This window comes from Ursus arctos, unplaced genomic scaffold (assembly GCF_023065955.2).
Source record: "Ursus arctos isolate Adak ecotype North America unplaced genomic scaffold, UrsArc2.0 scaffold_14, whole genome shotgun sequence".
Lineage (NCBI taxonomy): Eukaryota > Metazoa > Chordata > Mammalia > Carnivora > Ursidae > Ursus > Ursus arctos.
This window is the reverse complement of record NW_026622808.1, coordinates 11,688,143-11,750,525: the sequence shown is the minus strand read 5'-3', so window position 1 is coordinate 11,750,525 and position 62,383 is coordinate 11,688,143. Positions and strand designations below refer to the sequence as shown.

Here is a 62,383-nt window from a genome sequence, read left to right as displayed (position 1 = left end):
AGTCACTCAGAGCAAGATCTATGATGCGAATCCTGTACACCTGCTAAATGTCATTTACTCATTCAATCAACAAACATTCCCGAGCACCTCCTCTGCACTGGGCCGTGCAGATGAATCAGGGTATGGGCCCCCCCGCCCCCCCCAGCTCACAGCTGGAGCTGGGGTGGGGGGGGGAGTTGACTTGAGTACACACATCATCAACACAATGAGTTTGGTGTGAGGGAAGCACACACAGGTAACTCAAGCAGCCCAGAGGAGGAAATGACAACTTTCCAGGTGGGTCAAGGAGGGCCGCCTGGAGGAAGTCACCGTCTGCGCTGGGGTTTTCAGGGAAATTGGGAGGAGTGAGCTGGGTAGACCCCTAGGCAGAGCAGGACTAAGGGCAGGGGGAGGGGGCTTCCCGTGACGCTCTCCGTGGTCCTGAACAGCACTGTCTTGCGGGGAGAGCAGAGACTATGCCCACGCAACCCCCATTCCTGTCACGCCTCCAGGCTCCGGAAAGTATCCTATCCGTGAGTTCAGGGAGCTCTGTTTTCAGTGGCGGAGTGTACGTTTGAGAGCCGGGCAGTAGGGTCTGAGGCTGGAGATTGGCGTGGGTCGGCAAGGGTTCTGATGGGTCTTGGAGATCGTGTTAAGGAACCTGGATGTTTTTATGCCATGGGCAGTGGGGAGCCATGGAAAGCTTGTGTGCAAGGTGGTGATGGGGTCATGGGTGTGATCCAGAAAGTTTATTGGCAAGAAACACGGAGAAAAGACAGGGATGTTGGGGCGGGTGGCGTTGAGTTTAAAAATGGTAAGCCACAGAGAGGGTTAAGCTGAGTCAGTGAGCAACGGGACACTGGGATTTTCAAGAGAAAAAGCAGACAGGCCCCAGATGTGGTTGTTGAGGGAGAAGGAGTCCCTGGTGGCCCCAGGTGTCCAGCTCCGCGACGGTGAGGACGACGGTGCTATTGGGCAAGAGATAAGTGGTACCAGGGTGGAGCAGGTTTAAGGGAAGGATGATGAGCTCAGTTCTGATTGCATGGAGTTTAGGGAACTGTGGGAGATCTGGGGGCCATGTAGAGATGAGGCCACATCTAAAAGATGGAGGGTGGGGTATCCAGGGCACGTGGATGATTGCTGAGAGCCTGCCGAGGGTGAGTGTGCCCCACGAGAAGGGAAGAGACAGGCCTGAGCCCTGGGGGATGGGCAGAGGGGACTGGGCTCCCTGTTACCAGCCGGGGGAAGCTGGTGTTTCTGAGAGTGCCCTGCAAAGATGTTCTGTGGTCAAGCACACATGGGGACACAGCAGCCCATACCTCCTCCCGGGAGACTCACGGTGTACACCCTCAGGTTAAAGGCTCTGAAAAGTCTAGGCGTCGCACACAAATGTGGAAGGTCTTTAGCCATCGCTGAGATCAGCCTCGCCCTTCTGGGGCTGCTGAGAAGCTGTGTCTTAGCGGAGCTCAGAGCAGCATCATGGGGCAGCAGATGACACATTGCCTCAGGGGCAGGCACACCTGGGATTAGTCCAAGTCCCATTGTTTACCAGGCGCGTGACCTTGGGCACATTCCTTCTCTTCCCTGGGCCTCAGTTTTCCACCAGTGAGATGGAGGTCAGGGCCTTACACGTCCTATGGCTGATGGTCCCGTGATACTGTCAGAGGCTCTCAGGAGACCACTGAGACTTGCCCAGGGCCACAGGGTCAGAAAGGGCTCTTGTCCTCCCCATCGTCCTGCCCTCGGTGGCCCAGTTTCTATCCAGAGTCTTGCTCTAGAGAGTGCCTTTGAGTTAAAATCCCAGAAAACCCCACATAGTAAGAAAAGCTTCTCAGAGGAGGCCCGCATTTGAAAGGCTCAGAACTCTGACCTCTTCCCCTGCTCTGGGCCTACTGGTCCTAGGAAGGGAGTGCTCCCCTTTCTGGTCAAGAGCTAAAATTGTCTCCCTGGGCAGGGCTATGGCTGAAAGGAGAAGGAATTTTGGTGAGTGGAAAGGGGATCTTGGGGTTGGGCTTCGAGCCATGGTTGTTTCTCCTTCACAGCTGGACGCAGCCCCACAGCTGGGCACTGTCCCCTAGCTGGCACCACCCCGGCAGGGATGAGGGGCATTGCCAGGGCCCAGCCCCAGCCCCACGGGGCTCCTAGGTCCGTGCTGCCCTGTTGAGCGCCTGTCGTCCCAGGGCGCCCAGCAGAATTTCCCGGATCCAGCTTCAAGCTGGGACGAGGCAGCGAGGAACTTTCAGAATGGTCTGTTTCCTGGCCCTCCCGTGACAGTCACCCATACCCAACACACCGAAGCGTATTTTTAGTCACTTTGCAGAAGTTAAAATACACCTCGAAAGGCGCCAAGAAACACCAGCCTGGGGATTAACTCTGCCTGCAGCAGGAGGGTGCCTCGTGCCTCATCACCGCTGGCTACGCCATGACTCACTGTGGCCAGCACTTCTGTGGGATGCACCTGTCTGTGGACTCGGGGTCCAGAGCAGCCTGCAGTGGGAACTGAGCTCCCGACCCAGGCGGGTGGTGTCACAAACCCGGCTCAGCACGGGCTCTGCCACCAGCTGGCTGCATGTCTGTGGTGGGGTCTTTTCCGGACCCTGGGACTGGCCATGAGACATGGGGTACTTCCGGTTCTCCCGGCTTCGTGTAGTGCTAACATTCTGTCCTCAGCACTTTGCATGGGATTTAATTTCAGTCCAAGTCTCAGACAGATGAAGGGGGTGGGTTTGGGGGTGGGACACAGAACCACAGCTCCTCTGAGATGGGCTGTGGCCCTGAACACGGAAGTTACTGGACCACGGTCCTGGGGAGACAGGACGCGCCCTCCTCCATAGCGGGTGGTGACGTCTCAGACTTCCAGACTGAATCTGTCCTCCTCTCTACCCCGGGAGACACACAGAGACCTAGAGAGGGCTACGGGTCTGCCCAGGGTCTTCCTTTCTGGGCTTTGTCCCTTCCCTGGCACACAGCTGGAAGTCTGAAGCTTGGGAGGCCGCATGGGAGCCCGGCTCTCCCTGCCAGGGGCTGCCTCTCGGTGGGGCCCGGGTAGGGTCTCGGCGCGCACACACAAATGGGACCAGGGAGAGGTCAGCAGCTGGATCTGGGTTTCCCTGGGGCGGTGGGCAACGTAGTGGCCCTCGCCTGGCTGAGGCCTGGGGCCTGGGCCCAAACCCCCCACCGGTCACGCTTCTAGGCTCTCCCCAGGCCGGTTCAATCAGGGCGGGCGAGCAGCTCTCCCGCAAGCGCCCCGCCCACGCGCCCGAGACCCTCTCGCCTCTCCCCTGGACGCCGCGCGCGCTGGGCCGGGCCCTCCCCGCGCGCGCCCGGAGCTCCTGCGCGTGGGGGAGTGGGGGAGCCCCGGCTCCTGCCCCCGCGGCCGCGCGGCCCACTGCGCCCCCGTCGGCGGCCCCGGGCAGCACGTGCGGGGCGGGGCCGCGGCCGAGCCGCGCGCCGATTGGGCCCCGCCTGGTGGGCGGGGCCGGGCCGCAGCTGTCAGAGCTCCGGCAGCGGCGGCGGCGGCGCATCGCTGGACGCGGGCCGGAGCGCAGGAGCCGACGGGCCGGCCGGGATGGTGCAGCGGCGGCTCCGCGGCGCACGCACGCACTGAGGGGGCCCGGGCTGGGCCCCGCGCCCCCCGCGCCCCCCGCCGCCCCGGCCCCGGCCGGCATGATGTGCCTGGAATGCGCCTCGGCGGCGGCGGGCGGCGCGGAGGAGGAGGAGGCGGACGCGGAGCGGCGGCGCCGGCGCCGGGGGGCGCAGCGAGGGGCTGGAGGTGGCGGCTGCTGCGGGGCGCGCGGAGTGGGCGCCGCTGGAGTCGCGGCCGCCGACGATGAGGTGCAGACGCTGTCGGGCAGCGTGAGGCGGGCTCCGTCCGGACCGCCCGGCGCCCCCGGCACCCCCAGCCGCGCAGCCGCTGCCAAGGGCCCCAGCGCTCAGCAGCCCAAACCAGCCAGCTTGGGCCGCGGACGGGGGGCAGCTGCCGCCATCCTCAGCTTGGGCAACGTGCTCAACTACCTGGACAGGTACACCGTGGCAGGTGAGCGGGTGCCCCACCCAGCCCGAGAACCGTGACCCTCCGCCTGGAGGTACCCCGGGAAGCCTTTGGTCCCAGGGCCCTTATGTTCAAGCCGTGCGTGGGGTTTCTAAGGGCCCTGTTCTCAGGCACAACTGGACGAGTGAAGCCCGGTGAATCACGGGTCCAATCCGGGGCCCGCCCCCTGCCCCCCTACCCCCGCCCCGCCGGGCCAGGGGCTAAAGGAGTCCCCATCCCTGGAGTAGCCCGCGCGTCCTCGCCAGCCCTTGACGTCCCATCCGTTGTCCTCTTCTCCGAGAGTCTCCTCTGCGTCTCTGTGTTCTCGCCTCCGTGCCCCCTCCCGCCCCAGCCTCAGGTTCCCCGGCCTCTCTTCCCCTTCCCCCAGCCCAGGCGGTCTGTCGGGCCGTAGCGGGTCAGTTCCTTCCTTCCTCCGCCGCCTCCACTCCCCTGCGTGCGTGTGGCGAGTGCGCGCGCCCCTTGCGGGTGTGCGCCAGGGGAGACCGGGTGTGTGCGCGCGGGCGGCTCGGATCTGTGTGTGAGCGCGTGGCTGACAAAGGCTCGGGGCTGCGGGGAGCGGAGGGAGGGGCGGGGCGGGTCCGCTGCGCCTGGGGACCCAGGATGCGGTTTGCAGCTGGCCCTGGCTACAGGCCTGAAGACGCCTCCCCCTACTCTATGGCGCTTGGGGCCTGGGGTGGGGCGCAGGCCACTGGGGCTGTAGAGGGGGCTGCCTCATCCCGTGGGAGCATCTCTGGGAACCAGCCTTGGGGAGGGGGTGGGGATCGATAGCACAGCTAGTTTCTGGTCCCAGATTTGCCCCTCGTGTGCTTGCTGTGTGACCTTGGGCCAGTCTCAGCTGGTGTTTGGGTCTGTTTCCCATTTGTGAGGTGGATGAGCCCTGGGCCCCTGGGGGGTAGGCAGGGTTCTGGGGTTCCGGCGGCTCACTCCCTCTCCCCCAGTTCTCAGGGGTCTGTGAGTAGGGCCCTTCCGTGGCCTGAGCTGCCTCTAGGAGAGAATGGTGTAACCTTGAGAGAAAAGCGCTCTGGCCAGGCTGGTATGAGGGGTTCCTGTGGGAGGAGAGCGTGACTCTACACACGGCACCCTGGCCCAGAACCTGCCTAAGCACAGCTTAGCAAAATCTGAAACAACAAGGAAAGAGAGAAAGGGAAGGAAAGGAAAGGAAGGAAGAAAAGAAAAGAAAAAAGACAGCAGGAGGAATTTTGGACAGACTGTAAAGAGAACTCTGTAGGTCGGGGGAGAGCCCTGGTGTAAACCATGTGGCCCTGGGTCCCCTTCCCTTCTCCTGGCCTCGGTCTCCTCTGTTGAACGGGGTTTTGTGTCAGGTAGAAGGGGAGAACTCTGGTGGGAGACCCTTGTCCTCCTGCTCTCCAGACCCCTTGGCTCTCCGTTCTCTCCCGTTCCAGGGAGCTGGAAGCAGGTACCAGTGGTACCAGTTTCTGAGCTGGGCCATGCCCAGGAGGCTCTTTCTTTGGAATGCTCAGGACGTGCTGCCTGGGACCTGGGAGCTTAGGTGTCACCCTGAAGTGGGGAGAAGTCAGAGAACGTTGGGGACTTCTGTGTACAGATGAGGAGACCGAGGCCCCGGTGCGGTCCGCGTCCAAGATGGCCTGGGAGTGCATATGAGGCTGGCATTAGGCCCCCCGGTTAGCCTTGGCCTGGGAAGAGACTTCCCACCTTCCAGCCGGCACTGAACGGTGCAGCTGCTGGCATTGTAACACTTCACAACTTGTTTTTTTCCGGCCCCAGACCACCCCTCCCTGGTATTCTCAGGGACACTGACTCTGCCAGGGACTGAGGGGAGGGGGTGGGATCCGGAGGTGTGGAGCTTATCTGCCCCCAGCCCTCCTTGGGTCCCAGAGTCAGCATGGGAGCACGAGATAGGAAATTTCGAGTGAATAGGTAAGGGGGGATGGACAGCGGCAGCTAAGAGGGGCGTGGGGCCGTGGGGAGGAAGGCCCGGAAAACCCTGTGCAAACAGCAGCCAGGGCTATGCATCCCTCCCTGTCCCTGGCCAGGGCTCAGGCACCGCCCCTCCCCCAACACCCGTCAACAACGTACACAGATTTCCTCTCCGGATAAGCCTGGCTCCCTCTCTTTATGGCAGACTCCCCCACGCCCCTGCCCCCAAGTTCAGTTTTTAGGAAGATTGTCTCTATAACAACTACTATGGCTTGATGTGCTTGGAGGGGGAGGGCAGGGGAGTGGTCATTCTAGACCTGAGTCCACCTGTTGCTGGCTGGCCCTTCTGGGACACAGGAGGGGAGGCAGACACTGAATTGCTCAGTCCTCTTTAATATTTGGCCCACCTGGCCCCTGAGAACCTCACCTGTGTGGCCCTGGCTTCCTCGTCAAAGAATGGAAGGCATTCCTTTCTCTTTAAATCTGTTCTGTGCCTTTCTACCTTTGTGGTATAGACCAACTCTCTCCAAAAGGAATACCATGCAAGCCACATACACAATTTAAAGATTTCTAGGAGCCACATTGGAAAAGTAAAAAGAAATAAGTGAAATAAAAACATTTTATTCAACCTGCTATATCTAAATATTTCACCATGCCATCAGTATAAAAGCTATTCATGGGCCATTCTGCTCTTTTTCTCATCCTGACTTTTGAAACCTGGTGTGTAACCTACAGTTACAGCGCCTGTCCGTGGGGACTGGCCACGTGTCAGGCAGCAACAGCCACAGTGGCTGGGCCCACTGCCGTGGGCAGCACAGACGATGCCAGGGTTCGAGTCAGGCTCTTCAGCTTTCCAGCTGGGTGACCTTGGGGGTGTCCCCTGAGCCTTCCAGGTTACCGCTTCCTCCTCTCCAGCTCCTGGGTTTGTGGAGTACATGAGGATGTTTCCAAGCACCCGGGCCAAGCAGACCCCCGGGAGAGCTGCGCCGTGTCCACTGCCTTTCCCTCCCCCGTGTCTCTGCAGCCCCACCACGTCTGAGCCACACGGTCCCTTTCAGGTCCCTTTGAGAACCCCTCCCTCCCTTCGCCACCAGGCCGGTCTCCATCCTGGGAACGGTGCGCTTCTGCCTCTGCCCTAGTACTCCCAGCTAATTATGGCCTCTCCTCCTCCCCATGAGAACCCCCTGAGGACAGCAGGCCTCAGAAGCCGGCCAGGAGGGCCCAGCCCTGGCTTCGGCTTTCTTCCGGGGCTTGCTTCAATGGGATACGAGCAAAGTCACCCAGAAGCCACCTCTAGATGCTTCAGTCCATCTCCTGGCGCGGACAGAGGAGGACAGGCACCTATTGGAGCTCACACAGTGAGAGGAACAGGACCGGGACCGCCCCGGGGCAGTTTTCTCTCGGTGGAGGTGGGGAGGGCGTCCCCTGCTTCTGGCTGGGGCCAGAGCCCTCCGAGTATATGAACTTGTGCTCAATTTGGGAGAGGCAGTTTGAGGTCCCCTCAGGCACGTGGCTCCTCCCGTGGCCCCCACCGGCCTGGCAGCCCCCCAGTCGCCACTCTGAGCCCAGTCACGGCTGCCAGCTCAGGAGAAAGAGGGAGCTCGTCAGCTGGGGGCCTGGGGTCCTCTCTCCCCAACTCTGCCTCCTGGTGCCGGTGCCGGCTCTGGGTTCCCACTCCTCCATCTGTAAAATGGAAGCCGAGCCAAGGGTGTAGGAGGCATCGCTCCGCTCCTGGAGCCGGGCCCAGCTGGAGGAGCTGGCACGGGCCTTGCGCGGCGTTGGAGAGTGGCTCTGGGGAGCTGAGACCCTGCTCCGACCTCCCTGAGCCCCAGTGTTCTCTTCCTCTGACCCAGCCGGTGGCGGACTGGGTGCTTAAAGTTGGGCCATGCAGGGGCTGGTGATGAGAGGCAGAGCCCTGCCCTGGGGGAGCCCTTTTCTGCCAAGGAAGCTGAGACTGGTCTCCATGGCAACTGCTCACTAGCACAAACCCGGGAGAGCTGAGCACAGGGACCCAGCCGGGCACGCGGGCCTGGCAGGACACCTGAGCTGGGTACAGGTGGGGGCTGCCGGCCTGGGGCTCCTGGCTCTCATCTGCCTGCTGGAGTCTGTCTGGAGCTGACAGGGGGGGAAACAGAGGCCCAGGGCCTGGCCCAGGGTCCCCTGGCTGGGAGGAAGCCAAGTCAGGCTCCCAGCTCTGGGGCTGTCTTCGTGGATAAAGATGGTCAACACCGCCATTGCCCTGCCCCCTCGGGTGGCCTTGTCCCCTTGGGTGGCCCGGCCCTGGCCACCGCCACGTCAGCACTAAGTTCTGCCGGGCGGGGTGTCCCAGGGCCACATTCCAGAGGGCCTGTCTGGCAGGCCGGCAGGCAGGTGAGCGGCCGGGCGGCCTGGAGTGCCAGCGCCCCAATGACTAATCGCCAGCACCCGTCCCCGCACCATCCGGCTGTGCTGCTGCCTGTCACAGGAAGTGCCCTGAAACGCGCTACCTTGGTCTGCGGCCCAGGGCGTTACGGGCCAGCTCCTGCCTTGGTTTCCCATTTTGTGAGGGGCAGGAAGGACGGAGCCGCTCAGAGGGGAGGGGCTGCTGTCTTTTCCCAGACAGGAAGTGGCTTTTGTTTCTACCTGGGCGTGGGGGCCTGAAGTCCTGCGCCCGGCCTGGCCGGCCAAGGAGGATGAGAGCAAGGGAGACAGACAGCCCTGGCGTGATCCCCGGGCTCCCTGCGGGGCCCTGACTGTCTCCCCACTGAGCTTCCTGTTCCTGGCGGTGCCAGACCCGCTGTGTCACCTAAGGCAGAGTCTGACCCTCTCTGAGCCCTGAATGCACAATCGATGATTTTGTTGCTCCCTTTCTGTGGCCAGGATCTTGCTCCCAGGGGTCCTGTGAGGCACGTGGTGCCTTTTGCACCGCCCCGCCCTCCCCCCCCCAGCTCCGCCTGCACCCTCCTTCCCCGGGACAACCAGGCCAGTTCCCCAGTGGCTGCAAGCAGCCGAACTCAGTCTCCCCTGCTGGGTCTCAGTGGTGCCTTGCCCTCCTTCCAGAAGGCTTCCCCAGCTCTGTGGGCTGAGCCCAACTCCCAGCTTTCTACCACGTCTTTCAGCACACCTACCCCGTTTCGAGGGGCTGAGCTCCGTCATCTGCGTGGCCCTATAGGCATGGGGGGCTGGCCCAGCCAGGGCCCTTGTCGAGCGGCTGAGTGGCAGGGTTGGCTTGACCCGGTCCTGCCTGACCCCAGCCCATCCTTCTGGGCTGAGGGGCCTGGTAGGTTTGGATGACCCTGCTAAGGCCCAGGCCCTGTTGCTGGGGCCAGTGCTGCCCTTCTGTCCCCACCATACAGCGAGGTGTATGGGAGGGACATGGGGGAAGCGGTCAGGAGGGGCCCCATCTGCCCCGCCCTCAGCCCTGGCAGAGGGGTCTCCTCGCCCCCACGTGGGCAGAATGGCTCCTGGACATTCAGGAGGTGATTCTCTGGTCTCCTCTGTGGGCTGTGAGGGCCTGGCCCTCTCCTGGCAGCTGGGAGGCTGGTGAAAGGGTCCCGGGGGAGTTGGGTGAAGGGCAGAAGCAAGAAGGGAGCAGCAGGGAGGCACCAGGCAGAGCTTGGAGGCTGGGGCTGGGGGTGGGGTGGGGAGGCTTCCCCACAGGTGTCCCTCTGCCGCCGTGGAGACCGGGCTAGGGTCCACGCCCTGCAGACGGCTGGCTCCATGTGCTCCTCATGGTCCCTTCACCGTCAAGCACGGATTTGCCAAACAGGGTCCTGGGAAGCAAGGAGCGCGATTGGGCTTTGTAGACTGTCCAGGGCTGCACCTGGGAGGGGTGCTGTAGCTTGGTCACTCGCTGTTTCTCGCAATCATAAGGGCAGTTGGTGTGGAGGTGGCAAGGGGCTGGTCCCAGCCAGCTTTTTGCGGCCTGTTGGATGAGGTGGGGAGCACGGGTCCGCTCCTGCCTGGCTCTGCGGCCTCTATCCCGTGTCACCTTCTGAATCTCCGTCTGCCATCTGAGAGGGTGGGCGCGGCTGTGGGTCTCGGCCACCGAGGCAGTGCACGGGGAGGGAGCAGCCCTGAGGCCTTATCTTTCCCCCATGCCCCGGCCTCATCCTAGGTCTGCCGGTCAGGATAAGGGTGGCCCCGGTGGTCTTGGGGAGTCCCTGAGCCAGGACAGGGCTAGGGGCAGGGGCGGGGGGGGGGGCGCGTCAGGCAAGGAGTGGCTGTGCAGAGCCCCCAAATTACTAAGGCCGAGTCTGGTTCCAGGAAAGCTGGCCCCAAATGATAGACTAGAACCACGGGACAGAGGCCAGGCTGCCTTTCCCCGCCCACTCTGGGCACTGAGACTTGGTGGGAGGGGTAGGGCTCTGAGCCCCGGGGGTCCAGGCTGGACAGGGGTGTGCTCCTTTCTAGGACCTGCAGAGAGGGAGGGGTGCGCCAGCTGCTGTGCTCTTTAGGGGCACAGGCTTCGAGTCTGGGTCATCTAGGGAGGAGGCTCTGGGGCTGGGGGCCTCCACCTCACGGTCCCAGTGGAGATGACCGCCAAGCCGTTCTGACAGTAATGACCCAGATTTGTCAGGCGACGTGGGGTAGGAGGGTTGGCGTAGGCAGGTGTATGCGTGACCAGTGTGGTGGAGACTTAGGGCACATGCGGCTGGGACCTACGGGGGTCCTAGGAGCTGTCAGGTGGGCAGTCAGAGCAGGGACCAGATGCTCCCGGAGGTCACTCAGCTTCCCCCAGCGAATGGCGGCGGGAGGTGGCCCCACGGAAGCTCTGGAGCAGGTTAGAAGTGAGCGTACGTGAAGGCTGGTCCCGGCCTTCAGGGACTAACCTTGGCCAGTCCCCTCGAGTGGGGGCGGGGGGTGCCCGCAGGGCCAGCCTGTGGCTTGCAGCCCTAGCTTTCCAGAGCCAGGTCAGCAGAGCCAGGCCCTCAGGCTCCTGTAATTACCGGGGCGGGAGCTGTGGCTGAGCGTTGGAGCAGGGGTGATTCTTCTAGACTGGGCCAGCTTGGAGGCCTCCACAGAGGACCCCGTCCCTTTGAGACGGACTAGCCAATGGCAGGCATGGCCCAATCCTTCACATCCCTAGGCCCTGTCCTTCCAGCCGTCTGTCCCATTTTGGAGAAAAGAACAGTGACGGGGGAGCTCGCCCTGCTCTCTGGTCATGGCCTGGGGCTCCTGCCCCATGAGTTAGCGATCACTGATGGTATTTTATAATATTTACTGATTATCTGCTATGTGCCAGGCAATGTTCTAAGCACTTTATACACATTAACTCATTTAAACCTCACAACCATATGAAGCAGGTCTTAAAATTAAGACACAGAGAGGTTAAGTAACTTGGCTAAGGTCACACAGCAGGGTAAGTGGAGAAGCCAAGATTTAAACCCAGATGGTCGGCCTCCGGAGGCCATGCTCTTGGGAATTCAGCTAAGTTGTCTGCTGCTCTGAAAAAGGCAGGGTGAATGTGGGGTGATGATGCCTGTGTTTGGGGGAGTGCCCAGCCCTGGCTGACAAGGCAGGAAGAGACCTCAAGGTCATGTCGCCCCAGCTTTGCATCTGAGGCTGGTCTGGGCTGGGGCTCCCAAGGTCAGTGTGATTTCCTCTTCTCTTTTGGGCTTGGTGAGGCCTCGGTGATAGCAGGTCAGGACCGGGACCTGGCTTCTCTGCGGTCTCCCGGGGGACCCGCCGTGATGAGGGGGGACCGGCTGTGATGGGGGCGGCTGTGATGGGGGGGACCACGAATATCCGTGTCCAGCCAGCTCTCGAGGTTACAGACACCTCTTCAACAAGAGCTGCAGAGGCAGGGGTCGGGGGGCAGCCCCCGGGAGACATGACCTCAGGTCTGGGCCCTGGATACGGGTGGAGGTGGAGCCCCCCCCCGGGAAGAGGGCCCGGCTGTCGTCGAGGCTCCCGGGCCGGCAGGTTGTGCCACGCACCACACAGGGGCCTTGGGCTGCCAGGCCAGTGGCTTCGAGTCACCCCGGCAGCGAGTCAGTGCATCCCGGGGTCTCACCTGGGTCGTGGTGACCTCCCACGCTGGAAGTCTGGGCTTTGTTGGGGCGGCCGTAGGGAGTCCAGGTAGCGCTGTGGTTGGTAGTGTTCCTGACCAGGGGTCGGGCCAGTGAATTTGGAGGAACTCACGGGTGACTCAGTTCTCGCCAGAGTTGACAGCCCCAGGCCACGGCGTCAGCTCCTTGAGCCCAGAGCCCAGGACGCAGGGAGAAATGGAAAATGCGCATGAGGTCAGGCTGCAGAAGGGATGCTGGAGCCCCAGGAGGAGGCCGGGTGGCGAAGAAGAGGGGCTCTCTGGGGCCCACACATGGGGCTGCGGGAGGCGAGGGGGCTCTGGGCTGGGGAGCACCACGTGGCTGCCCTGGGAATGGGGAAGGGGGCAGGGTCGAGCCTCCGGGGGTCTGGTTTCAGGGGAGTGATGGAGGGGAGGACACTGAGTTTTTGGGGGTCTTTTATGAACTTCAGCTGTGAAGGAGGGACCGAGAAGGAGGGGCAGGCGGAAGGGGCAAGTCAGAACTGTTTTCACCACTGGGGCGAGAGAGGGGTGTGCACATCTGTGAGCAGAAGGCAGAAGTGAGGCCCAGGCCGGGGGTGCCCCAGGGCCCAGGAGGCAGGAGGGACAGCTGGCCTTGGACAAGAAGCGAGACCCTTGGGGCTTGGGAGGGGTGTAACTGGGGGTCAGCAGGGGAGCACATTCAGACGCTTCCGCTACTCCAGAACATTTTCTTGGGCCCGGGAGGAGGCCCCTGTGGGGATGATCCTGGCTGTGGGTCGGGAGAGGCTGGACTGGCAGTCGTTGCCATCGGGTGGCTGGGGGCTGCGTGTGGGCTGGGAGCCCCACCTTGCACACCCCAGGCTGGTGGAGGGACTTGGCCTGGGCTGTAGGAGGCTGGTCCTTGGGGGGAGGCCCGTTCTGTGACCCACCAAACCTCAGCCTCCAGGAAAGAGGCTAAAAATAAGGCTGTGGTGGGAAGAAGGGAGGGGTGTGTGGGCCCAAGCCAGGCTGGAACCCAGAGGAAAATCCGAGACGACCGGCAAGCCGCTGTGACACATGCTTCCCGAGCCAGCGGCCCGCAGATCTCACCGCCTGTGGCCGTAGCCCCTTCCTGCCCCGTAAGAGGGAAAACAGCCCCTTACGGCTTCAATGAGGCCCTGTTCCCAGGGAAGGTTCTTCCTGGAGCTCAGGCCGCGGACACAAGCCTGGGCTCCGGGGTGCTGGGGTCCTTTGTCTTGGGGTCTGGCCTGCCCAGGAGTTCCCAGGATGTCCATCTGGATGTGGAAAAATATTCTTCCCCCTTCCCAAGAGCTCTGTGTATCAGAGGAAGTCCAGGGAGGCTTCCTGGAGGCAGCGGCAGACCTGCGGCCTTGAAGAGCTGCAGGGGGCAGAGCACGACTGGTCAGGTAGCTAGGATGCGCCTGGGGCAAGAAGCAAGAGTGTTTGGATTTGCTGGGGACACAAGCTGTCTTCATGATGACCGTTTTGATATGGCTACCCCTCTCCCCAGAGTGAGCCCCCTGCCCTCCTCTTGGCTGTGGACAGGCTCCCATTGCGCACGGCCCTGGGGGAGTCCTGCCCTCCTGCTACGGCCCAGCTGCACCTGTCCCTCAGCACACCTGACGTGTGCCGGTCTCTGCTCTGGGTTCTGCAGATGACCTGCCACCACCCTGCTCTGCAGCGGCTCCTGCTGGAGGGGGATGCAGCGTCCACTCCCCCACCCGTCTGTCCACGAATGGCCTCTGTGGGCGGGCTGGGTGCCGGACCCTGGGCTGGGGGGCAACAAGAGCAAGGGACATGCAGGGGCAGAAGAACACGTTTTGGTTTTTGCCGACGGGCCTGGTTTCCAGCCTCATGCCGGACCCTTGTGTGCCGTGTGACACAGGGAACGTGGGGTCGAGAATCCTAGGTAGCCACAGGATGGCGGGAGCCTCTGCAGAGCCTCACCCAGCCCTTGGACCTTAGCAGCGACTGTCACTGCTGGCTTTTAGCTCCTAGCCACGGTGCACCCAAGGAGCGGGTGTCCGTGTCTCTGCGTGTCTTCCCCGTAGAACTCATGCACCCTCATGTGACAGGTGCCAACGCAAGAATGGACAGGGGAGCGTGCAGGCACCTGACTTATTGAGGGGAATGGGAGAGGGAGAAATTGGGAAGACTTCCCAGAAGAGGAGGTGCCTGAACTAGTCTGGAAGGAGCAGCTGGGACAGCACAGCCCACGGGTGGGCACTTGGGAGCCATGAATAGTCTGGGAGGCTGGAGCATGGCAAGGGGGGCAGGTGGTGTCCTGAGAAGTGAGGCTGGCGGCGGGGTCGGAGGGGCTGAACCCACAGCCCATGGCCTGGTAAAGGCCAGGGTCCTTGTCTGAGGCACTGGGGAACCACGGGAGACACTGAGGGTGTGAGCGAGGGAGGGGAGCGGAGGCCCCGGCTCAGACGTGGGCGCGAATGGGCTGCGGGGCTGGAGGTGAGTGCAAGTGGTTCTCCACAGTCGGGCCCACAGTTGGCCCCGCCATTGCCATCCCCATCCCATCGCAGGCCCGGGACAGGCCCCAGGCTTCCGCCTTCCGGGCACGGCCACAGCCCGCCTACGTTATTAAGTCATTAACTGGGCCTCGCACAGCCTCTTCATTACGGTAATTATGGTAAACGCACTCGGCATTCACAAGGAGGAGGCCAGTGTCTCTCGGCTGTCAGGCCGCGTCCCAGGAAATGGCTCTCAGGGGGACAGCCTCGACGGGAGCCTCCGGCAGGCCTGGGGGGACAGTCTGCCCGCTTTCCTGCTGTATGACTTGGGGCTGGCTCAACCCCCTGTGCTTCAGTTTCCCTGTCTGTCCGGGGGTAATAGTCCCGGCCTCACGGGGTCAGGCTCCGCAGGGTCACGCAGGGCTTGAACCAGTAAAGCAGTCACGGCTCTGAGATGCGCACCAGGTCATCATGATGAGCTCTGAGGGTCCCCCGAAGGCAGGCCTGGTCCCTTCCTCAGTCCCCAGCATGGGGAGCTTCTGGGGCAGCCCCCCCCCACCCCGCTCCTTTCTTCCCTATCCCTTCTCCGTGCACATGTGCGGTGTTCCGGGGCCCAGCCGCCTGCTGTCCTCAGAGATAAGCAGAGCTGGGGGCTTGCTTAGGAGCCTGGTTGAGCTCTGGGAGAGGGGAGGGAGGTCCAGGAGGTTGCTGGCCCCCATGTGGCCATGGCTCTGTCTGCCCACGGTTGTTGCTGACATCTAGTTCCTCTCGCTGTGTCTCCCCTGCTCCGCCGCCCCCCCCCCCATGTGCCAAGTCCTGATGGGAGAGCAGAGATGGCCAGGACTTGGGAGAAGGGCAGGCATGGCCTCGAGGGGTCCCCTTCCCCCCAAGAACCCTGGAGCCCTGCCTGCCTCCCTCTGCATCTCAGCTCTGGTGTCAGAAAAGTGGGGGTCCTGGTGATAATCCCGAGGACAGCTGGGTGAGTGAGTGCACGTGCAAGTGGGTACGTGTGAGCGCTGCCTGCCACCCCTGTGCCCACTCCTTGGCTGGAAGGCTTCCTGGCGGCTCTCAGGGGCTTTCTGGGCTCCCCAGAGGGCAGGGGGGGGACACAGAGTTCCAGGCTGGCAGGTGCCTGGTGACCACGGAGGAGCCCTGCTTGTCTGTGCCTCCGGCCCCTGCTGTGGCCGAGCGAGGGGCTAAGACCCTATCCTGGGAGTGAGCACGGGAAGCCCAGTGGGGGCAGCATGGCAGCTCAGTCTGCAAAGTCCCCCGTGGCCTGGCCAAACTGGGCAGGGTGGCGTTCTGTAGATGGGGCCAGGTTGGGCCCTGCCGGGTGGGCAGAGGCCTGGGCTTGGCTTTGGGGTCTCCTAGGAGGGCTGAGGGGTAGGGGAGGCCGGACATCACACATACGCACCCTCTGTCTTCCCCTCCCAGGCGTCCTTCTGGACATCCAGCAGCACTTTGGGGTCAAGGACCGAGGCGCCGGCTTGCTGCAGTCAGGTGAGGCCCGCCCCCCACCCTCCAGACCCCCCACACCGGCTGCACCTTCCCTGCTGGTCTCTTGTGACTCGAGGGAAAGAACAGGAGCTTTGCGTCCACATCTCTCGGTTGTAGCTCACCGAAGACTCCCTTCCCCAAGCCCCTACCTCTCCTCTCGTGACATAGACCACTAACAGCCTGAGGGGGCAGTGAGAGAGTACAGGGGTGCGGCCACGGCCCACGGCCCTAGGGCTGACCCTTCTTTTGGGTCCTGGGGCTCCATCTGGACCCGGTGGCCCAGGTTCCACCCTGAGGCTGCTGGACGGAGCACCTTAGCTGCTGGGTTGGACGGTGTCAGCAGAGGCTTGGTAACCCTGTCTCCGTGGCAACCCCCCTCCCGCCCCCATTGCTTCCATCACCCTCAGGCTGGGAATCCTCGCTTAGATGTCAAAGCAGGAAATCCCCTCGGTCATTCCCAGGGCAGGAGCCTGAGAGCCTGGGTCATGGGCTGCTGCTGGGCCTGAGGTCCTCTGCCCCCGGGCTGGGCAGCGTGGCGGGCCGTGAGCAGTTGTGCCGTGTCTCCTTTGTCCCTGGCCGACCCCCTCCGTGGCCCCAAGCTTGCCGTGCGGCCAGGGGCCCGGTTCCTTTGGCCCTGGAGTCCATGTGGCTGTGAGGCCCGGTCAGATGTGTGGGAGGAAGTCTGCATGGTCCGCATTCCAGTGCATGAACCCCTTCCCGGGCCTGGGCTCCCCGGGGAGGGAGGGGTGGAGGGAGCCGGCTCTGTCCAGGAACCCGCCTGACCTGTCTAGGTGGCATTCCAAGGAGGGCTGTGCCAGGCCTCCGCGCCCTGTGGGCTGCTATGTCACCACCAACCGCACACCCTGCAGCCTGGGCTCCTTCCCGGCTGGGCTCTGGGGCTCAGAGAGACGGTGTGATAGCTGCAGGCTCAGCCCCAACAGACAGCTGCGTGAGCTGGGACGAGGGGCAAGGCTGATGTGGCCAGCCCCTGCCTCTGCCCACATCACTCCCCCCAGAACATGCACCCGAACTTGTCCCCTGGCCCTTCCCCCTTGCTGGGCCTCCGTGCGGGGCCTGAGCCAGTCAGCCGTCCCAGGACAGGTGCCTCCAGCCTCCTGGGCTCTGAGCACATGGTGCCCGCCACTCAGCCTGGATGAGAGAGTTCCAGCCAGGCGTAGCACGGCAGAGGGAGGCAGGAGAGAGCCCAGTTTTCCAGCGCCCCCCCCCCTGTGGCCCCTGAGTCACTGGGGACCCGGCCGGCTGGATCTCATCCCCTCCTGGCCTTGGCCTTGCCGACTGACAGGGAGCCAGGATCTGCCTCAGCTTCCACCACTCAGCCCCCACCAGTGAGGGCAGGGCCAGCACAGCCTCCCGGGGAGGGTGGGAGGCTGTGAGGCTGTGAGGCTCTTGGGGCTGCTATAGTTATGTCCTCGGCCACCTTCCTGGCTGAGAGACAGACAGCACGGCAGCCCCCACGACCCCTGGCGACCTGGCTGCAGGTGGACAAGAGAGCCACCAGCATCATCCTCCCCGGTTCTTCCTCCTAGAAGCCCCCTTTGAAGGAAGCCTTCCTTCCCAGACGAAGGGGCAGAGGTCAAGAGGAATGATGACTTGCGGGCCTGGAAAGGGGGTCTGTGTAGGCCGTCCTCGTGGCGTGGGGACGGCACGCAGGGGGCCACGGGCTTGGAGAGGCCTGTTCCGGGGCTCTGAGCTTCCGGCGTGTCTGTTCTCAGGGTGGGTGCCTCTGGGCTGTGGTCTCTCAGAGCCCCTTACCCCGTGGCCTTCACCCTAGCACCTACCCGGGATGGCCGCTGGAGCCTAGAGACCAGGCAAGCGAGACCAGGATGTGACTCAGTGGGCAACCAGGCAAAGCAGCTAATTGGCCTGGGCCCCAGGCACCTGCCTCTTCCCCAGCCCCTGATAAGGTCGGAGCCAGGTGGAGGGCGCCGGCCGGGTGCTGCTGTTTGCCCAGATCAAAGGGCGAGGCTGCGAGCAGGGTTTTCTGCTTTTTGTGGGTGCCAGGGGCTGCTGTGCCCAGAGACGGGGGGGGGGGGTGGCTGAGGGTCAGGCCTGGGCCTGCCCCTGCCGTTTCCCCTGGGACCAGATCTTGAGAGCGGACTTGGGTAGAGCCTGCCTTCGGCAATCCCCTTGCAGATTGCTGCCAGCCCAGAGCCGGGCCCGAGTCCCTGCGGGAGCCTCCATGATGACAGCTCTTGCTGTCCTGGGAAACCAGGGGCATCCAGAGCCCACACCCAAAGGGCGGCTGGTGCTGGGCCTCCTGCTGGCCAGGCCCTGGGCTGGGCTCTGCCACGGGCTCTGTCCCTGCATTCCAGTGGATTCCCTCTCTCCGTGGGAATGGAGAACGTGTCCAGTCACCACCAGGCACAGGGGGCACCGTGGGGGCCTGGGCATTGGGGGGGCGGGGACGGCAGCAGGGCTGCACCTGGCTCTGCCCGGTGGCAGGTGGATAAGAATTCCCCGAGGATGGGACATTTGAGTGGGGCTTTGAAGGATGAGCTAGAGTTTGTTCAGGGTACAGGTCGTCCAGCCCGCCTCCTTCCTGCACTCCGAGCTGGATAAAAGATGCCAAGAAAACACTGAAATTACATAGCTGAACTCGAAAGCCCAAGCTAGCAGGGGAATTCCCAGGTGCCAGACGCGGAGAATTGAACCGAAAAACAGGAATGGGCGCTGGTATTAAAGACGAGTGGTGCAGAGCGCCTGGGGTCCAGTATCTGCCACGGGAGCTTGTTACGGTATTTTCAGTGTAAACATTTTTACGATGAAAAATGTTAAATAATACGTAAAAAGTAGAGAAGCACGATGAAGCTCCACAGAGCTCTTGGGCCCCGTGTCCAGGCTCCGGGGTTTCTTTGCTCTGAGGGGGGCCCGTGCAGCCTCGGCTTCCAGCGTCGCATGGTGACTTGGTTTCCCCCCAGAGCCCGGGCAAGCTCCCCGATTTCTGCCTGTGCCCCCAGGCCAGTGGTAGTTTCTCTGTCTGTGGGAGGACGTGTCTATCTGGCTCTGGCTCTGTTTCCAGGCCCTTCCCCACGTAGGACCCCGCGGGGGGATCTAGAGCTGCCCCTCAGGGGAGCCTTTGGGACCCGGGGCCTGTGTGGGACTGCGATGGCAGTGCCTCTGAGGACAAACTCAAACCGAAAATGAGCAGAGTCCCCAGGGAGGGTGCCAGGCGATGCTGGAAAATGGGGAAACCGACCCTGAGCGAGTCCGGGCAAGAGATCTGCCTTTAGGGCTTCAGGGCTACGCAAGCTTAGTTTCTCGAGGTCCATAGAAAGAGCAGAACTCACAAGACAGGAGCAGCACCTTCCCGAGGGAGAACAGGGAGCTGCCACTTTAGAGACTTCAGTTCAAAATTCTGGAAGTGAAAAGTGTAAGCACAGAAATTGAACAACGAAACGATTAGACCCAGTCAAAGAGAAAATTAGCAAATCAGAAGATGGGTCTGAGGAAAGCAGCAGGTGGGGGAAGGGGAGCGGGAGTGAAGGCTCCGGTGACTGGAGGATGGCGTGTGGGGGGCAGCGGAGGGCGGGGAGGCTGTGCAGGGGGCAGGGTCAGCTGCCAAAGGCATCTGGCTTTCGTTTGGGGTAGCGGGGAGCCAGAGAAAGCTTTGGGGTGGGCGGGTCCCTGTCAGACATTCCGGGGCCCAGCGTGGTAGTGGACGGGAGAGGGGAGGCAGCTCGGGGGCTGTGGTTGGAGTGGTCACGAGGATGTTCCAGAATGGGGATGGGGGCAGAGTGGGGACAGAGGACAGAGGAAGAGCCAGCTCAGACTGAAACCAGACAGCAGCTCTGCTTTGGGGTGCTCTCCTTCTGGCCTCGCTCCCTCCCCACTTGGTCCCAAGGCTGTAGCCAGGCTGCCCCCAGGGACTGTGCCCCTGGGGCCGTTCTGTCCCATCTCCGTGAGGCCCAAGGGGCCAGCCCAGGGCTTCTGTCCTGAGCAGTGGCAGGGAGGAGGGGTTCCCATTCTTCCTGCGGGAAGTCTGCGTGCGGTGACGGGGCCAGGCTGTCCTGGGTCCTCCCCATCATCCGGCTGCCTGGGCGTCCGTCCTCCACGTCCTGTGGGCAGAGCCTGCCTGAGTAACCCTCCCTGCCCACAGGAGATGGAGGATGGTAAGTCTCCCCAAATAACAGTTCGGCTAGATTTGGACTTTGTAAAAATAGCCCTGGTTCAACTTAGGCTGGCGGGGGGGCTGGACCTGAGCTCCAAGGCCACTGTGCGGGAGCCCAGGGGTCCCTCAGCTGCTCCAGCTCCAGGACCATCTTCTGGGGTTAGGGCTGAGTGCACCCTGAGAGGGGCTCGGCAGCCCCACGGGCGGGGTCAGAGGGGAGCCCTCAGCAGGGTGGTCCTGGACGCCTGGGTGTGGACCCCTCTGCAGGCCGCAGAGAAGGCCCTCAGCCAGCATGCTGCCCCTGGGGCTCAGGAGACTGGGCAGCCCCTTACTGACCTCTCCCCAGCCCTGTGGGGCAGGGGCACCACCCATCCCACAGAGAGGCTCTCGAGGCCCTTCCCCCTCTGCCCTGGCTCCCTGCCTGCGGGCCCCATTGTCCCCGTCCTGTGGCCTCAGCACACGTGAGCTGCTGAGGGCTTCCCCACACCCGGACCACAGGATGTCCTCGTGTGGGAATTGCTGGGAAAGCCACCGGGCTGCCCAGAAAGGTCTCCTCCAACAAAGACTGCAGGGCTGGGAGTGGTGGGCAGGGGAAGCTTCTAGCCCAGCTGTCTTTATTTCCAGCAGAGTGGCTGCTCGCCCCATATGCCTCTGCACCCCTGCCAGGGACCGGGGTCCTCTGCCATTCCTTCTGCTGGGAATGCTTTTCCTTCTCTCCCTGCCCTGAATGTGTTCAGGCCCCCAGGCTGGCCCGGACAGGTCCTCTCTCTTGTCTGCCTCGAGCACGGGGCGGGGGGGGGTCCTGCAAAGACGGATCTATCGCTGTCCATCCCGACCCTGGACACTTTTGTCCCCAAGGGTCCAGGCTCAGGAGTGTCGCTGTGTCCAGTGGCCCAGCTCTAAAATGGGATGATGTGGTGGAGCTCGGTTGGGGCCAGGCAGTGAGGACAGGATGTCTCTGCTCCCACAGGAGCCTTACCTGAGGTCCTGGGCTGCCATCCTCTCAGATGGGCCAGCAGAGAGCCAGGGGTCTGCTCCGCTGTGGGGAGCAGGTGGGTATGGCCCAGGGCAGCTCTCTCCTTGGACCTGTCCACCCTCTCTTTGAAGGGGGAGAGCGGACATGCTGTGGTTGTCCATGGGCTCCTCCAGCGCCTTCCCCTGCTCTGGCCTGGCCCACCTTCCTGCTGTCCCCCTCCCCCACGCTGCAGTCTGTAGTGTGATTTAGAGCGAGGACCCTGGAGTTAGACAGATGGGGTTTAATGTCTGGCTCAGCCACCTGACAAGCTGTGTGACATCACGCCTTTCGGCCTCTGTACCTTCCTGTGGGATGAAGAGACTAGTGAGGAGCAATGAGGTGACCGGTGCTTAGGTCCCTGGCGTGTGCTCGGACCCGCCGACGGTAAGCGTTCCGTAATGACAGCTGAGGTTCTTGGTAACAGTAAGCACCACGCCTCCTTAGCCTCATGCGGTATTGCCGATCAGACTTGTGATTTACAGTGTATAGTCCTGGTTTTAAGTAGGCGCATCCCGGTAAACTCCTATGCACCCTTCAATGCCCCGCTCTGATGTCACCGCCTCCATGACGCCTCTCTTCACTGTCCTTGGCCCTCCTTGCTGGTTTCCTGGCACTTTAGCCCCTTCAAACTGGGCAACCCATGGACAGGGGTCACTCTGACTCTGATTCTTTTTGCCCACCCCACCCCCCAGCACAGAAGGAATGATTCTTCTTCCTCCCCTAATATGTGTAATCCTGACGAGACCCACATCCTGGTCTGATCTCAGGCAGGTCCTGGGAGGCAGGCCCAGCAGGAAAATTCTTTTTCTAAATATGAGGAAGTAATTTCTGTGTTGAGTAATCTAAACAAGGGCCCCGTGTTGACGAGGCCGCGGGCTCTGGGCGGGGCCTGGTGTCAGGCACCTTGCGCGCTCTTACCCCACACTCCGAGCAGCCCCGGAGTTGCTATTTTTATCTTCCTTTTTCGGATGAGGAGCCTGGCCCGTGAGAGGCGACAGATTTTCAGGAATCGTGGGAGCTGGTTACACATGACCATTACCAAAAACTAAGTTATGGAAACGCAGAGCTCAGTGTCTCACGGTCACAAGCGAGGTGGCGAATGCTCAAACTTCGTCACTCGCTGATCACTGCATGGCGCTCGGCCGTCACCTGTGTCGCCGAGGCTGTTTGCCGCCCCTGCCCCTGTTCGGCGGGAGTGTGCGTGCCGCGTGTGACCGCACACCCCCTCCTGACTCAGTGGCCTGAGGTCAGCCGTGGTGGGCGTCTTCACGCCACGCCAGCTGGCAAACCCCCGTCGGGGCCCCCGCCACCCTCACCCCCAGTTTCTTGGAGAGCCAGTTGTTAAACATGGATCAGCACAGCACTGAACGGAGGAACAGAGAGGTAGTGACCTGCTCGAGGTCACCCAGGTGGGAAGGGACAGAGCTGACTCCGAGCCCAAGCAGGGTCCCTGGTGCCCAGATCCATGCCCCTCGATGCTGGTTCTGCCCCAGGCCCCTGTGCCCCCAGCAGCCTCACACTCACCGTCCTGCTCACCAGGACGAGGGGAGACCGTCACCCTCCTCCAGCCCAGCCCTCACCCTCGGTCACCTCGTCCATGCCTCCTTCCCGTCCCCTCTTTCTTTTCTTCCCGCCTGCCGGCATCAGGTCTGAGGGAGAAGCCAAGCCCGTGTGTGCGCTCAGCCTGGTGGTCAGAGCCCGGCCAACTGGCCACCTCGTCTGCCCACCCTCGGCCTTTGTCTGGCCATCTGCCCGTCAGCTGTGGGACGGCCTTCCAGGGGGAGCGGACTTGCCCCCTGACCCCTAGGGCCTACCCTGCCTTGCTGGGCCTCTCTGTCCCACCTGGGGCCCCAAGGCCCCGCCTGTCACTGGCAGTGGCGTCCCCACAGAGTCCTCGGAGACGCTGCCGCTCTCTTGTTCTATAAGGGCAAACCCAGGTCGTGTCCCTGCCCTGCTCGGCATCCCCCAGCGTTTTCCTTTTCAGCCATGGAAACCACGGTCACCACAGTGGGCTGTGAGGCCCTGCCCCATCTGGCCTCTCTCCTCCGTCCCTCTGCTCCAGCCACTCTCCCTCTTTGCTGTTCCTCAGCGATGCAAAGCATACTCCTGCCCCAGGGCCTTTGCACTTGCTGTTCTTGCCCCAATATTTGCATGGTTTGTTTCCTTAGTGCCTCCAGGTCTTTGCTGAAGTGTCACCTTCTCTGACCCTTCGGTTTGAAGTCGTAGCATCTGCTTTGTCTCATACACTTATTTCCCGTCTCCTGTTTCTGCCCTGTGACCCCCCTTAGCCCTTGTCACCATCTGACACACCACAGTTTGCATTTTATCACTGGTTTCTTCTGCCCAAGAGGGCAGGAATTTTTGTCTGTTTTGCGGAATGGACGAATAAGTGAAGGAACAGAGACGGTGTCTGCAGGTGTCGGTGAAGGGTCTGCTGCGAGTGAGGGTGGAGACCTGGGGCTCCGGGCCCAGTTCTTCCCTGATGTGCCGTGTGACCTTGGGCAGGTCCCTTCCCTCGGTGACCCTCTTTCCCAAGTATAATAAGGAGAGCAGTGTGAGGGGTACAAGGAACGGGGGCTCCGGAGTCAGGGGATTGAAGCGCCACGGGACTTTTGCTGCCAGCGGGGCCTTGGGCCAGTCTCCTCCCCCGACTTCTGCGAGATGGGGTGGGGTTGGAGCATGCCCACGATGCCAGGGGGTGAGCTCCTGGCACGGCTCCTGGCGTGTAAAATGCTCAACACATCGATCTTCACTGTTTGACGAGTCCCCCAAGGGCTCGCCCCCTGGACAAGCGGGGCCCGCAGTGAAGTGGGGAGGGCTGCAGGATAGCCCTCCCCTGGGCCCAGGCCTGGCCGAGGTGGGCCTCCCGAGGCTGGCTCCTCTGCCCCTGGCCCCAGCCGAGGGTTGTCCGCTGGACCCTGGGCTCGGGCCGGGCGGGGGAGGTACCTGGGCTCGGGCCGGCCGCGCGGCCCCGGGTGCAGCCGGGGACCCTGCCCCCATCACGCTCTCCCCTCCTGCACAGTGTTCATCTGCAGCTTCATGGTGGCCGCCCCCGTCTTCGGCTACCTGGGCGACCGTTTCAACAGGAAGGTGATCCTCAGCTGTGGTATCTTCTTCTGGTCGGCGGTCACCTTCTCCAGCTCCTTCATCCCTCAGCAGGTGAGGCCCGTCGGGCTTCCTTCCCGGCATCCGTGCACATCCCCCCGCGCGTCCCGCTCCCTCCAGCGCCGGCTACCTCGCTGACTGGTCTTCATCCACACTGGGCTTCCAGCCTCTTTGCTCGACCCCGGGCGGCGTCTTCCAAGTGCAGTGGGATGAGGGGTCTCGGGTACTTTGTAAGCTGGCTCTGCAGACAGGGAGGGCCTCCCCGCTGCTGGCCCGAGCCGGGGAACTCGCAGGCGGCCTGTGCGGCCTCCTCTTTCTGAGCTGCCTCTGATTCTGGGAGGAACAGCAGAACCAGTCTGGTCTAGGGGTAGGGCCCCGCCATCATCTCGCTGTGTGACCCCAGGTGAGTCACTACGCCTCTCTGCGCCTTGCACAGTTTGCTCCTTCGCTGGTGTTTTTTTAAGTCAACTCTATGCCCAGTGTGGGGCTTGAACTCATGAGCCCGCGGTCAGGAGTCACGCGCTCTACTGACTGAGCCAGCCGGGTACCCCGTACAGTTTGCTTTTTGTCCAATAGCCAGCTGACGGCTCGGGTCAGAGCCCCAGGGCGGCAAGCAGCGCTTCTACGTAATGATGTTCGGGGTCTGAATGTCCCAGCTGCTGTCCACGCAGCCCTGTGATCGGAGCACCCCCGTTTCTGCAGCTGTGAAATGGAAAGATCTCAGCTCGAAGGTTCGCGGTGCTCAGACTCCGGAACGTGGCAGGGTGCAACAAGTCAGTGTCTATTCTTTCTTCCACGAGGCCGACATGTTGCCTTGAGAGGTAGTGAGTTCCCATCACTAGGGGTGTTCAAGCAGAGGAAGGACATCTCGTGGTGCTTGCTGTGGAGACACAGGAAGAAGGAGAGAAGACCGGATCTGTCCTCAAGGAGCTTTGGGCCTCAGGCATAAAGGGAAGAGCGTGTCGGTCCTCGGGAGCTCGCAGGCTGGAGCGTGTCGGTCCTCGGGAGCTCGCAGGCTGGCTGTGGGACGACGGGACGGGAGCCCCCACGTGCACAACCTTCACGACGTGCAAAGTGCTGGCAGTCCTCACTGAAGGGAGAGCAGTCTCTCGAAGCCCATGGGGTCAGGGAAGGCTTCCTGGAGGAGGTGGCATTTGAGCTGGGAAGGCAGGACAGGGAGGTGAGGATAGGCAGAGGGAGCAAACCCATGGAAACAGTAATGGTGGGGTGTGTGGATGGGTCCCCACACCAGGAGAGTGTTTTGGCCGGAAAGGAAGGCAGGCACCAGGTCATGGGGAGCCTCGAATGCCAGGCTGGAGGGTCTGGTCTTCCTCCTGAGGGCAGGGGTGAGTCAGACTGACATGGAGTGGAAGAGGCTGGAGGCAGGGGCAGAGGGACCAGCAGGTTTGGGGTACAACTTCACGGAGGACAATCAGGCCCAGGTGGGCTCCAGGCCACCATCAAGAATAGGGCATGGACTAGAAGCCTCTGGGCCCCTCTGGGCCTTGCTCTGCCCCTGGCCAGGCCCCTGGTCTTCTGACCCACGGTGCCACTCCTGGGATGGAGCCGTGAGTCCAGGACCGCCGTGCTGGTGGGTCTGAGGGTGTGGGCAGGCGGGCGGGTGCAGAGAGACGGATCACCCCAGTTGTCTGTGGCCTCATGGCCCTCACAGTCCGAGCCCCACGGGGGTTCTCGACGGGCCTGGGCAGTGTGATTCTGAAGTTGACTTGGCAGAGCAAATGCCCAGAACAGCCAAGAACGTGGTGAGGAATGACCGTGGAAGGGCCTTGCCCTGGCGGTCCCCACGGTGTGCTATTCTAACCCAAACAGTGGGCCGGCCGTGAGCCCTTTCCGTGGCGGGGGGGGGCAGCGTCGGGTGACAGGTGCACTCGGGCAGCATCGCCTGTCCCTCTGGGTGAAAGCTAAGGCGTATTTCAAAGTAAGTTCCAGGCAGGTGAAAACAAAGTAGAAAACAACGTATAAATATCTAGAACTACGAATTAGCAAGAAAAAGCCAAATAACCCGGCAGGAAAGTGGGCAAAGGGTGGTGAACGCAGCCACTCCAGGAGGAGATGGTGCTTGACTCCAGTCGCCAGAGAATGCAAATTGAAACGGCAACGAGCCGGCGTTTCACACCCATCAGATGGGCCACAGCTAAGCGAGCTGCAGACGCCAAGTGTTACGCAAGCTGCCGCTGACAGTGTGACTTGGCGGGGCTGCTGCGGAGGGCGAAGCGCCGGGATTCCGCAGAACCAGCGCGCGCGTCCCTGCCGCCGACTTTGAGGCGCACTCCCCAGGGAGGGGCCCCAGCCCGCGGACACGGCCCACGCGTGCCACGGCGCTCGTGAAGGTCTCGTAAGAGGAGAGGCGGCCTGCGCGGCGAGACCCTGGGCCGCAGGAGCGTGAAGTATATCGACGGCAAGCGGCGTCCACGGGCTTCCGGAACACGCGAATGAGGGCACAGCGAGCCGCGGGGCGGGAGGCACGGCATGGGTCCTTTGGGGTGCACGTGTTGAGAGCGTGCGGGGGACGCGGTGCTGCTGTCACGCGTGTGCAGGACAAGGTGGGGCCGCAGCGTAAGGGAGGAACGGTGTAGCGGTTCCTGGGGGAGGCGTGGGAGAACGAGGAGATCCGACATAGCGAATGAGCTATTAGGGAATATCGTCATCGTGTTGGGGTGGGGCAGGCCCTTCTGAGCAAGACGTGCCATCCAGACCCCATCACGGGGACACCACCAGGCTGGACAGCGTCGGAGAGGACCCCACAGACAGAGTGGAAGGCAAGGTGACCGGCACTGCTCGTCGCGTGTGTCATAAAGGGTCAGGGCCCACGATACATAAAAAGCTCACAGAAATCAAGACAGCCCAATGGCAAAGTAGGCAAAGGCAGTGGGCAGCTGAGCCCGAGAAAGGGGCGAGGTGAGGAGGCGGGGGACACAGACACGGAGGTGAGGCGCAGGGCTGGACGGGCGATGCAGGGGGCGGGCCCGGGCGGAGAAGGGCAGAGGGAGAGAGGGAAGCGGGAGACCGGAGGAGGGCAGTGTGTGGGTGAAGCTGGCCGGATGGCCGGTCAGGGTGGGGCCGGGGAAAGATGACCAGGCCGGGTTCTCAGGCCCTGGGCAGCTGGGGGGACGGAGGGGCCGGGTCCACATCAAAGGGGGAGGACCCTTGGCAGCGGGCACGGCCCCACCCTGCTCAGCTGGGCTTCGCTCTTTGATGTGTGTGTGTGTTGGGGGGAGCACGGAGCCCACGGGCTGCCCTGCCTGCTCCTCATGCACACGGGGTCCTCTGTGCTGCCAGGGTCAGCCCGGCTGCCCTGCCGGGGGCGGGGCCAGAGCCCAGGGAGGAGGTCTTGCCCTTGTGGGGGGCAGCGGAGACACCGAGGGGCCTGTCTGGGCCACACGTGCAGCTGTTGACCTGTAGAGCCGTGGCCAGCACCCCGCCGTGGCCGGCGTCAGGCCCTGCCCGCTGCCCGGGCTGCCGGGCCCGCGGGGGCTGGGCCATGGCGTGGGTACCGAGGGTGAACCCCACGTTCTCCGCCCCTCCCGCAGCACTTCTGGCTGCTGGTCCTGTCCCGGGGCCTGGTGGGCATCGGTGAGGCCAGCTACTCCACCATCGCCCCCACCATCATCGGCGACCTGTTCACCAAGAACACACGTACGCTCATGCTGTCCGTCTTCTACTTCGCCATTCCGCTGGGCAGGTGAGCGTCCCCACACACGTCCCGCTCCCTGCGCCTCTGCCGCCCAGACACGCGGGGGCCAGCCTTGGAGCAATGCCAGCAGGCGGGGTGGGGGGTGGGGGTGGATGGCCTGCCTTGTAGACCGGTGGGCGCCCCCGCCCCGCGCGCGGCCTGACGGCGCCATCCCCTCCGCAGCGGCCTGGGCTACATCACGGGCTCCAGCGTCAAGCAGGCGGCCGGAGACTGGCACTGGGCCCTGCGGGTAAGGACACCCCGGACCAGCCCTTGCCCCGGGTCCCCCACACACTCGGACAGGGCCTCGGCCTCCAGGTCCCCCGAGATTAGTGCCCTGTGGCGTCAGGGGCCCGCGCGGACAGGACGAGGGACGCCCTCCCACATGTCAGGACATTCCCGGTCTGCGATGGCATGTCCTGCTGGAGCCTGGCCCTGTGTTAGGGGGAGGCCGAGACGCGACCTCGGCGTGGGGGCCCCTGGGGTCTGGAGCCCCTTCCTGTCCTAAGGGAGGATTCAGGCAAGTCTGCCAAGGCCCCAGGACAGTGCAATCAGAGGAAACAGAGATCCCCAGTCTCGCGGAGGAGCGGAAGCTTAAGACAAAGTGTTTTTTCCTCAAAAGCAGGAAGGAAGCAGCCTCCGTGGAATTTCTTGATGGGGGGCATAGAGAGGAACTCCCCCGCCCATGGGCTCACGGCCCTCAGCGGCGGGGGGGGGGTGGTGTGGTGGTGGGGGACGGGCCTCCCTGCTCTCCAGCGGGTGAGGGGTGCTGTCTCGCAGGCTCTGTTCCCGACCTTGGGCTGCACCTGGGGAAGACTGCGTGGGTGGGCCCCTCCCGTGGGCCCCTCCCCCTCCCCCTCCCCCTCCCAAGCCGTAACCTTCCTGCTTATCATCGGGAAGCATCGCACCCGCCAGGCCCTCCCCAGGCCCCCTCGCCCCCTCCTCATCATGGGTTCAGAGTCGGTCCCTCTGCTTCCGTCCTTGCCGTTCATCATCCGTCCTTCTGGTTTTCCACCTGTAAATTCACCCAGCGGTCTGTCCCCCGTCCTCCATGCATCCCTCAGCCCCCTCCCGTCGGGCCCCCTGCTCCGGACGGCCCATCGGGAGCTCCCGGAGGCTCAGTGGTGGGACAGGGCCGACATGGCCTGGGTCCTACCCTGTGCTCCTGCCCCACCAGGTGTCCCCCATCGTGGGCATGATCACAGGCACACTCATCCTTGTCCTGGTCCCGGCCACCAAGAGAGGCCATGCCGACCAGCTCGGGGGCCAGCTCAAGGTGCACAGCTCGTGGCTGCGGGACATGAAGGCCCTGATCCGCAAGTGAGTGCTGCCAGGAGGGTCTGGCGGGAGGGGCCAGGGAGGAGAGAGGACCCTGGCTGCGGGGCCACCCTGGTCTCTGCTGCCGCGGTGCCCATCACCCCTGCGGCGGAGCCCAAGGGGGCGGGCGAGGGCGGCCTCGGGGGGCCCCTCTCAGTGCCGCCGCCCTGGCCTCTCCCCAGCCGCAGCTACGTCTTCTCCTCCCTGGCCACGTCGGCCGTGTCCTTCGCCACAGGGGCCCTGGGCATGTGGATCCCGCTGTACCTGCACCGTGCCCAGGTCGTGCAGAAGACGGCGGACACGTGCAGCAGCCCGCCCTGCGGGGCCAAGGACAGGTGGGGCCGGGCCGGGGGGCAGGCGGCGGGGGGGGGGCTGTGCGGGGGCGCCAGAGCCCCGACCTCACCCGCCCGGCCCGCTGCCCTCTGTTGCCACAGCCTCATCTTCGGGGCCATCACCTGCTTTACTGGCTTTCTGGGTGTGGTCACGGGGGCCGGAGCCACGCGCTGGTGCCGCCTGCGGACGCAGCGGGCTGACCCGCTGGTGTGCGCCGTGGGCATGCTGGGCTCGGCCATCTTCATCTGCCTCATCTTCGTGGCTGCTAAGAGCAGCATCGTGGGCGCCTACGTGAGTGCGGCGGAGGGCGCACGGCGGGGGGTGGGGGGGTTGGCCTCCGGCGCAGGCAGTGCGGCTTGGCGCGCGGGGCCCCTCCCCAGGGGAGGCTTCTGTCCGCTGCCCACCCAGGGCCGCCCTGTCCAGGGCCTGTCGGCCGGCCTCGAAGTCCCTGTATTCTGCAGATCCCTGGGAGACTGAGTGCCCGGGAGGGGTGGGGGCTTGGGGGGCTCCCTGCCGGCAGCCAGGCAGAGGGCTCTGATGGCCGCTCCGGTCTCCACACAGATCTGCATCTTTGTTGGGGAGACGCTGCTCTTTTCAAACTGGGCCATCACCGCGGACATCCTCATGGTGAGGCGGGCCAAGTTCCCTCGTGCCAACCCAGGCCCTGGGCTCCTGGGGCAGCTGGAGAGGCTGGTGAAGAGGCGGGAGGCTGACAGGGCCTGTGGGGGGTGGACGGAAGGCCAGGCAAGCTGGGGAGGTGAGCCTGTTGGCAGGGAGGGGCTCAGGCTTTGGGGCCTGAGAGCAGAGCCCTGGGCAAGCAGGGATATGGGGATGGGACTGGGTAGGGAGAGGGGTGTCTGCAGGCTCAGCGTGGCCAGGAGGCTGGCAGTGCCAGGCTGGCCTGACGGGGTGCTGCCTGCCAGCTCCTCCCCTGGGTCTGAGCTCCACAGGCCCTGCCCTCCCAGCCCAGCCCGGGTCCCAGGCGCGCCTGCCTGAGCGCCCGCGGCTGGGCCGGGCGGACAGAGGCCGTGTTCACGGGGCCAACAATGGGTGCCAGACCGGCCAGCCAGGGACAAAGGGCTGTCTGAGCAGCGGCAGGGGCTGTGTCCCTGGGAGGAACCGGGAGGGGGTGTGGCCTCGATAACTTGCAGCACGCAGTCTGAGCGGTGGGGGTTTGGTGGGTGTGCGGTGACTGTGGCTCTCCGTCCTGGGGCTTCCTCCCTGTCAGGGCCAGGAGGGGCTGGGAGAAGGAAGTGCGGGGCCTCCAGTGGGGACGGTGTCTGGGAGCCGTCAAGGCAGGCCTCCCTGGGAGGGGGGCTGGAGGGAGTGTCACTTGGGGTCTGGGGCCACAATATGGGACAGCCCAGGAGATCAGAGTCGGCCTGGTGTTGGGGTTCCTGCTGACTCTTCTGCTCCGGGAAGCCTGCCCTGCGTCCCCTGAACGCCTGCTTCACCAGGGGCCACCCCACCATCCGTGGGTGGAGGTGCGGGTCTGACTCAGCCCTGTGCCCCACGGGGAGCCAGGCCGGTGGCAGGGGCGAGAGCAAAGGAAGGAGTGAGTCTGTGGTGCTGGGCGGGACCCCCGTGCCTGCCTCTGCCCCAGGGGCAGCCCCAGCTGCTGGCAGGGTTTGGGTCTCAGGGAAATCATGTCCCATTTTATTGTCACGGCCACATGACTAATCACTGCTGGAAACGGGGCCACGCACTCCCATCGGATCCAGCTGCCCTTCCCCCAGCCCTGTAACGAGGGGCCCCTTGGGCTGGCCACCCCCCCCCACTGCTCTGAGGCTTCGGAAAGCCTGGGGGCCCCTGGCTTTGGGGGCTGGGGGCGCCCAGGGTCGGAGTGGAGCCCAGTATAGGCTTTGCCGCGTCCGCAGGGAGGGGAACCGGCGTGGTCCTCAGCTTGTGGGTTCTGGTCCCGGCACTGCCACAGCCCGCGTGTCATGTGTGCGCCGGGCCTGTTTCCCGTGACCCCTGCATGGGCTCCCCGCCACCAGCCCGGGCAGAACCTCAGGCAGCCTCCCCTAGGGCGCCAGGGTGCGGGGCTCTAGCAGTGTGGTAACCCCAGGGACGAGGCGGGTGGCCGTGCCCTCTGACCTCTGGTCTCGTGCAGTACGTGGTCATCCCCACGAGACGAGCCACGGCCGTCGCCCTGCAGAGCTTCACCTCCCACCTGCTAGGGGACGCCGGGAGCCCCTACCTCATCGGCTTTGTGAGTACAGGCCAGGCCGGGAGGGGGTGGCTTCGGGGGGCGCCCCTGACACACTCCCACCCCCCACAGATCTCGGACCTGATCCGCCAGAGCACCAAGGACTCCCCGCTCTGGGAGTTCCTGAGCCTGGGCTACGCGCTCATGCTCTGCCCCTTCGTGGTGGTCCTGGGCGGCGTGTTCTTCCTGGCCACGGCCCTCTTCTTCCTCAGCGACCGCGCCAAGGCTGAGCAGCAGTGAGTGGGCCGGGGCGGGCCTGGGGGGGGGGTGTCGGGCGCCTGCTGGTGGGGGGCCGTGCACGGGGCCCCTGGCCACCCAGCCTTGCGGGAGGGGCCGCAGACGGCTGGCACACGCAGGTCCCCATGGTCGCCCAGCCTTGCGGGAGGGGCCGCGGACGGCTGGCACGCGCAGGTCCCCATGGTCGCCCAGCCTTGCGGGAGGGGCTGCAGATGGCGGGCACATGCCCGGTGGGGCACGGGCTCCAGGGTGGGTGCTGCGCGGTGCCCCGCGTCCTCTGGTTTTCTGACTTCTTTCTCCTCTCTTCTTCACTCCTGTCTCTCTTCTCCCCACCCCTGGGCTCTCCCACCTTCCCCTGGGGCTGACGAGGTCCCTGCCCGGCACGTCCGGCCAGCCGGCCCCCGAGATGCGATGTGCCAGAGCAGTGCCCGGGCCCGGCCGCCGCTGATCCGCCACCTTGACCCCCGCCCGTCTCTCCCCCAGGGTGAACCAGCTGGTGATGCCGCCTGCATCCGTCAAAGTCTGAGGCCGTGAGTGCAGGCGGGCTGAGAGGCTCCTCACAGGAGGGGAGGGGTGGGGTCAGGGCTGCACCTTGTGGGGATCCTGGGGAATGCTCTGCAAACAGGAGCAGCTTCTCCTGAGGCACCTACCAATTCTAGGTCTGGCCCTCTTCCTCTCGAAATGTGGCCTGAATTGACTTGCTGGGTAATGGGGGAGGGCAGGCTCCCCTTTCCTTCCTCAGATGGGACTGGCAGGACCCCTACTCCATCCCGGACTCTGTCCTCCTGGGCCCTCCAAGAAGCACGCACCAGGGCCCGACTCTGAAGTTGACCTTCCTCTGGGCCTGGCCTTCAGAGGCTGCACTTCCCAGCAGTGCAGGATCCGAGGTCACCACCCCCTCATCCCCTTGATGCCCCCAGAGCCCAGAGAAAGGTCTGTTTCTTCAAACAGCAGGAAGATGAAGGGGAGAGTCTGGAGTCTGGACTGGCCCCTCCCAAGGGCCCCTGAGACCTGGCCCCTCTTTCTAGGTGCCTCTGGGACCGCGAAGAGCCCTCATTGTCAGCCTACTTGGGAGGCGTCCCACGGCATCCCAGCCCTCCTGGACAGTCTCGAAGCTTTCTGTGTGACCCAAGGCTGGGCACCCACCCTCTCTGGTCTGGGGCTGTGGAGTGGCCATGGCTCCAAGAGGCTGTGTCCTCAACTAGCGTGGAAGGCTGTGTCTGGGGGAGCTGCGCGGCTGGACAGACTCCCAGCCCCAGGGCCAGGCTGCAGACCCCCTGGGGCCCGGGACAAGGACAGCCCCCACCGGGTATGTGGGGAGAGCATGGCCTGTCCCCACCTTACGGGGTCCCAGGCAAGCCTCTGCCCTCCCCAGAGCGTGGGGCCAGGCGGCTGGACTTCCCCACATGGCAGCTCTGAAAACCCGGCGACTCCTGGACTACAGGGAGGAGGTGGTCCAGGCCTCAGGGCAGTACTTTAGGCTCTGGGATGTGGGGACGACGACGACCTTGGGGATGATGGACTCAACTGGGCAGAGCCAGGGGCCCGTGACTGGGCGGCGCTTCCCAGCCTGGCTGGTTCCCCCAGAGGACGCTAGTCTCTGCTGCCTGGCCGGCTCTCTGCCTGCAGGTCCCCCCTCACCCCAGTGGGGCTATCCGCTGGGGAGCTGGCATCTCCAGGGGTGAAGGCCCTGGCGGCAGCTGCACCCCACCTGTGCCCCCAGACCTGAGCTCCGGGGGCCGCCTGCCTCCACGCCCCCCCACCCCAGCAGCCTGGAACAGACTCCTGCCCCCAGGCTGGGCCCTTTCCAGAGGCAGGGCCCAGGGGACTCTTCCCGGAACCCGCAGGGCAGGAGCCAGGGCTCCGGCTGCCAGAGGAAGCAGCCACCCCGCGAGGCTTCCTGTCGCTGGGAAGGGCCCAGAGGTCGAAGCCTGCACCCCATGCCGGCTGCCGAGGCACTTGGGGCCCTTCCCCAGCCTGCCGCCCCCACACCGCCGTCCGCACATACCTGACCCCGGCCCCCCGGGCGGAGCTCCCCCTATCCCCGCTCCACACGCGCTCCCCGCACACTGGCTGGAATCGAGGTGGCCGCAGGGGACCCCGAGAGCCGGCCCAGACGACGCTCCGCCCTGTAGTTAGCAGCTGGCGTGGCTTCAGCGCGTGCAAGCTAGGGAACAGCCACTCCTCACCAAGCTCTGGGGCACCTGCGAGGGGGCGGGACCCGCAAGACCACCCCGGCCTCCACGGGGGCCCCAGCGATGTTTTCTTGTTGTACAAGAACCAGGTCCAAGTGTTGCCTCCTCTTCCTTCCGGAAGCCAAACTGCTCCTTTATTTTTTAGGGCTGCTGATTGTGAATCTCAGAGTCTTAAGAGAAGCCAAATATATTCCTCTTGTAAATGAAGGAATAAACCTATTTAAAGGACGCCGCGCTGGCTCCCAGGGCTGAGCAGCCTGGGGTGGGGGACACAGGGCCCCCGCGGGGCGCGGCAAGGGGACTGCAGACGCGCTCCCCCCAGTGCCGGGCGCTGGTACTGCACGCGGTGGAAACACGGGTCTCCGGGTGGGGGCTGGGCGTGCACTCAGGGCTTCCTGGCCTTCTTGAGCGAGGCCTTCTTCCTTTTGGCCCCGCTCTGGAGGAGGCTGGGGCTCTTGCTGACCAAAGACAACCTGGCCTTCTTCCGCGGTAGCGCGGACTGCGGCGACTTGCCGGACACCCCCTTCTCCGGCAGATCCTTCAAAGGCTGCTTTTTGCCGGCAGGCGCCACGGGGGACACGGGCGTGGCTCCGTTCACCTGGGACAGCCTCCGCTTTTTCTTCAGCTTCGGGGTCTTGGCAGGAGCGCTGGGGCTGGGGCTGGTGGCGTCTGGGGGCGGCCTCTTGGTAGCAGGCGTCCCATTGGCCTGCGCTGGCCCCCGGGCCTTCCGCCTGTTTCTCCTCTTCTTGCCGGTGCTGGGAGGCTGGTCCCCCCCGGAGACAGCGGCCTTGGCGTCCTCCTCTGGCACTGCAGCCTCTGGCTTGTGCTTCTTACGCTTCTTGGTCTCGGGCAAGAACCCCTTTTTCTTCCTCTTCGTGCTAACGGGGCTCTGCGTGACGCTGGGGCCTTCCTTGGCATCCTTCTTCTCAGACTTGGGGCGCCTAGAAGAAAGTGCCCAGTGAGGTAGTGTCCAGCGGGGCGCTCCCACCCCGGGGCACCCCCATGAGAGCGCGTGCAGCACGAGGGTCTCCCCAGCCCCTCCCAGGACCTACTGGACTCCGAGGGCTTTCATGGCCTGCCAGTAGAGATCGCAGAGGCGGCTGGAGCCAGCCGGGCGCTCCCCCTGCTGCAGGCTCTCCTGCCGGCTCTGCAGCACACCCAGCACGGCGCTCAGGTCCACGGTCAGCTTCTGCGGGGCAGGGACACTGTGGCTGCGGCAGTGACAGGAAACAGGGCCTCTGCCCGGCTCTGGGTCCCCCGTCCTCCCACCCTCGCCCCTGGCGGACGCTGGGCCGTCCCTGCTGCCTGTGCGTCACGCCTCCCTCACCTTGGAGGGAAGAGCCCCGGGTACCACGGTCAGTACCACGGTCGCTCCCGCCGCCCACAGGCAGAAGGCCCAACCCCTTCTCCTTGCTCCCCACTCAGGCCTCCCTCCGCTCAAAGCCCTCCTTCCTGCTGGCCCTCCCTCCACGCACTGAAGGGGTTATATCTGAAACCCACTGGCCCTAGAACAGCCCCTCCCGGCTCTTCACTGCTGCTCGGGGGGCTGCTCCCGGGGTATGCCTGTGGCCCACGCGCTCTTGGCCCGGACGTCTCCTCCCCGTGGCACCTGCTAAGGACTCCCAGGCCTTCCCTCCTGGGCCGGACCGGGGAACTACCTCCCCACGAGCACCTCCCTCCATGTGCCCAGCGCTCCCTGGGCCCAGGCACCTGCCTGCCAAGACCCCCCCCGTGGGGCGGGTGCACCCTCCCCCCACCCCGGCTCGCCCACCCGCCCGCCAGTCTGTGCGGGGACTGGTTCCTCTGGCTGCCTGGTCACCCACCTCCTGGTGGACAGTCCTGAAGAGCGTGTTGAGCAGGCCCAAGGAGGACAGCTCTCTCTGCTGCTCCGACTTGGTCTGGGCCTCACCCAGCGTCCGCAGGTTCTAGACAGGAGACGCCCACTCAACGCAAAGCCCCGGGAGAGGGAACGTCCCTGTGGGGGCAGCCCAGACCCAGCTGAGGCCCAGGGGCCCGGAGACCCACTCCGGACGGCAATGTGGGCAGGGACCCCACAGCCCTTACCTCCGTGACCTTCCCCAGGATCTGGCTGACCAGCTGCTCCCACTCGGGGTCCTCAAAGCACAGCCGCAGCTCCCGCACGGGCAAGGCCTTCTGCAGCAGCACGCAGGCTTGGGCCTGCGGGGGGGGGGGGGGGGGGGTTGTGGCCACGGGAGCCTCAGTGCACAGCCCCGAAGCTCAGGGAGCCACAGGCGGACCCCACGGGCCTGCCTGTCACGGCAGCTCTGGGTCCAGCGGGGGACAGTGCCTGGCCCGCTCATCAGCTCACCCTCCTGCAGCCTCACCAGCCCCCATCCCACCCACCCTGACCTGCCCGTCAGCCCGGCCCCGGAGAATGGCCAGGTCCGAGTGTGGACATTAAGGAGCTCAGGGTTCAGGCCACAGGGGGTGGCAGTGGTGGGGGCGAAGCTTCCCCTCCTGATGGTGACCCTGTGCCGATGGCAGGGCAGCTGCCGGCCAGGTCAAAGGGGCAGGAGTGGGTCTACCCTGGCCGGGGCACCTCCAGGGCCTCCCAAACACCCGGCCAAAGGCGAGTCATGCGGGTAATTCCGACAGGCCCGGGGCTGGGATCCGGGAAGTCCCTACCTGGTGGCGGGGCCGTGCCTGGCCCGTCACGTGCTGGATCACGACGGGGAGCAGGCTCTTACAGAGCACCTACGGAGGGAATGACGGGGCAGTGAGCTGGGGCCTGGGCCGAGAGGGGGCCGGGGGCGGGCCAGCCCGACGCTCACCGGGTGCCGGGAGAAGAGGCTGAGGAACATGGGCACGGTCAGCGGGCTGTTGCGCCTGGTCAGGAAGGAGGTCAGCGCTGACGAGTAGATCGGGGTCACGAGGCTCAGATCCAAGCAGCCGGCAGCCTGCGCCGTGAGAGTGCCCACGTGATGCCGGGGAGAGGGCAGTGGGGCAGGGCCGGGGCCGCCCTCCGCGGGCCGAGAGCCGGGTCCCGGGAGTCGCGGCCTCCACCCCCCTCCATGAAACGGGCAGGCGGTCCCGGCCCGCAGCCCTGCTGGGCTCCCAGCGGCCGAGCCTTCCCGGGCCAGGGCCCACTCACCTCCGGGCCCTTGGGCTTGGGGCCGGCTTTCTGCTTCTTCGGGGTCTTGCCGACACCGGCGTCGGCGGCGTTGCCCTTTAGGACGCGGAGCAGGTAGAGTGCCGCGTTGAAGTGGTACAGGGAGACGGAGGCGTCGGCCTGGCGGCCGGCCTGCTGCACCAGCCGCTCCACCTGCGCATACAGAGACCCCACGCCGCGGCCCAGGTCGTGGCAGTAGTGCCGGGAGCGGCACAGGTGGTGTCTGTAGGGCCCGGGGGAGAGGTGGTCACCACACGTCCTCGTCCCCCTCCCCGCCGAGCAGAGCCAGCCCCCGGGGGGTACGTGAGACCCACTCACAGGCAGGGCGACGAACCCAGGCCACGGCGGCAGGGCCAGGCCCGGGGCTGCGCCTGCCCCACGGGCAAACCTGACTCCCGTGGAACGGTGGCCTCCAGGCCCTAAGACTCAGGTCTGCGGTGCTCAGGGCACGAGAACTAGGTCACTCAACAAACTCGACCCTGGCAGGCGGCAGGGACAGCTAGCCAAGCAAGCGCGACCTGGGGCTGGCCAGGAGACAGGTCGGGGGGTGCGCGGTCTGTCCCGCTCTGCCAGCTCTGTGACGTTTGCTCGGGACCTCAAGTCCCCGGGCCACGTCCGTGCTCGGGAAGGCAGGTCTGCGCCCCCACCCCTACACCCTCCTTCCTGCAGGGCCCCCGATCCCGCACAGCCTGACCACCGCCTGTTCCCAGAGGCGGAGCAGCCCCGCCAGAACCCTCGCAGAGAACACCGCTGGGCGCTGGTCCGAGGCTCTGCTCCACCTGCGTCTGACCGGTCCCCGTCGGGACACAGCCTGCTCCTCGGCCCGCGACCTCCAGGCCTGGGGAACGTGACGGCTCTCCCAGGGGGCCTTCCCTGGTACCTCAAGACCGTGCGGACGGCCTGGCACTCACGTGAAGATGCGGGCCGTCTTGTGCAGGAGGTCCTGCTCCTGCTTGGAGCTGCTGGTGCGCATGCTCCGCCGGATGACGTCCAGCAGGGGCTCCAGCAGCTCCAGCACCAGCGGGTTCTCGGGCTGCTTGGTCACCAGCACCTCGATCAGGTCCAGCACCTGGGGCCGGGACGGGCACGTCAGTGGGTGCGCGGTGTGCGCAGGGGCGGGGGGAGGCCCACAGCGGTGCCGGTGGTTCTCGCGCTCACCCGGATCTGGAAGTCTCGCCGGAGCACCTTCTCCTTCTGCAGCTTCTTCTTCTCGTCCTTCCGGGCCTGGATGCGCAGCTTTTGCTCGGCAAAGAGGCTGGCGAGGTTCTGGTCCAGGGCCATCATGGCCTCGTCCCCCAGCTCCTCGTCGTCGTCCTCACCGTCCACCGCACCCTGGGGACGGACGCCGCTGAGCAGCCAGCCGCCGCCTGCAGGCACAGGGCCTCCCGCCTCCCCCGCCGCTCACCAGCGCCTTCCCCGCCTGCAGCACGGCCATGAGCTGCTCCCGGAAGCCCTGGTCCACGTCCCCGTCCCGGTCCTCCTCGGCGCTGTCCTCCTCGTCGCTGTCGTCCTCACTGGCTGAGTGCCTGTCGTCCTCGCTGTCCGAGCTCTTATCCTGCGGGGTCCCCGCGTTATGCCTCCTGTCGCCCCCCACCCGGCGTCCGCCCGCCCCGCCCCTGACACGCACCTCCCCGCTGTCCAGCTGCTTCTCGGAATCGTCCGTGACCACCACGCTGTCCTCCTCCTGGCTCTTCTCGGGGTTCAGCACCTGAACATACCCCGACAACTGACCCAACCGTTGCCGCAGACCCTCTATCCTCCCCTGACCGGGCCCTGTCTTGGCCAAAAGGCCCCCATTTCGGAGAGGAAAACGGAGCCCGGGAGAGAAGGGCACACCGAGAGCCCTCCGCACAATCTGGGGGGCAGGGCTGCACGGCCGTGTCCAGCGAGGCTCCCACCCGCTCTGTGGGTTACAGTGACGATGAGGGAGGCCTGGGGCCGGGCAAGCCCCCCGTCCTACACCCCGTTTCCCCATGCGCCCCAACTCACATCCAAGATCAGCTGCAGAGCACGTGGCGTCAGGTGGGCGCAGATGTGGCCGAACACACTCCGGGCCACCTGGCGCATCAGGTGGCTGGGCTGGGCCAGGAGAGCCAGCAGGATCTCCACCAGCACCTCCACCCACGGCGGCTCCTGGGGGGCTGCAGGTGGGAGAGGCTGAGACTGGGGTCCGTGCTGGGCCCGGGGTGTGCCCCGCCCTCCCGTCCCGGAGGCAGTGACCCACCGGTGGCCTTGGAGCGGGTCCGGCGGGGCTTCTCCACCAGGCTCTTCTTGATGCAGGTCTGAATGTCCCCCAGAAGGTCGCAGCTCTCTGCCGGCGACTGTGGCAGGGCGAGGACGGAATCAGGGGCTGGCCCCACTCGCAGCCTTGCCGAGCCCCTCCCGCCCAGGAGGGAGGACCCCGGGTGCCCACGGCCTTTGTGCCCAACAGGCCGCCACGGGGCCAGGGAGCCCAGCTTCCCCCTTGCCGCCTGGAGGGGCGCGGAGCCTGACGAGGCTAAATCCCCCCAACTGACCTCAACATCACTACAAAGGACCAGGATTTGTTCACTGGACCTAATTCCAATCCACTTTTAACCCATCGTGCTGGGGTGAGCCCAGACCACCCAGGGAGTCGGGGGAGCCTAAGACCGCCTGCGGGATCCTGGGACCACAAAGGCAGCCCTCCCTCATGGCACAGCACGCCGCTCCCGCATGGCTTCCTCTACCCGGTGCCCTTTATCCAGGGGGCAGGACACCCAGCTCCACAGCAAGCTGGGAGCCCCGGGGGCGGGCGGGCACTCCGTGCGTCCCACACCCACCAATGCCCTGCCGCCATCAGGGGCCAACGCCAGGATCACAAGGGACACTGTGGCCCCCGTGCATGCACGCACACACGTGCTGCACACAGACACACGTACACGCCACACAGACCAACACGCACACAATACACGCATGCACACACGCTGCAGACCAACATACGCACACGCTACACACCGACGCGTGCATACACACGAGACACACGCACACACACACGCCATACGCAGACCAACATGCACACCCATGCCGCAGACTGACACACCCACGTACAGACATGTACACACGCAGCAGGCACACAAACACACCACACGCACACTGACACGCACACAGACTGACACACACCGCAGACACCAACACGCACACGCACGCCGCACAGATAGACAGATACACACACGACCTGCCCACAGGCCGGGCTCAAGGCATCTGAGATCTGGAAGCATAAACTGTGACCACAGCCTGATAGTCAGAAAGCGGCATCGGAGAGCGTAAGGCCCTCCTGCAGTGCCAGGGAAGCCGGGGGAGCCCGGAGGGTCGAGCGTTGCTGAGCCCGATTTGGTCAGAGCTTACGGGCAGAGAGAACAACAGAGACATCTAGAGACGCTGTCATTGGGCACAGGACCACCGATGCATGGGTAACGATCACGGGGCGCAGAGCCTCATGCTGGGGAGCCACGGGGACATGCGCGGACCCCCACCCGCCACCATGGCTGCCGGTGGGCAAGGTTCAAGGGGGAGGCCCTCATTCCACGCAGACTACAGCAGCCGCGAGCGCCCCGTGGGGCCACGTCTGCCCAGAGCAGGCCCTCCCGGAGGCTGTAGTTTCTCCTCCACGCCTTCCTCCTCTGCTCAGGAGGGTGAGTCTGGGGGGGCCCGTGGGAGAGCGCAGGCATGGCTGTGTGGCCTGGGCCACATCACTCTGCCCGCAGTTCCAGTCGCCCCACCCATCACACAGGAGGAAGCGCCCGCCGCAAAATCGCGGGGATAAGAGACACTGCGTGGAAAGCTCGGCACGCAAGTGAGGCCCAGAAAGCGGACAGTGACCCTTCCTGGGGCTGCAGTCCCGCCAGGCCCACTGCCAGTCTCGACTTGCAGAGCCCCCAGGCCGTGGCCCCCCGCTCCAGGACCCCATACCTTGAAGAGGAAGATGCCCACGAGGAAGAGCAGGAGCTGGAAGGCCTTGGCCTTGGCCTTGGCCTCTGGCGAGCAGGCCTCCAGCTCCTTCAGCGTCTGCAGCATCCTGGGGTGACACGGGCATGTTCTCAGGCCGACGCTCCCCGACCCCGGGGGGCCCGCCTGCCCCCTGGACACCCCAGGCCCTCACCGGTCCCAGGCTTGGCGCTGCTGCGCACTGAAGGGCGTCAGGGGGGTCACGTTGCGGCTGTGGTTCAACAGCGAGTCTGCGAACTGTACCAGGCGGAGGGTCCAGGGCTGCCCGTCCTGGCTCTGCTCCGGCGCCTGCCTGAACTGGGTACTGATGGTCTGCAGCAGGCTGGGGAAGGGCAGGGCTGGGGTCACAGGCTGGGCCAGCAGACACGGCCACCCCCCAGCACGCCCACCCCTGCCGCTGGCGCTCGCATCCCATCCTGCTTGCACACCCTGCCTGCTCCGAGGCTCCCACGGCCCACCTGAAGAAGGCGCTGCTGACCACCTCCCGGGTCCGGCTCTCCACAGGGAAGGAGAACTGCTGCTCCGTCTCCGGAATCTGGGACGTGGGCTTCTTCGTTTCAAAGAACGAGTGGAAGAAACAAAACCTGAGGAGAGCGGGAGACCACGGGTCTCAGCAGCCCCCTCCGAGGAGGGCATCGCCCAGGGCCCGGTGGCGGGTGCTGGGAGGAGGACACTTCCCAAGTCTGGACCTCCGGCTGAATGTGACTTGACCCGAACTGCAGAGAGAACTGGCATCTGTCCCTTGGAGGCAGACGCGGCGCTGTCCCAACACACCGCACTACAGCCTCTGCGAACACGGAGCAAACCCCTGCAAACCACGGCGAGGGCTGAGCAGCACCCGGCAGAGGCGAGGCCGGCGCCGCGGCCTCCCTGACACGTCGGGCGTCTGCAGCGCCCGCAGCTCTGTGCTTCCTGGGCCCTTTCCTCTCATGGGCTCCCGGGGGGTATTCCCTGAACCGCCTTCTGCCTAAAGGGCAAAATGCCCTACTGCCCCTGGCGACTCGACCCCAAGGCTTCTGGCTCCAGGGACACCAAACCAGGACTAGGCAAGAGGCCCAATTCTTTGGTCCCTATGGGGAGCTGGGGGCAGAGCCTGTCCCACCTGGCCACCTCCTCGATCACGTCGTCCTCCTTCTCCGCGTGCAAGGTGTCCACGATGCTGACCAGGCGAAGGATGACCCACTTCCGCAGCCGGAACACAGCTCGCTCAGGCCTGGTGGGTGGAGCCAGGTTACCGGTACAGTACTGCTCTCCCCACCTCGGACATGAGAACACCAAGCTCTCCCACCCCAACCGCCGGCACGGAACATACGAGGAAACTCAGGCCTTCCTGGAGAGCTGTGGCTCCGCTCCGTCCCTCCCCTCCCGGGGGCCGCCGTCCACGGGAACGAGGGCCCAGCTCCTCGAACTCCACATGCCCGCTCACCCGTGCAGCGAGGCATCCTGGGCTTTCTTCTGGTTGCTGGTGCTGAAGTCCACCAGGGAGTCCAGGTCGGGCCGGAGAAACATGTTCTGCAGCCAGGCCACATAGCCCTTGAGGGCACGGGGACTCAGGGACCGCACGACCCTCCAGAACGTAGGCAGGACAGGCAGGCCCTGGTTGGTGATGCAGGTGAAGGCCACCACCACGGCCAACTGCCGCTCGGGGTCGTCCCGGCAGCCTTCTAGGAAGGCGCCCACGTACTCGTTCATCTCCGGAGCAAACTTGAACTGGTTTGGGAGCTGCGAGAGTTAGGCCAACGCCGGGGTCACCAGCCAGGAGGGTCCAATGGCCCCGCCCACCTCTTCCCCAACAGGTGAGACAGGCTTGGCAAAATCCCGCCTCGTCCAGAGTCAGGCCGAGCCCCCCCCCCCGCCCCCAGGGGCTCCAACGTTTCCACTGGGCAACATGGTAAGTCGCCATCCAGCCACTCCCGCCCCAGGACAGGCTGGGTTCCAGGCTCAGGGAGGGTGGACAGCAGAGCACAGTCCAGGCTGGGCCATCAACCCCCTTGCCCAGCTCCTAGCTGTGTCACTGCGGGGCTCAGCACCGAACACTTTCCACACACCACGTGGCTTTATGTGGCAGTGGGTTTCATCTTTACAACAGCCCTTCACCCTGGGCCCCTTCTGTCGTCTCACAGATGAACAGAACATGGCACAAAAAAAACCAGCCACTAACTTTCCAGGGTCACAGGATTCCAAGTGGTGCCTCTGGGACATGGAGCTGTGGGTGTGGCCTCCCCGCCCCCACTCCACCCAGAACGGGGGGCTGGCAGCACCCACACCCAGAGGCCCACTGTGAGCGCTCCAGGGGCTCTGAGCCTGTCATCTTCACGAAACGTCTGACGAAGATGCGGGTCTCACAGAGGAGAGGCAGGCCTGGGGCCGGGGGGCAGCCCGGCTCCCAACCCTGGACTCCTAGCCAGCACCTGATTCTCCTGTCCGGTGCATGGCACAGCGTAGGGCCACGCTTGGTGCTCAGCAGCCACCCACCAGGACGACTCTGCTCACTAACACCGGCTGGGGTTGGGGAGGTCTGGCCGGGCCGCTGGCCAGATGGGCCTCTGCTCAGGGGCCTGAGGCTAGAGGGCTGGCCCTGCCAAACTCCACTCCGAGGGGAAGGGTGGTGGGCACCCAGGTAGCTCACTTGACCCAGAGGGCAGGGACACCGAGTTCCCCAGCAGGACTACCGAGGCAGGAAGACCCGGGATGCCGCAGCCAAGAGCTGCCCTCTTCTCAAGAAGCTGGCTGCCCCCTGGCAGTGGTGGGGGAGGTACCCACCTTAGCAGTGACCATGTGCTCCCCAAAGTGCCGGACCAGGTCCCCCCGCATCACCAGCGGCAGCTGCTCCTTGGACAGCAGCGGCAGCGCCGTGCCCAGCAGGCGGAAGCACAGGTAGCTGAGGGGCGCGTGGCACAGCCTGGTCAGAGCCCCGGCCGCGCGGGGTGGGGTCTGGGGCCCGAGCCCGCCCCACCAGCACGCCGGGAAGGGGGGCAGGGCACCAGCGCCCCACGCACCTGGCAGGCCAGAACTGCTTCTTCAGTAGCCCCTGCTCCACAACTTCCTTCCAGAACCGGGAGAACTTGCCCTCGCGAAGCGACAGGCGGAGCAGGTCCAGAGCCACGGCGGGCAGCTTGCGCTCCTTCTTCACGGAGGCGGCCGCCACCTTCAGGACACTCACCAGTCTGGGGAGGGGGGCGGAGGGGACTCAGGGGGCGCAGGCCCAGACGACAGGGGCCCCGGGGGAGCCCATCCTCCCACTTCCCTCACACCTGGGGATGTTCTCATCCGAGAACAGGTTGACTGGTCCCATCAGCTCCTTGAGCTTCTCCGGCACCTTCTGCTGGGCCAAGAGGAAGAGCTCCAGGTGCTCAGGGGAGCCCAGCACTGAATTCAAGTCCGCCTTGAGGACTTTCGGCAGGATCGCCTGCAACGTGGCTTCTGGGACCTGGGGTGGGGACACAGGTTGGGGGAGGGTCACTCCCTCCCAGCATCCTGTGACACTTCCCCTGTGAAGAGGGCCCTATGGGCCCTGCTCCACCTGCCAGGCTTCTGTGAGGCCGTGACACAAGTGCCAGTCTGAGGTGGGACAGCCACCACCCACCCCCGTAGGCACCAGAATCATTAGAAAGAGTTTGTTAAAAAGCTCACCCCACCCCCAGTCCTGGGAACTTGGGTTTTTTAACAATTACTGCACTGATGCTAACTAGCTACCCTTTTAATTATTCCTCTTGATTTTTTCGGAACGAGCTTTTTTTTTATTTTAAGACTTACTTATTAGAGAGAGCGACAGAGAGTGAGTGTAAGCGGTGGGGAGGAAGAGAGGGAGAGGGAGAAGTAGGCCCCCCACTGAGCAGGAAGCCTGACACGGGGCTTGATCCCAGGACTCTGAGCCAAATACAGATGCTTAACCAACTGAGCCACCCAGGTGCCCCAAGGGACTAGCTCATCTCTAATACAAGGTGCCCCAAATGGAGAGCTGGGATTTGAATTCAGGTCCTTGCCTCTTTCTCAAGAGCAAAGGGTTCTGGGTACTAGCCCACCTCCATTTCCCAAGCAAGACAGCAGCGCCCTGGGGGTCAGCTCTGTCCAAGACAACGGCAAATGTGTTTAGTACGCTTGCCACATGACAGGTGCTGTTGTAGAAGCACGCTGTCCAATACGGCAGCCGCTGAGCTCTGGGCATGCACTAAACCGAGTGGAGATGGACCCTAAGTACAAAACACACTGGATTCTAGGGACTCGGTGTACGAAGAACATAAAACCTCTGCACCTTCTGCACTGATTCCGTGTGAAACGTTACTTCAAATACGATAAACACCTCACTATGGGACAACGCTGTTCGAGAGCGTTGACGTCCTCTCTGCTCTCCTCAGTGTTTCTACCTGAGGCCCCACGGCTGATAAGCCCGTACCTCAGAGAGGATGTCCACCAGGGCCTTCTGGGGCTGTTCCTGCAAGTGGTTGTAGTGCTGGGCCAAGGTCTGCAGCAGCTTTACTGACTTCATCAGTGCCTCGGAGTCCTGGTGCCCACAGTGGGGAGAGGGTTATGAGCAGGGCATGCCACGGTCCCCCACCACCCCCAAGCCCGTCCACGTACCCCCGCCCCCAAAGCTCTTACCTTCACTAGCCTGCCTGACTGAAAGAGGGCTAGCACCCCAAACAGGTTTGCAAAAAGAGCAGGTCTCATCATGGCCTAGAAAAAAATTTCAGGCATCAATGAAAAGGGCCCAAGGAACCCCACCCCGGGGCTGCCAATCTCCCTAAGGCCACTAACTCTCACCTTCTTAACTTTCTGCAGGTCATGTTTCTCTTGTATCTGCTGCAAGACGCTACACAAGGGGATGTCTTCGAAAGACTGTAACAGCTGCCGGGGGTTTGGAGCAGGAGGGCGAGAGGGGCTCAGTGAGGGGAGGTCCAGCCCCACCCAACAGACCTCGGCCTCCTCCCAAGTCTCCCTTCAACTTCTGCCCAGAGGCCCTGGGTGCCTCTGAAACGGCTCAGCCCCCTGAACAGTGCTGGTGTGTGAACAGATGGAGCTCAATCTTGCCTCCCTGCCGCAGGCCCACCCAGGCTCCGGAAAGTACCTCCTTTGGCTGAGACTCCCACTCTGTCTCCACGGCCTGTTGAGCTGCCCCAAGGAGGCTCCTTAGGGACTGGGTCTTGAATGCCCTCCCAGCTGCCCACGTGCCTTAGGGGAGGCCTATAACCAGCTGAGTTCCCCTGGAGGGGAGAGAGCCCTGAACCTTGCAAAGGTACCCTAACCCACCGCAGAGCTCACTGAGACCAGTAAAAGTACCCCAGAGGCTGCTCAACCCACGGACCCAGAAAGAAAACTTGCTCACCCGCCTATCCCACCAGCCTGGGCTTCTCTGTAGATAGGCCTGGCTCCACACTTTCCCACCTCCACGTGGGGACGCCAGGCCTCCGCTCAGACGCCAGCCACCCCGACGACCGCTCAGACCCCTGCCTTTGCTTGCAACTGAGACGTCCGCCCCGCCCCCCCCCCCCCCCCCCGCTCCGAGCAGCACGGCCGGGCCCTTCCAGGAGCCGCCACCTCACCTGTGCCAAGGCCAGACTGTAGCAGGGCCGGGCGGTTTCTCGCCCGACCCCGAGCCCGGTGATTAGGCGCTTCAGGGCGTACTTCATCTCGGATCCCTGCCGAACCAAGCGCGGCCAGCAGTGAGCACGGTCGTCCCGCGCTGGCCCACCGCCGCCCCCGGAGCGCGCTCACCCAGGGCCCCCGGTCCGCGACCGCGCGCCCCTAGTCCCAGCGCCCCCGGCCGCCGCCGCCGCCTCTCTGCCGGCAGCACGCAGCCCCCTGCCCCGGCCCCGCCACCGCACCTGTGGCCTCGCGCGCAGATAGTCCAGGAGCTTCTCCGTGGCCTCCAGCCGCGTCTCCTGCTCCGGCTTCGCGATGTCCCAAAAGAAGTCCAAGAACTCGCGGCTCTGCTTCAGCAGGCCCTCACGGTCGGCGGGCCGGGGGCCGCTCTTGGCCCGCCCCCCGGGGGACACAGACTCAGCCAGGCCCCGACTCTCCATCTCCGCCATGCTCCGCGAACACGTGGGCTCTGAGGACGACCTCTTCCGGGTCAGGTCGCGGCGCGTGCGCACTGGATCGGCCGCGGGGGCGGGGCCGAGCCGGCTGGGGGCGGGCCCGAGCCGGCTGGGGGCGGGCCCGAGCCGGCTGGGGGCGGGGTCTGGGGCGGGGCCAGCCCCGCCCTGGTGCACTCACGGGGGGGGGGTATTCATTTTATTTTATTACTTTTTAAAGATTTTATTTATTTATTTGAGAGGGAGAGACAGAGATAGCGACAGAGATAGCGAGAAGACAGCCTGAGCGGGGAAGAGAGGGAGAAGCAGGCTCCCCACTGAGCAGGGAGCCCCTCGCGGGGCTCCATCCCGGGACCCGGGGATCGAGACCCCATGCGGAGGCAGACGCCTAACCGTCGGAGCTACCGAGGCGCCCCTCACTCTGGGATTTTAGTCTGAGCGCGGCCGGGAAGTTGGAGGGTTTTGTGCACGGGCAACCCTTGATCCTATTCACACCTTCAAAAGATTACTTGGTGCTGCGTGGGGCATGGATTGCGGGATTGCAGAGGGAGAAGCGGGAAGAATGCTTCGAGACCCAGGTGGGTTGGAGCAAGGTGAACCGAGCAGGTCGAGCAGGCCGGAGTCCAGCCACTCTGGAGCTGGTAGAGGGGTGATGGATGTGGGGGAGAAGGAAAGAGAGGGCCAGTGTAACTGGGTAGATGGTGGTGCCGTTCACTGAGCTGGGGAAGTGAGTTCCACGAAATCACAAGTGCCTTTTGCAAGGGCAGGGAGGAGTGCTGCGGGTCACCCTTGCATCTGGACTGCAGAAGCTGTCTCTGGACGGGTGTAGTCCGGAGGGACCCCAGCCCCAGGGAATGTGGGAGGCGGGCAATGTCAGAGCCAACACCCCCCCCTTAAGTCCCACACCCCCAGCTCCAGCTCCTTTTGGCCCCGGGGGCACCTCCTGGTCCTCCTCTCCCCCCTTCCTTGCTCTGCTGTCTGTTTCAGGAAGTGAGATGCAAATGTTGACCTTATGTATATAGTGCCCCAGGAGCAGAGGTGAGCAAGGCAGGGGAAGCTGGAGGACAGTGGCCCAGGCTCTGCCTCTCTGGCTGTGGGTCTGCTGTGCTGCCCAAGGGGGGAGGCCACGACGCCAGGCACCTCACGGGCTGATGGGAAACTGGGAAGCAGGAATGGCACAGGCATCCAGGAGATTTGGTCTTTATTTTGTTTCCAGCTCATTTTAGAGAGATCGGGAGAGGGTGGCCTGAAGGGGAAGACAGAGAGGCCAAACATACCCCAGGCTCAGCCTGCCCTGTCCCTGCGGCCTGCAGCCAAGGCAGGGGCTTGGCACCCTTCCCTTCTACCTGACATTCTCAGAGCTAGATCTGAACTCAGGGCTGGCCCTGGGTCCTGGGGCTCTTTCCCCAATACCCTCAGTTTCCTTAGCTGAAAAAGAGCCAGATCTGGAGTCCAGGGTACTGACCAGGCCAGAGGTTGTGGCCTGAGCTAGCAGCAAGCACATAATTCATGCCCACTCGGTATGCACTTCACCATTGCTGGGTCTGCTCTGCTCCTGCCTCCAGGCTTGAGACCCCCACCCTCCCACCCCCAGCTAGATACGTCCCCCCACTTAGAACCCCTGGAAGGTGCAGCAGCCACTGGGGACGCTGGAGACGTGGGTGTGCTCGGCCTGGACAGCCACCTGGAGCAGGGTCCCTTGGCCACAAACGCTAGTGCTCGGTGTCAGTCCCTGCTGATGCTGGTGCTGGGCCTGGCTTTGGGGCCCGGCCAGGTGACTGAGCAGGGCATGAGTCATGACCTTGGCCACCGCAGGGGTTCCTGAAGCCACCAGCCCCAACACGTCAGCCTCTGCGTCATCCGGGCTGCCATGGAGGATGAGGGGGCAGGCCCAGGCACTGGTTGTGGGCTGGGCCACCAGGTTGCTAAGTAGAACCCCAGTGCTCGGGGACAGGTGTCCAGAGCCAAAGGAGCTGTTGAGTGAGGAGGTGAGAAGGAGCACGGAGCCACTGCTGTCTATGGTGGCCAGGACACTGCCCACAGGGGTCACAGGAGCTTGTGGGAGCGGTGGGCAGGGGTCGGGGCTGGGCCCTCCAGAGTGCAGGGCTGCCTCCAGCATTGCCAGAAGTTCTGGGCCAGCTGAGGGGCTGGGGGTGGTGGACAGGATGCCTTGGGGCACGGCTAGCTGCACTGCAGGCTCCAGGGTGGGCGTGGGCCCAGACAAGGGTCCCTGCAGCCCCAGGTCTCTGAGCAGCAGGCTCAGTAGGGCGTCCCCGGCAAGGGCTGGGGCGGCGGTGAGGGCTGCTGTGTGCAGCACTCCTGCCAGCTTGGGGTTGGTGGCTCGGGCCCCGGGGCGCAGGGGGGTCCCGTCGGTGTGGCACAGTAGTGGACAGAGGCCCTTTGTGCCCCGGGCTGCCAGTGCCGCGGCCAGGGCCGTGTCCACCAGGAAGCCCTCCTGAGCTAGTGTGGTGGGGCCCAGCAGCAGCCGCGGCCAGGGCAGGCGGCCGAAGTGCGTGTGCAGCAAGCGCAGGGCCGGCAGGGCGGACGGCAGCCCCAGGCCAGGGGCCAGGGTCTGGGCTGGGCCTGACGTCAGGGCAGTTGACCTGCCTGAGGTGCTATTGTGGAAGAGGCCCCAGAACATGGCACCTGGAGGAGATAGAGGGGTCACATAGGAGCCAGTGGCCCTGGGCTCAGGGTCACTCAGCCCCAGGTGAAGGGTCCCTAACTTAGCCTGAGGTTGGGAGTCACTCTGCAGGCCGGGAGACGGGGGTTGTTAACCAGTCCGGGGGTCAAGATCACATGCACCTCGGAGCAGGGCCCACAGGGAGACTTGGGGCTACGGCCTAAGTCCTCGGTCCTGCCGCTAAGCAGCCCTGAGGTCGGGCCTGAGTTCCAGGTCCCAGGGCAGGTGTGGGGTTGCAGGCACTCACCGAGCCCTGTGGCGTGAGGGTGGACCACCGCCAGACACAGAGCTGCTCCCACTCCCGCGTCCACGACGTTGCCCCCGGCGACGAGCAGCTCCTGGCCCAGGTGGGAGCACGTGGCTGCGGCAGGGAAGAGACTGTCTTGGGGAGCGGCCTGGGCCCAGTGCCCCGGGCCCCCCCTCCCCTGAGCAGCTCCCGGCTCTGACCTGCAGGGCTGATGATGGCGCCATGGTGGTACACGCCAGGGTGGTGGGAATGCCCGCCGGGCCGGGGGGCTGCCGAGCCCAGGCTTCCTGTAGGATCACCGCTGGTGTAGAGTTGCCTCGCGGCCAGGGAGAAGCCGACGGCAAGCAGCAGCAGGGCGGCAACCAGGCGGGCCCAGGCCCCGGGCAGCCCGCCAACCTTGCTCCTGCCCAGAGTGGTGTCCTGAGCCGGGGCTGGGGCAGGGGGACAACCAAGAGCCCCGAGAGAACCCAGGGAATATTTCCCAAGAGGTCTGGCCTCCCTTGTGAGAGGAGCACACGTCTACCAAGCAGAAGGGCCTCCTGGCAGAGCGTAGATGAGACAGGGGGATTAGAAGGGGCCTGGGGAAGCACTACAGCCAGGGAGGAGTCTGGGGGGGGGGGGGGAGGCTGGAGAGGCAGGGCTGAGCTGGGCAGGAGGGAGGCCGGGGGTGGGCTGGCTGGCTTGAGGAGCAGGGCCCAGCCAGGTGTAGCCAGGCTCCAGCCTGCCCAGCAGGTGCCTCCTGTGCCGGGGTGGGGGTGCGGCCTTTGACAGAGCAGCTGGCTTGGGACCTCGGACTGATTGGTGGAGACCTGGAGGTCTGGGGCTGCAGCCCGGCTTCTCCCCATTCACCCAGAAAGTTCCTGGAGCCGAGCCAAGCATGGGGGTGTCTGTCCTCCGCCCCCACCTTGGGACCTCCAGAGGGAGGGACTTGCCAGCCTCAGGCCTGAGGTGCCGGGTGCCCAGACCCCTCCTTGACTCACCCCAAAGAGTCCTGGGGCCTCCAGGGATAGGGAGCGACCAGCTCTGATGTCTCCTCCTCCTCTTCCTCCTCCTCCTCGTCAGACCCCAAGCTTGGGTCCCAGAGCACCAGCTTCTGGTAGACCACAGGCCCTGCCACAGCTTCCATGGCCCCGCAGTGCCCACACCAGCTCCGTGGCGAGCCGGCCTTCCCCGCCGAGTGCCGGCCTCGCCTGCGCTTGGCTGGTGGGAGGTGGAGGCAGCCTTGGGGAAGGGTGGTGTGGAATCTAGAACAGGTCTGGGCAGGGCACGGGGCCAGGGAGGCTGCGTGTGAGACTGCCCCATCGGGGCACAGGCCTAGGGTTTTCAGGGCTGGGGAGCCCGTGAGGGGGTGCAGCTCAGTGAGGTGGGAGGAGCCCAGCCCCAGGGACCACAGCCGCAGCCCGAGACCCAGCCAGGACTCCCGCGTGTCCCGGGTCTGCTGGGGTTGCAGCCGCTGGATCCCCCGGCCTGTCAGGGACTCAGTGTGGCTTGGGTCAGGGCTCAGCGTGTGACTAGGTGCTGTTGTGGGCGAGCCCAGCCTTCTCCGTCCTGGGAGCTGCCTGCAGGGTGGGCAGGGTGACTCCGTGGCATGGCATGTAGCTCTTTCCCAGCAGGGGGCGCTGCAGACCTCCTGGGCCCACAGCCGGGACCCTGATTCCCCGGCATCTGCTCCGTGGCAATGTCTCACTGCCCAGAAGGCTGCTGTGGGACACGCTGTGGTCCCCAGCCTCAGCGCTCTCATCTCCCGTGCTGACCCATCTCCCCGTGACCACGTCACACCTCCAGCTCCCCGGCCTCAAAGCCCGACCCTCCGATGTGTCCCAGCGGACCGCCCTGCCTCCCACGTCTCGCAGCCACATCGAGGCCACCCCCAGCTGCAAACCCACTCCCGCTGGGTTCTCTCCTCCCCACTGCAAAGGGATAGCCCTTCCCTGCCTCTGGTTCTGGCCCCAGCCCCTCCCGGCTCCCGCCTCCGCTGGCCCAGGACCCCACACCCTCACTGGCCCCTTCTCTCCTGCAGCTTCGTGATTTCCCCACGGGTTCCTTCTCAACAACATCTGAATGGGGCGAGACCACAGACACTCCTCTCCTAGGTCCACGGCCAGCAGACACACGCACAAGCGGACTCGGGGCAACCCCACGTTGCTCTCCAGCACGGGGACAGGGGCTCCAGCATGGGGACAGACAGCGCTGCGGGCCAGGGCCAGGCGGAAAGAGCACACTCTCTGCCCCTAGGACACAAAGGACGAGGGTACAGGTCAGGTGGTGACTGGGGAGGAAGAGAGGGCCTCTGGGACGCTGGGAAGGCTCCGCTTCTTAGTCTGATGTGGGTTTTCCGAACGTGCTCATTGTGGAAACGCATCCCGCTGTGCATTTATGACACAGGCTCTTTTCTGGAGGAATATTTTACTTCAAACGAAGGTTGTTGTTTTTTTTTTTAAGCTCAAGTAGTTCCTACATTGAAACAACAATCACAAAAACCGTCCGATGCCACGTGGCTCTCGGCCACCCCCCTTTCTCTTGGCCTCTTTGCAAGCAGGTGGGGTGGTCTCTGCCTTAGGGTGCACCGGGAGTTCATGAGATCCGAGTTTTGACTCTGTGGGTGTGGGGTAGGCCCCGGGAATCTGCCTTCTGAGCTCCCAGGTGATCCTGGAACCCGCACTTTGAGTAGCACTGACCTACAACAAATCGTGGACACTCGCTGCCTCCACTTCCCCGTCTCCCACCTTCCCTCAGCTCACGCTAAGCTGGTTTCCAGGGTTTCTGACCTCTCCGACCAATAAGAAACGAACCAACCACACGGAGATCCCAGCAGAGGGCTGCCTCCTTTTTGTTTTGCCAAGGGTGCATGTGTGTGTTTGTGTGTGTGTGTGGGGGGGTAATCGCAAAGACCATCTGCTTTCATTTCCTAAACTAAGCAAAGGTTATGATCAAGAATGAGGGTCAGTCCTTCCTTCCTAAGAAAAGGCGGTCGGGGACTGTGGAGGTCCGTGGTGCCCCCATGTCCTGCCGTCCGCAGCCTGGCCCTTGGGCTCCTAGCACTGGCTCCCTTGGCTCTGCAGATGCGATTCTTTGGCCCCTGTGAACTGACATTTCTCTGCTCTTAGAGCAACAGCCTCATGAGCTCTTTGGGACCCAACCTTCCCCTGACTCAGTCCTCCTGTGGCTTTTCTCACTCCCGCAGCTCTGGACCTGGACAGCACTGTCCCCCACGCCCCACAGCTGCCTCTTAGCCAACCTCCAATCAGATGCTCGACAGGCCCCGGGAATGCGTGGTGCTCGGGCTGGATGGCTCCGGGCACAGGGAGCCCACCCTCTCTGCAGGGGCTGGGAGTGGCCTTGGCTTCAGGAGACCTGGATCTCGTCCAGTTTCTGCCACGGACTCACCACGTGACTGCAGGCACGTGGTTTAGCGGCTGGGAGTCTTGACTCCACTTCTATAAAACACAAGTGACAGCATCTGTCCCCCCAGAGCCGAGGTGTGAATCCAACAAGGAGATATGCTGAAAACAGTTCGGCCGGTGCCTAGTGCACCCCGGACCCTCCAGAGACACACTCCTTCCTGGGGCTGTGATTTATAGAACGAGATCTAGGTTTCGCCTTCCTGTTTCCCACGCAGAGCTCCTAAAACCCTTGCAATTTCCTAAACGCTGAGAGACCTAAAGGTGCCTCTTGTGTATGAGGTGGCATTTGGACCCCACCTAAGGGGGGCTAGAGGCCAGGAGAACTGCCAGTCCCGCCCCCTGACCTCTGGGGACGGATGACGGGCTGGAGGTTGAATCAATCACCAGCAGCCAATGATTTGATGAGTCATGCTATGTAATGAAGCCTCCACGAGAACCCAGGACCGGTCTCAGAGAACTTTCTGGATGGTGGGCCCAGGGGGTGGGGCAGGGGGGTTGGCACAGTGGGGCTCCTGGAGGGGGTACTGCGGCTCTGCCCCGTCCCACCCCTCGCCCTGGGCCTCTCTTCCACCTGCTGTTCCCTGAGTTGTGTCCTTTTATGATAAACCGATGATCCAGGGAGTGAAGTGTTTCTCTGAGCGCTTTGAGCCACTCTAGCTAATTCATCGAACCTGAGGAGGGGTTTGTGGGAACCTCTGATTCATAGCCATTTGGTGGAAGTACAGGGAACAACTCACTCGCTACTGGGGTCCGAAGCAGGGGAGGGGACAGTCTTGTAGGACTGAACCCTTACCCTGTGGACTCTGACCCTATCTCTGGCTACACAGGGTCAGAAACAAGTTGAGGCCAGAAGACGGGCTGGTGTCAAAAAACCCGCTCCTCCCGCCACTCCCACTGGAACTGGGTCCAGGAAGCACTTGACCTCCTCTGTGCTTAAGGGCTTCAATCTCACAGCGCAAAAGCGGTCTGGAAAATTCATACCCAGCAACCCCACGCACACACTCCCAGGTGGCTACGTCTGAGGTATAGGACTGAAGACGCAGTCCTTCTCTTAGTCTTATAAGCACAGTGGAATCACCTGGTGAGCTTAAGAGCTCCTAATACCCAGGCAGACCAATTACATAATTACATCAGAATCTTAAGGTTGGGGATTCACCAGTGTGTTTAAAAAGTTCCCCAGGGGTTTTCAATGTGTAGCCACAGTTGAGAACAGTTGCCTTATCTAGCCTGCTGGTGATTTTTGCAACAGGAATCACTCCGTCAATTTTTTTTGAGAGAGAGAGAGAGAGAGATGGAGTGCATGTGTGTGCACCTGTGCCGGCGGGGGGCGGGGGGGGGGGGGCAGAGGGAGAGAGAGCAAATCTTAAGCAGGCTCTGAGCTGGGCTCGATCCCAGGACCCTGAGATCATGACCTGAGCTGAAATCGAGTCAGACGCTTAACCCGTTGAGCCACCCAGGTGCCCCTCTGTCAATTTTTCCTTAAGTTGTAATTAAATTCCTGTTAACATACAGCGTCATACTGGTTTGGGGTGTAGCATTTAGTGATTCAACACTTCCATATATCACCCTGTGTTCTTCACACTCCGTCAACTTTTAAAAATACCACGATCCTGGTCTCCCCCCTCCCCCCATCAAACACCAGCTGAGTCAGGATCTCTGCCAGCGAGCCTCGGTCATCATGAGGCTTTGAAAGCTCCCCAGAGAACCGCTGCTGTAATCATGGCCTCACAGACGCATTTCTCAGACGTGCACGGCACCTCCTCCAGCAGCTCTGCTTCTTCCGTCCGACCGAAGGGGTCCCACAGGCAAGGAAGGGTATGGGGCCGGCGGTCAGCAATCCTCCAGCCTCCTCAGGCTCCAGGAAAGGCTTTCCTGCTCAGCATCCCTCTAGCTCAGGCCTGCCAGGTGTACGCGTGCATGGGGGCGCGCAAGCGTGCATGGGCGTGTGCGTGCGTGCAGGGGTGCATGGGTGCATGCGTGCGTGGGTGCGGGCGTGGACGCGTGGGTGCGGGCGTGGACGCATGGGCGCGTGCATGCGCTTGTGCGTGTGTGCAGGGGTGCATGGGCCCATGCGTGCGTGGGTGCGGGCGTGGACGCGTGGGTGCGGGCGTGGACGCACGGGCGCGTGCCCGGGCGCGCGCGCACACCTTTCTTCGGGTACACTTTATAACTGGCCGTGGGGACCCGCTCAGATTTGACTCCGGTTATAGTCTGGGAGGCAATGAAGCGTGGGGGTAGAAGAACTGGCTTTTCCTCGCAACGCAAGGTGATTCTGTGTGAGGTGACCAGAAAATTGGTAGTAAAAAAAAAAAATCACTCCAGGTGATTCCAGTTGTAGGAACCACTGAAAATAGTTCTGAAAAAGTCAGGAACCGCCGGAACAGAAAGAGGAGGCAGTGTTAGAGCGAGTGTATGCCATCTGCCATAGTCATTGTGCACCTGACAAATGAAAGCACCATGTGTTTCTGGGGTTATTAAATGCTGGTGCTAAGCTAATAATTTCTGAATGCCACTGTGGTCCACGAGTCGGAATGGGACTTATGATGGTGTTTGGTGTTGGTCTCAGCCTGTCAACCAGTGGCTGGAACGGTTGTTGTGGATCTTACAATAATTGTGAGACACCCTTCTGTAACTATCAGAAAACTTTGCATAAACAGGGGCGCCTCAGTGGCTTAATCCGTCCGGCGCCTTCCTTTTCTCAGGTCATGATCTCTGGGTCCTGGGATGGAGCCCCGTGTTGGGCTTCCTGCTCTGTAGGGAGTCTGCTTCTTCCTCCCTCTGCCCCTCCCCACTGCTCAGTCTCTCAAATAAATGAATAAAATCTTAAAAAAAGAGAAAACTTTGCAGAAACAGAGGTCGATTACCTATAGGCCCTGGAGATTACACAGCACACCTGGCCCACACAGTGAGGGGGTCTGAGCTTCTGCTTTTATTGGGGTTCAGGATAGGGCCTGGGGTTCACTCTTTATTGGTGAATTTAAAACATAATAGCGGGAACTTAAAATGCAGGTGAGAACAGACAAGTGGCCCAAATGGTCAATTATTGAAATTAACTGAGATCTCTAAAACAAAGGAGCCGCTTGCTCTGTGGGGGAGGTCCATAACCACCCCCGAGCTGAATACGGGTCAGCAAACCGTTCCCAGGTCACTTCAAGTTACAAAAGTCTCATTTCAGTAATTGCAATTAAGAACGCCATCCAGGATGGCCAAATGTTTGGAGACACGGAGGATAATGCCAGGGGTGGGGGGCTATGAGGAGTTTGTGCTTAGTGGGCGTGGGGCCCAGGGATGATGAAATTTCTGGAGATGGTGTAAGCGAATTTGACGCCACTGAATTGTACGTTTAACAAAGGCTAACGTGGTAAATTTTATGTTATATTCTACCACAATAAAAAATGCAAAAAAAGTACAAGGCCTCCCAAAACAAAACTTAAACGTTCATTCAAGGTTAAAATCCTCTCCCTTGCACCTTCTCCGTCTGTTTCAAGTAGGCTTCCCTCCAGCAAGAGGGGAAAAAGCGTGTGTGTGCGCGTGCATGTCTGTCTGTCTGTCTGACTCCTTCCACACTTGCCTGCCGGCTCCTGCACCCCGGGATCCTTCTCCTCGCCCGGCTAGACTGCTGTTGGTTCTTCCAGGTTCGAGGTAGGGGAGAGGGGCAAGGAAGGTCTTCGGACCCACACAGTCTGCGTCCACACGCAGCCTCTCTGGGCTGGTGTGTGTACGGAGCTGACTCAACTTTAGTGGGGCTCTTTTGCAAGCTCTTCTCAAACCCCGCGGCTGGTACCACGATCCCGGCCCCTCCCCCACACCGCTTGGCTCTGACAGGTGGCCGAGCCTCTAGGTGGCTGAGCCTGCTGCGCTCCCAGCGGCAGGTGCCTCGCTCCTGGCTGTCAGGATCTGACCTCCCGCCAGGGGGCGCGCGCGGGCAGGCTTCAGGGGCGCCTGGAGTCTGGTCTGTGCACCTGTCCCTGGGAGGCAGGCGCCCCGCCCTTCTCCCCATAGATTTAGGGGTATCAGCTTCCGGTGCAGCGAACTGTCTTCACTTTGCCCTCAGAACTGCCGTGGGCCAGCAAATCTGCCATGCGTTCCATTTTAAAAGATCAGATTTTTTGAGATACAATGTATATAAAGTAAACTTCACCCATTTTAATGTATACAAGCACTTACCAACACCACAATCAAGATAAAAAACGTCTATATCACCCAAAAAGTTTCCTTGTGTCCCTTGGCTTTACCTTTTACCTCTGGCCCTCCACGACCACCGAGCTAATTTCTCTCCCCACGAGTCTGCCTTTACCAAAAGACTCCTGTTTTGAGGATTTACATGTTATCAATGGATTCATACAATATATAATCATTCATATCTGACTCCTTTCACGTAGGATAAAGTCTTTGAGAAGCATCCAAGTTATCGCATGTATTTGTATTTTTTTCTTTTTTATTGATGAGCGGTGTTCATTGATTTATATACAACAATTTTTTTGCTCATGGGTAGAGATTGGGTTGTTTCCAATGTTTTATTATCACCAATACAGCTGCTATAAACATTTCTGTGCAAGTCTTTGTGTGAACACGTTTCCATCCCTCTTTCAAAAAAAATTTTTAAAGATTTTATTTATGAGAGAGAGAGAGAGAGCACAAGCAGGGGAAGGGGCAGAGGGAGAGGGAGAAGCAGACCGTCCGCTGAGCAGGGAGCCCGATGTGGGGCTTGATCCCAGGACCCTGAGCTCATAACCCTGAGATCATGACCTGAGCCAAAGGCAGACGCTCAACTGACTGAGCCCCCCAGGCACCCCAGTTTTAGCTATAGTTTTGGTTAGGTCTATGATTCATTTTGAAGTAATTTTGGGGAATGGCATGAAGTACAGGTCAGAGTTCATTTTATTTTTGCATATAGATATCCAATTATTCCAGTGCTCCTTGTGAAAAAGACTATCGTCTTCCTAGTTTTCAGCCCTCATTGCAAATCAATGGACTACATGTAGATAAGCCGGCTTCTGGACTCCATTCTTGCCCATAAGTAGCCCCGGTCCGCTGACACCGCCATCTTTCCTACATGACGAGAACGCTATCTTGATTAACATAGCTCTATAGTACGTCTCAAAATCAAGTAGTTTGAGACCTCCAGCATAGCTTTTTTTTTTTTAGAAGAATTTTTGGCTGGGGGCGCCTGGGTGGCACAGCGGTTAAAGCGTCTGCCTTCGGCTCAGGGCGTGATCCCGGCGTTACGGGATCGAGCCCCACGTCAGGCTCCTCCACTATGAGCCTGCTTCTTCCTCTCCCGCTCCCCCTGCTTGTGTTCCCTCTCTGGCTGGCTGTCTCTATCTCTGTCGAATAAATAAATAAAATCTTTAAAAAAAAAAAGAAGAATTTTTGGCTAGCATTTAGAATTGTTTTCGCAGTTGTTTGGAAAGAAAGCCTACAGTGGTTTTGATTGGGGTGGTGATACTCCGTAGACCCACCTGGAGTGAATTGACAACAATAATTCCTACGATCCATGAACCGGTGTATCTCGCCATTTGTTCAGGACTTTTTAAATTTATCCCTGCAATATTTTGCAGTTGTGCTCGTACAAGTTTGCTGCATGTTTTGTTAAATATATCCTTGAACGTTTGTAAGTTTTCTGCTGTCATGAATGGTACTGAGGTTTCTGCTATTGTAATTACTATTGTAAACGTATTTAAAAAAAAAAATCTCAATGCCCTACTAATAAGGTCTTGCTCGTGTAAAGAAATCCAATTGATTTTTGTGTATTGACCTTGATCCTTGTATCCTGAGACCTTGTGGAGCTCATTTATTAGTTACAGCAGTTTCTTTGTAGATTGCTCAGGATTTTCTAAGTGGACAGTCATGTTTTATGAACAAAGAGTTTTACTTCATGTCCAATATGCGGGCCTTCTGTTTCTTTCTTGCACTGGCTAAAACTCCTAGCACAGTTTTGAACGGAAGAAGTGAGACAAGATACGCCGGTCTTCTGTTCCCTAATCTTAGAGGAGACACGTTCAGCCGTTTATGGTCAAGAACGGTGTTAGTGGTTGGTTTATCCTGGCTGCTTTTTATAAGGCTAGAGAAGTTCCTTTCTGTCCCTAGTTTACTAAGAGTTTTTTTTTTAATTTAATCATAAAAGTGGATGTTGTACTTTATCAGATGGTTTTTCTGCATCTGTTGAGATAATCCTATAATTCTTCTGGTTTGCGCTGTTAATTTGGGTTATACTGATTAATTTTCAAACGCTAACCTAAGCCTGCATTCCTGGAGTAAGGACCTGATGGTCACGATGCAATATCTTGTTCTGTCTTAACAGATTTGATTTGCTTGAGTCTTACTGTAATGTTCTTATCTAGTTTGAGGACCAGGAAAAACCAGGCGGGGGGCAGCTCCTTTCTTTCACAAATTTCCTTAATTTCTTTAATGTGTCTTATAACATTTCTTTCTTAAATGTTTGCTAGATTTCATCACTGAAGTAATTTGTGCCTGGAGTTTTCTTTTAAGAAGGGTTAGGTCTCCTTTTTGAGTGAGTTTTGACATTTTGCGTCTTTGGGGGATTTATGCATTTCATTTAGTCAAATTTATAGTTCACTGTATCCCCCTCATTACCCTCTTGAAGCCTGTAGGGTGTGTGGAGATGTCCTCTGTTTCACTCCTGATAATTTATGTTTTCTTTCCCCTGATCAGTCTGCCTAGAGTACCCCCCCCCATTTTATAGATCATTTCAAAGAATCAGCTTTTGGATTAATTTCTGGCATAACTGACTTTATTATGTTTCTGTTTTCCGCTTAATTAAAATCGGCTCTTATATTTATGATTGTCTTCTGCTTATTTCAGACTTGACTTGCTCGCGCCCCTTACTTCCTTTCCTGACTTCCCCTGGGTCAGTCAAATACCCGTTTGGACGGCTCCGGTTTTATTTCTTGTTAGCTTACTGGCTGTAGCGCTTTGCTGGGCTGTCTCCCCGGTTGGCTTGGGGTTCTCGGTGTAGTGTACCTATGTACTGCAGCCGTCGCCCCCCTTGCAGGGGTGACGCTCTGCCATCCGTGCAGCTCGTGAGACCCCGAGGACGGGGAGGCCAAAGCAGTGAGCTGGGGCCACGGCAGACCCCACCTTCCCGAGCTCACTGCTTGAAAACTATTACTTTATGGATTGTGTCTGTGCTTAGAGCACATTGATAAGAGGGAAAATTCAGCCTTGTTATTGACTACTTTTGAGATTTTCATTTTACGTTGCTTTTGTGTGTGTGTGAAGGAATTCGATTATGATCTGGGTTGGGGTGGTTTTCTGTTTCTTTGCCTGGACTTTGTTGAGATTCTCGGATCTATGGGTTGAGGGTCATCAGTTCCTTTGGAAAATTTTCAAGCATGATGTATTGAAATATTTGTTTTCTGTTCCACAACGTTCTCCTCGCCTCCTGGGATCCCAGCTACACATAGACGGCTTGACGCTGCCCTGCAGCCCCGCTGTGACTCTGTGCCCGTCTTTCCCGGTGGCTTTTCTCCTGGTGGCTCATTTGGGTCTGTTTATGTGGCATTTTCTGCAGGTCCACTGATCTTTTCCTTGGGGGTGTCATCGGGGTGTATTTTCCATTTTGGGTGTAGTGTGCTCACACCCCAGAAGTTCCACTTCGGTCTCTTTTGTAAATCTTCCATTTCCTTCCTTGTCCTGCCCAAATTTTCCTCAGTGGTGTTTCTAAGTGTCAAAACAGCTGTTTTAAAGGCTTTATCTACTAATTCCTTCATCCCTGTCATTTCTGGGTCTGTTTCTAGGAATCGTTTTTTCTCCTTCGTATGGGTCACATTTTTCCATTTCGATGCAGGTCTGGTGATGTTCTAATAGGTGCGGAATGTTCTGGATTTTACATTGTTGAGTGCTGTATTCTGTCATATTTCTTTGAAGAATAATGGGTTTTGTTCTGGCTCCCAGTTAAGTAACCTGTGAACCAGTTTTACCCTTATGGCTTCTTTTGAAGCTTCGTTAAGGCAACTTTTATTCTGGGACTAGTTACCCACACTACTAGTGTATGAGCCTTATTTTTCTTTTCTTTTCCTTTCTTCCCTTCCCTTCCCTTCCCTTCCCTTTTTTTTTTTTTGCAGCTTTATTGAGCTATAATTTACAAATAAAATTGTAACGGATTTAAAGTGCACAACATGACAGGGCGTGTGGGTGGCTCTAGTCTTGATCTCAGCGTCATGAGTTTGAGCCCTGCGCTGGGGGTAGAGGTTACCAAAAAAATATTTAAAAAATAAAGTGCACAATGTGGTGATTTGATGTACGTACATATGGTGAAAGAAGTCCCACAATCAAGTTAATTAACACATCATCACCTCACATGATTACCTTTGTTGTATGTGTGAGAAACCCTAAGATTTATTCTCTTGGCAAATTTCAAGGATGCAATTCAGTATTCTCAACGATAGTCACCAGGCTGTACATTAGACCCTCAGAATGTACTCAGGTTTGACCAGCCTTTCCCCATTTCCTGCACCCCCAGCCCCTGGCCACCAGCAGTCCACTCTCTGCTTCTGCGTTTGACTCCCCCCATGTGTGAGACCACGCAGTGCGTGTCTTTCCCTGTCTGGCTTATTATATGTAGTGGAATGCCCGGCCATGGATCTGCAAATGGCAGGATTTTCTTTTTCGAGGCTACATTATTCCGTTGTGTACGTTGTGCCCATTCGTACTGTGTACGCAGTGCCTGCACTGGTTTGCACGCCCATCAGCAGGGCACGAGGTTCCCTTTCCCACGTCCGCGCCAGCACTTTCCTCGTGTCCTCCCGATCGTAGACATCCTACAAGGTGTGTGAGATATCTCT

The 62,383-nt window shown here is 62.0% G+C and overlaps 3 protein-coding genes across 5 annotated transcripts; 1 reads left to right on the top strand and 2 right to left on the bottom strand.

Moving 5' to 3' along the window:
- The first annotated feature begins 3,549 nt into the window (after nt 1–3,549).
- On the top strand, nt 3,550–34,340 carry SPNS2 (SPNS lysolipid transporter 2, sphingosine-1-phosphate). 3 transcript variants are annotated; one of them, XR_007191747.2, is made up of 14 exons: nt 3,631–4,015; nt 15,815–15,880; nt 24,044–24,180; nt 27,678–27,829; nt 28,004–28,070; nt 28,998–29,140; nt 29,320–29,472; nt 29,572–29,761; nt 30,032–30,097; nt 31,584–31,682; nt 31,752–31,915; nt 32,400–32,446; nt 32,639–32,849; nt 32,945–34,340. XR_007191747.2 is itself a non-coding variant. In XM_048226843.2 (13 exons), exons 1-12 carry the CDS (start codon nt 3,646–3,648, stop codon nt 32,440–32,442), a joined length of 1,650 nt encoding a protein of 549 aa, XP_048082800.1. In that variant the 5' UTR covers nt 3,555–3,645; the 3' UTR covers nt 32,443–32,446; nt 32,945–34,340. The 3 variants fall into 3 exon arrangements, 1 of the variants encoding a protein (XP_048082800.1); XR_008959043.1 differs by lacking the exon at nt 32,639–32,849 and having other exon boundaries at nt 3,550–4,015; nt 32,286–32,446; XM_048226843.2 differs by lacking the exon at nt 32,639–32,849 and having other exon boundaries at nt 3,555–4,015.
- MYBBP1A (MYB binding protein 1a) lies at nt 34,210–47,272 on the bottom strand. The gene is made up of 26 exons (XM_026520695.3): nt 47,033–47,272; nt 46,751–46,846; nt 45,972–46,055; nt 45,810–45,884; nt 45,604–45,711; nt 44,462–44,637; nt 44,207–44,374; nt 43,971–44,088; nt 42,634–42,929; nt 42,310–42,420; nt 41,666–41,791; nt 41,362–41,529; nt 41,172–41,277; nt 39,466–39,562; nt 39,231–39,382; nt 38,869–38,949; nt 38,647–38,796; nt 38,400–38,573; nt 38,153–38,310; nt 37,224–37,464; nt 36,904–37,029; nt 36,758–36,826; nt 36,176–36,289; nt 35,935–36,036; nt 35,164–35,300; nt 34,210–35,052 (listed from the first exon to the last, which is right to left on the bottom strand). The coding sequence occupies exons 1-26, from the start codon at nt 47,237–47,239 to the stop codon at nt 34,497–34,499; spliced, it is 3,996 nt and encodes a 1,331-aa protein (XP_026376480.2). The 5' UTR covers nt 47,240–47,272; the 3' UTR covers nt 34,210–34,496.
- Nucleotides 47,273–48,854: 1,582 nt separating this feature from the next.
- On the bottom strand, nt 48,855–51,381 carry GGT6 (gamma-glutamyltransferase 6). Its single transcript, XM_026520699.4, has 4 exons — nt 51,153–51,381; nt 50,373–50,575; nt 50,173–50,286; nt 48,855–49,888 (listed from the first exon to the last, which is right to left on the bottom strand). The coding sequence occupies exons 1-4, from the start codon at nt 51,296–51,298 to the stop codon at nt 48,855–48,857; spliced, it is 1,497 nt and encodes a 498-aa protein (XP_026376484.2). The 5' UTR covers nt 51,299–51,381.
- Between the last annotated feature and the right edge of the window lie 11,002 nt (nt 51,382–62,383).

Bases quoted from the DNA above. Each gene is read 5' to 3' on its own strand.
- SPNS2 (XM_048226843.2), top strand. From the start codon at position 3,646: ATGATGTGCCTGGAATGCGCCTCGGCGGCGGCGGGCGGCGCGGAGGAG. The intron at 15,881-24,043 runs GTGAGGCCCGCC...CCTCCTGCACAG, and splicing joins CGCCGGCTTGCTGCAGTCAG to TGTTCATCTGCAGCTTCATG. The intron at 29,141-29,319 runs GTGAGTGCTGCC...GCCTCTCCCCAG, and splicing joins ATGAAGGCCCTGATCCGCAA to CCGCAGCTACGTCTTCTCCT.
- MYBBP1A (XM_026520695.3), bottom strand. From the start codon at position 47,239: ATGGCGGAGATGGAGAGTCGGGGCCTGGCTGAGTCTGTGTCCCCCGGG. The intron at 39,383-39,465 runs GTGGGTCACTGC...TCCCACCTGCAG, and splicing joins GACCCGCTCCAAGGCCACCG to CCCCCCAGGAGCCGCCGTGG. The intron at 37,030-37,223 runs GTGAGTGGGCCC...CTCACGGCGCAG, and splicing joins CCAAGCCCAAGGGCCCGGAG to GCTGCCGGCTGCTTGGATCT.
- GGT6 (XM_026520699.4), bottom strand. From the start codon at position 51,298: ATGGAAGCTGTGGCAGGGCCTGTGGTCTACCAGAAGCTGGTGCTCTGG. The intron at 50,576-51,152 runs GTGAGTCAAGGA...CACTCTGGGCAG, and splicing joins AGGCCCCAGGACTCTTTGGG to GAGCAAGGTTGGCGGGCTGC. The intron at 50,287-50,372 runs GTCAGAGCCGGG...TCCCTGCCGCAG, and splicing joins CGCCATCATCAGCCCTGCAG to CCACGTGCTCCCACCTGGGC.